We start from the raw sequence: 63,337 nt of genomic DNA, 5'->3' as shown, positions 1-63,337 counted from the left end.
GATTCTAGGGTCATTTTGTGGAGGCCTATAAATAACCCCTCTTAAGTGCCCTAAAGAGAGGGGAAGACTTTTGAGAGCAAAAGGAGCGTTCTAGAGCCATCGACGTCGAAATCCGAAGCAAGAATCGATGATCCGTTCATCCGTCCGGACTCTTCATCACCTCCATCCACCATTGACGCAGGAGTTGCAATCCAGAGAAGTAGACAACCCTTGATAAGTTTTATTCCTTGATTTCTCTTGGATAAAACGTATTCTTTACAATCTTCTTCGTGTTGTATTCTCTCCATCATGGAGTAGTCCTCCTCGAGGATAATGGTTGATTGTAATTATGGATTTGTTAATTACCATGTTCTATGAAATGCATGTGTAGTTTTGCTTTATAGATTTATGCCTTGTGTTCAATTAATGATATGTTATTGGATGGTGTTGAATCTATAAGGATAGGGATGATTTGTGATTTTGAGGATTCTTAGGATCGTATGCCCGGGGCGCCTCATGACAGGAGGAATGCCTTTAACCGGACCTTCCGAGGAATTCTTTAGGCTATGATGAATCTTTATGAGGGATATCTAATGGTTATTTATTGTTGGGGAGAGGTCTTTAAATGGTTACCCAGTGACAGAGGGTAGGACATCTAGTAGTATACTGGGGCACCCGAGTGACAGCGGGAATGCCTTAACCAGGCTATCTGGAGTTATCTCAAACCAACAATAGTAACACTAGAACACCATTGATTTATTCCGAGGAACCCTGACAAGGTATAATTGGATAATTTGGTTAGAATCCCTGCAAATGTGCATGTATCGAGGAATGGTAAAGAATCCATAGACAATCAATCATTGTTTCGAGGAATCCGAAGTCCTAGGATCGCCTTCCACACACTATCACAGTCGATTTCTCTTTGATTGAGGATTAGGAGCACTAGCACTCTCTTTCACTTCCCCCACACAAACCAAATCACATTATCTCTCCACTCTTCTTGTGTTAGTTTAGTGATTAATTCCACGATCCCTGTGGATTCGATCTTTTATTACTTGACGACACCCGTATACTTGTAGGAGCCTATCAGATACTATGAGGAGGTCCAGGGACTTCGACAGGACTGGACAGCGTCTGATCGACGACAGACAGAGGCTTATCAACAGCAGCAGGAGATATATGACATGTTGCAGGGCATGCACATGTCATATCAGGCTCCTCCACCTCCTACTGATGATGATGCATAGTTTGGGATGGACTCGTGTTATGTCGAGATTGTGCTTTAAGCGAAAATTTATTATTTGTCTCGAACATAGATATTGTGTGTGGATGATTTGAACTTGTATGTTGTATGACTTTATTTCTTCATGTTATGTTATGACTTTACTTCTTAATCAATTTCCATTGATATATGTGTTGATATTTCTTTGTTGAATAGGAGTAAGTTATGGATTTAGGGGGAGTTTTCTTTTTGGACTTGTCATTTTGAGATATATATTAAATCATAACCAAATTCTACAATTTAGACACATTTCATGATGATATGTAAGCAATCTAGACAAGTCTATCTGTAGGAACTCATAGCTCTTATGCATAGTGATACAAAGTTCCTATTAACTTAAGAGTTTCATAGTTTTGAAACTTTGTATCAAAATCTTATTTTAATAGGCAAAATATTTTCAAAATATTTTCCCTTTGTTATATCTGACTTAAGTAATGACGGTATGAATTTTCATAATTTTTTGACGAAAACTGAATTACTTATGAATTTTCAAAATTTGAGTCTGAAAATCTATTTTTCAGACATCAGTCGACTGATTCAAAGACCAGTCGACTGATGTGGCTGAAAACCACTGTTTTGAACCCCTTTCTTGCTAAGTTGAATATCCTTTGACCTCTATTGTTTGATGCATGCTCTATGAGCATTTTTACGGTCTATAGGATTGCTCAAGACCTATAGCTTAGGTGCCACAAATTCATTGTTGGTGCTTGTTATAGGGGGAGTAGGGTTTTAGGAGGAGCATATGCCTATATCAGTTTTATTAACACATAAAGCTCCTTATTGGAAATTTGCCCTACCTCTTATTTATTTCTACCTCCTTATGCTTATATTCTTTTTGTTGTTACTCAAAAAGGGGGAGAAGTGGGTTGTTTATAGTTAGACTGTTAATGCTTTTATGCTGTTAAAAGTGCTTTTATGCTGTTATTCATGCTTAGTGATTCATGATTCATTTATTATCACTGAGGTTATTTGCTGTTGTTATATAATGCTGTATTAAAGATCTAACTTAAATAAATTTTTGTCAAATATCAAAAAGGGGAGATTGTTGGTGCAGTCTTGCCCCAAGTGGAATTGGATTTTAATATTTAGCTAAAATAAGTTTAAGTTAGGCAATGTTGGTGATCTAACTTGTGTGAATTGAGTTCGTAGGAAAGTCCAGGAATGAAGACTTGGCAAATAGTGAAGTCTTGAAGGCGCGACCTCTTGGTAAAGGTGAAGTCCCGGAGGCGCGGCCTCTTGGCAAAGGGAGACTTAGCATGACGAAGCTGAGGGAAACATCTCAAGCAAGTGTAAGGAAGGGCACGAGGCTTGTGGAAGACGTTTGAAGGCTTGCGTCAAGGCTAAGGGATGAAGAAGGAAGCTGAAAGGGGATTTTCAGTTTGACTAGTCGACTGACACTGCCATCAGTCGACTGGTGCCTTGATCCAAAAGCATACAGAAAGATTGGTCGAGTGATTTGCTTAGACCAGTCGACTGACCAGTCGACTGGTGGATGGAGCAGTCGACTGACAGACGAACGTTGGACTGACAACTGGAGAATTAAACGCGAATTAATTAGCCTTTGAAGCTCATCAGTCGACTGATGTCAAAAATTTTATAAAAACGCAGTTTGATGATTGGAAAAGTAACTGTTCACATTCTTTCATTCTTGCACGAACTCCAATCTTTGTAACTTTCATTCCTCTTCCTCTAAACTTCACTACACATCTTGTGAAAGGAAGAGATCGGTTTGTAAAAGTGTCTCCGCCTTCAAAGAGTTCTTTGAGAAGGAAAAATTTTCATAGTGGAAGGTCATTGTCTGTGTGTGGATCCTTGGATTAGTCACCTTGTAGAGGTGGATACCAAGTAAATCAAACTGGTTAGCATGTTTGTTTCTCTTGCTCTTGTTTTCTTTTGCTTCCGCTGACAATTTTACTGGCAAGATCAAAAAATATTATTCTCCCCCTCTAGTGAACGCACCAGTCCCAACAGCAAGAACCATCAAGGGAAGGACGACGACGACAACACAAAGAGGAGAAGGTTTTGTGTTTGTGTTAGGCAGCAATTGGAGGAAGAGGAGGCTATGGTTTTAAATCTAATAATTAGGTTTTTAACCTTGTAAATAACTTTTCATAAGAGTTACATTTATATATCTCCAATGGGTTTAATTTGCTAACTAAAAACTCGCATCTAATAACCCAAAGTCCAAACCACTAGACTTAAGTTTGGTTCACAATGAAATTGGGTTGGTTTAAAATCAAACCACTTTTAATTTAAACCAAACTAATTTGGTTTATAATTAAATCAAAGAGGGCTCACTTTTTCTTCAAAAGACATGACTCATCCACGCTTCCTTTTTGATAAAATATCTTCCATATTTGCCTTTCATCTAATCCAACCAGACTCAATCTCTCTCGATCTGAGAATCTAATTCTCAGACTCATTTTATGTCTCTTGAAAAAACTCGTAGTGCATGTATCCTTATATGTTCTCGATTTATGTTGGTCGATAATTAACTATTAATTACATATCAATCATGAGTGACACCTTATTGTATATTATAATCCTAATTAATCAAAAAATTATAGTTAAATCCAGAACTACTTCTGAACCGTTTAGTAGCTACAGTTATTCATGTGTCTGTTTCTTTCACTCATTTTATACTCGCTTAGTTCAGGACATGATCTATGTGTCAGTCCCTACTAGGCTGACTACATCACATCTAATTCAAGTTATAATTCCTTATTTTGCGGATTCAAGTTACTCAAAATAATTGTCCAAGATGGTCATCCTTTTAATGTGTTTCTGCTTTGGCCAAAGACTTATGAGTAACAATCCTAACAAGTGGTCATAGGGTATATGCCTCCTAATTAAAGGAATGGTGAATCCTCTATTGGCTACTCAATCACTTTCGGACATTTTGACTTATGCCCAATTATCTTGGATTCACACCTTCGTTGAGACGCTTGCTTAAGATGTCAAAGTATAAGTCTCCATGATCAAGATGACTTGAATACCTCAAGTCGAAGGAAACTTACACTCGAGCTGCAATGAGATCTTTATAGGCATTCATAAAATCATATGAAGTCTCATGATATATCACTTCCGATGAACTAGTTATCTTTAACCAACATTCATATGTTAACTCTCAACATCATCCCAATATTTCAGTCAATTAGGATCGCCTGCTTGGTAAATCAAGGAGTCTAAGATATGCTAGTCTTACAGAATTGACGATGTCTAATCTCATCAATTCATCAACTAGGTAATATTTTAATACGCACATAATTACACATGTAGAGATACATATTAATTACGATCCAATTATAATTTCTCTCATTTATATATTCTATTGTGGACTTCATTAATTAAATTTTAGATCAAATCAAATATATAAAAAATATATATTCAAATAATAATTTTATTTATTTAATATATAGTACATTATCAAAACACGATTATTACCTTAGGATCGCTTAAATATAACATGATGTTCAACAAAACCCCTTTAATATTTAAGTGAGTCTCCAACGAGAAAGCATAAGAGAGAAAATGAAATGTACGTAGAGAGAAATACTTGGAGCTAGCAAAATGAAATGCGGATCCTTTTATTATTATTGGTTTTACTTTTTTTTTTTATGACTAATCTTGTGAGTCACTTAGGTGGTCGTTTGTGGAGGTTAACACACTTAAAAGTCGAGGAGGATACTTAAGCTACCAAACTCTCTAGAGGTTAAAGGTGCTTGGGATGCCAAAGTTAAGGGTGCTCGGCTGCCTTACGCTCTGAAGGCTAACACTGTGTGATGCCATCTGTGCCGAGTTTGTTGATCTAGAGCTAAACTATATGAGTCAAATCATGTGTGTGCTGAGTTTAAAAGAGATCATTCTCCAAAGTATTACTTGTTCTATTTATCCTAAAGTTCATTATGTTTATTTCTCCATCCAACACCATTTTCAGTTACCTTCCTTGTGTTCGTGGCCCGCAGCAGCCGTAATAGTAGGAGATGACTGTGCGGTTGACATAGAGATGAATTTATGGTTAGGGATATGTTTTTAAAAATGGCCAATTTAAAGACAGATGCATGCGCATTCATCACCGCCTGTCGAGCGACGGACGCCACTTGTCGTAATACTTGTGATCCGTTGGTTCAGCAATCCCATCCCGACTCCTTATCCTCGGGCCATCCTCCCTCCATCGCAATCCCCGCTACATCTTCTCTACCGCGCGGTTCCCTTTCCCTTCACTGCTTTGCTGCGAGCAGTAAAATTAAAGTCGCAGATGGAGAACCTGACAGCTAGCGAGATAGCTGGGTTCGGAGTGGGAACTCTCCTGCTGTGCACAACCATAGCCGCCACCAAAGTCGACGCCTTCATCTCATCCTCCCAGAGGAGGTCAGTCCTCAAATTATACTTTTCCCTCTTGTTTCTCCTTACAGTTTTTCTACTTCCCTAAACATGCCTGCTTTTCTTAAGTTGTGAAATGCTTTGAAAGTGGGGAGAGCATACTTACTAATCGCCAAGCAGATTACCCTGATTTTTTTTTTTATATATATATATATATATACGATACTCCCCGGGAAGTGTTGAAAATCAAAACTTGTGCTGACGGTGACCAGGTTTTGGCCATGGTTAGTTCTTCCGACATGTAGTTGATATGTTGTTTGGGGCCTCTTCAATTTTATAGTCCAGTAGAAGATCCTTATGTTAACTGAAGCTTGAATTTCCATATCTTCATAACATGATTCGGTAGTGTAATTGAACGAGGTCCACTTCATGTAATTTTCTTGGAAGCAAATGATTAGTTGAATTGCTAAAAAAAAACATCTACAGCAACTCCAATTGCATAAACCTTTGACATAGTAACTAGTACCTGAAAAGAAAAATGACTATTTATTCTAATATTCTTCCCACGTCGAAGCATAAATCACATTAAAGGGATTACACAAACGAACCTATTGTGAGGTTTGATAGATATCAAGAATTTGTCATTCTCTCTCCCTTTTTTGAAATGGAAAATGTTTAAGCTCGACTCTGGAGCATAAGTGTTAACATAGATGAAATACTATTTAAGATAGAACATCATCCATACTTGTTACAAAAAAAATTTAGAATGTGAGCATTACTAGCCACCACTATTTAACATAAAACATTGAGGACTATATTTAGCATATTGAATAGTGGACTATCATTTGATTTACAGAGAGATTGATACTATGCATCATGCACCACTATTTACATCCATGAATTTTATATCTACATATTAGTTGTTGGAGTTGACCAACATTATGATTGCATGGTGGTGCTTATATCTGTTAATTATTTAAAGAATTCAGTAAAGACCCATCATAGCCTATTTCAACCTGCAATAATGATGATATAAGGCAACCTGCAACATCTACTGTAGTTGGTGATGTTGCCGTTAGAAAATATTGGGCTAATTGTCAGTATTGAGGAAAAAGTTAAGTAAGATTTGCAACCGTGAAGTATCTCAAACGCGACTTTGACAGTGTGCTTTAAGGTTTTAGTTTCATGAGATCTTTGCATAACTTTCTATATTTTAGTGCCAACTCTAGGTAGCTAGAATTGAGCAGTTGGATTTTGTAGGAGGTGCTAGTAGTGTGATCTTGATTTACATATAGATCAGATCTTAAATAGGAAGAAAATAATTTTTGTTAGGATCGGATGACCAAGCTAGAGGGGTTGCATAGTGATCGTTAACCTACAAGTGATGACTATATGCTCTTGCTATTGAACTAGAAAGGTCAAACAAGATTAGTGTAGTGGAATATCATAAACAAGCAATCAAACACTCATCAATTGCAAACACATGGGATTTAATGTGATTCAATAGTCCTAGGTTCCTACTCCATGGCTTATGATTCATTGTTGGATTGCTCCAAGAAAGCCACTAACTTTCTCCATCTAATTAGTCAATTATCAAAAGTAGAGAAACCTCTTACAAGCTCAATAAATTTATAATAGATTACAAGAAATCTTAGAGAAAAGGGAGAAGCTCTAATAAGACCTAACCATCCTTGTTTTCACTAACATTGAAGCCTCCAACGAGCTCTCCATTTATAATCTTCAATCCTCCAATATCTTTTGTTGTTTATCGCCTAATAGTTGATTGATATACACCATCAGTTAATTGGTCTTCATGATCCAACTATTATTGTGCAGTTATGGATCTTTTCTATTTTCCACGTCGACAATTAGTCGATTGATGTCATTAGTTGACTACCCAATTGACTTAGTCATGAACAAAACCATTTTGTCCACTAACTCCATGGACCCAATTGACTTTCCCATTTGAATGATTCACTAGTTGACTTGATATCCATCATCAAGCGAATGCTTAAACCATAAAGCCTGAAACACTTTGGGGTATGGGTTTTCTAGCTACTAGTCGATTGATCTCTAATACAAGTCGATTAGTAACTCTCGACCCCCACCTCTAAGATCGAGTGTGCCTATGTTGAGTTCTACCCTTCGACCCTATGGATATAGGCAACTCAACGCTCAAAGCTCACTTAAGTTTTACTCTTTGTAGCTTTACTTCGTCCCTTGGTCATCATTCGTTAGGCTGGTCTCTTGGATGTGCATGAGCCCTCGGCTCATCCACATGCCATCCTTCAATGATTCACCTACGAAGTCTTGCTCCAATTGCTATTGTCCTCGTTGCCTTGATGCTACTTATGTTGAAATTCCTCAGTCTGCCTTATTCAACCTTCTCTGATTTCTATAGACCTCAGGCCATCGAGCGCCAACCTAGCCACGCTGGGTCATTGCTCTAAACTTGCTCCAACACCACCTTACCACTCCTTATCTTGCAATATTTCGAATGTTTCATACCATTCTTCTTTGATGTTACTAGACCTCCAAACTTCTAAGCGTACCACTTTGACCACGTCAAACCAACAACATACACTCGACCTCATTAAACCACCACGAGCTCTTCGCATTCCATATGTGTTCCTGCAAATCCTTGCACTCTCAAACACATTAAATACATAACGAAAGTCCTAAACTTAAATCTTTTATCCAAACATCAAAATTCAAGGTCACACCTAACATTTGGGACATGATTGCACTAATAATCTTCCCATTTTTTATTAACAATCCATTTAAGTTGATTATAACAACAATGCACATGCAACAAATGCACTATCATACACTAAGACCTACACCTAGTCTCCTCCCACCTAAGCTTCCCCTAAAGATGGGAATTTTTAAAAAAAGCATCAATAGAGAAGAACAAGGTTCTCATAACCTTTTCTCTCTTCTCCCTCTAATTTCAAATCAAGTTATTTTGTCCCTTTGGAAATCCTTGACCTATTCCTAGGCATGTGTCTATCCTTATTGGATTTCTTGCCTAGCTTCCTAACTACCTTCCTATCTTTAGGCAAGGTAGGTTTATCATGAACCTTAATCCCAGTGTTATCATACACATTAACTGTAGATCTATCATGATATTAGAAACCAAAATTCTTTATGGTACATGCATATATGTATTACCCCTAAATATGGAAGAATTGAAATTTGAACTTAAATTAAAGTAAGGCGAGAATACTTTCTCCTTTACCTTTAGAGCTCCCCCTTGACATGATCATCCAACTTTCTTTCATTTTCCCATTTGCTTCTTCTATACGACCCCCCCCCTTTTGGCACTCCATGTGGCAGTGACCTCTTTCTGCATGCGTGAAGCAAATGATATATTCTTCTTCTTAGCTTCCTTTTACTTATAACTTGGTTTAGTATAATTAATGAATCCACCATATTTACAATTTACCTTTTTACCTCTTTTTTGGCGAATGGGTACCGATTATTGTAGTATTCATGTTGGTTGCGCCTATAACACACAATATGCTCTTTTGACTTGGTGTGATGGAGGTACTCGAAGGTTCGTCTAAGCTTGCTTCTTCACCTTTCTTAGACTCATCTTCATCCCTTGAAGAGGTGGATGGCTCCCAATTTGATCCATCCAATGTAAAAGGCTTACGGTCCTCTTTGACTTCCTTAATTATTGGACTACTAATGTCTTCCCCTTTTACCTCTTGTTGTGCTTCGGATTCCTTTTCACTTTTCTCCACATCCTCTTGAATTGTCTCCTTGTCTTGGACATTTTCTCCTTTATTGAGATTTTAATGAATGCGCACAATTTGGGCTCCCAAAGGTCTTGTTGCATGCCTGCATTCTTTATTTATCTCGTATAAGATTTTCTTTCACACCACATATATTAAGGTATGACAAATCTTCTTATTTACCTTATATAATTTAATTTGTTGCCTTTTTCAATCTCTTCATCAAATCTTCTTTCCTTCATCTCTAGGCCTTTGATACTCGAAGCATGACGAAACTTCTTCCATAGTTGATTGAAAACCAACACTCCACCAAATCCTTCCTAAATTTGAATTCCTTATGATATGGTGGTATTTTATAGTCTTCATGATACAAAGACATGTCATACACTATTCTAGTCATCTTTAATTTGTCTTCTTGATGCTTAGTCCAACAAAGAGTGCCTTGCTTTGTACCATTTGTTAGGATTGAATCTAGAGGAGGTCGGGGGTGGGGGTGGGGGTGAATAGTGATCGTTGACTTGTAAGTGATGATCTTATACTCTTGCTATCGAAGTAGCAAGGTCGAACAAGATTAGTACATTGGAACAAACATAAATAAGCAATCAAATATTGGTAAATCGGTCAACTAGTTGACCCCATGGACCTAGTTGAGTGCCCCAATCGATTAATATCCATCCTATGCCAATGGTGAGTTCTACTAGTCATCCCCATGGATACAAGTCACTTAACACATAGCTCAACGGTCTTACTTTTTGCAGCTTAACTTCGCCCCTCAACGATCTTCTGTTAAGTTACTTAGTCCCTTGGATGTGCATGATGCCTCAGCTCCTCCATGGCAATCTTTCACCCACTCATCTATGAAATTTGCCTTCATCGGTTGTTATCCTTACTGCTTTAATGCTCCTCGTTCTACTGTCCCTCGATCTACCTCATACAATTTTATCCGATCTCTACAGACCTCGAGTCATTGTACTGCTAACCCTACCATGCCAAATCATTACTCCAGAGTGCTCCTTTTCCTACGGTCACTCAGATGTTCCATACACTCGACAACGAAGTCGATAACCATACACTCGACCTTGTCAAGTCATGAGCTCTCCAAGCTCCACGTATGTCTTTGCAAATTCTTTTAAACTCAACACACATATTAAATACACAGGGACATATCTTAAACCTCAAACATTAAAACCCAATGTTACATGAGACCACTTGGGGAATGATTACACCAACAATTTTGACGTCTGTATTTTTTTTAATCTTATTAGTTTTTGCAAATTCAAATTGATTAGATGCTCATCTTAATCTCTAGTTTTTCACGATCTTGCATGGGTAAGATGTTTGTTTTAATATTCTCCTTTTTGCTAATCTCGCATAAACTAGATCCCATGGAACCAGCTCCATTTCTATATATATCTTGTACAATAGGTGTTATAAACAAGCTTTCATGGAGCAAATCTTGTTTACCACACGGCTATGAATACTACGAATGATCTTAATGGTTTCGACCAGTTTGTGCGATAATCTCTTGCACTTCCATGAGAACTTTATGATGCTCTAATTTACAAGATTGTTGTGATGTTCTATGTATGCAAGATTATTACTACCTTGAAAAGGAGAGGAAGATCTACTATAGGTATGAAGCATAATCAAGAGTGGAGTGTTGTTACTACGAGATGAAGATCAAATACAAGAATAAAGAAAAGAAAGCATACCAAGGCATTGGATAGAGGTGAGGATGATCTATTACTTATGTTCACTAGTGTGTCCCAGCTAATGAGGATTAAGAATATACCATGGGGAGTGATAACCATTTGGAGAGAAAACAAGCTTTTAAATGATCTAGGTCACTATAGGCTAATTAATCTAAATGCAACAGTGGCAAATTAACACCCAACAAATCTTAGTCTAATACAACACACATAAACAAGACAAGGATTTACTTTTGTAAATTGAAAATTATATTAACTGAAAACTTATCAAATACATGAGATCCTAACATCATTTTATAAATTGATAGATCAACTTATTCTTCATAAAATAATATACCATTTTAATAAAAACCAGACTTATTTTTAAAGACTAAATAGTTTTTTATGGAAACTAGATATGCTATCATATCTCGTAATTTAAAAAAACGACTGACATGATATGGTATTTTATACCATGCATGAAAGTCCTAATTACAAACTATGGGACTATCTACATATAGATGGTGCCGAGGAAAGATGCATGAATACAGCAAGAACCTCTATCAGCTGATTACGAATAGTTAATTGAATTTGATGAGTCAAGAAGAGCATCCCTGTCCTAAACTAATGTCCTTTTTCCATTCTTTAAACACTTATACACAGCTTAACAGCAATAGTACATGAGGCACTATTCAGAATGTAGTTCAATGCAAGTGAATTAATAATAGGGTTTCCTTTGAGGAGATAACCTTAATTATAATTCTAAGTCAAACAACGGTGGTCCTCGTCTATGGTATTACTCAAAAAAAATTTGCTACTCTGTAGAAAATAATAAAACTTAACTGTCAAAATTTTAAAAAGAATGGAGAATTGTATAGAAAATTAAATTCCATTACCTCCATTTCTATAGTTTCAACAAATTACCCTCGTTTGTTCTTTTGACGCAGCACTATGACAGATTTTAGTTTAGTCATTATTAAATCTGGCTAATGGTTCATGAAGTTAAATACATTGATTGGATGAATTACATCAGTCGAGTTCAGTGGTAGCTTTTTCTTCTTTGCAATTTTTTGCAGCTCTTTGGGCATGTGTAAGAGATGCGGAGATCTCAGAATGATAGCATGTTCTCGCTGCAAAGGAGTCGGATGTGCCAAAAAAGGAGGCCCCTTTAGTTTCATCATGTTGGAAGAGATTTCCGAGGCTTTGGGAGATGGAAGAACCCAAAAACAGTTGATGCCATGCATTAAGTGTCAATCTAAGGGAAGATTGCCATGTCCAAATTGCTAGAAGCTTTCCTGATACTCCAGAAAAACTTTGATTTGTATCCTCTTCTTACCATAACTTTCCCTATTTCCTCAGATGTATTTCATCGAAGTTTCATAAAATGTTTTCTTCCAGAGGGAAAAAGATACCCAACAACTTCACAAATTTTGCAGACTGCCGATGTTTTAAAGTGTGAGCAATCGAAATAGCAATGCTATATGTCATAGGGGGCATACGTGCTAACATGCAGGGATAGTAGCGGTGAACTTGCCTGTCGAAGAAGCCAAGCTACTTGCTCAATGTCTTTTTCAAAAGTTTGTACTGAAAATGTCATTATTTATGGTATAGTAAGTGGTTCGATTGTTGAAGTAATTGATAAAAGGTGTTCGTGAAATATATTCTTTTTTTTTTCATTTAGTTTGCATCATGTTTATGCATTCATTTGAATATCCCACAGTTCAATTAACAACAGATTTATGGACCAATTTAATTTTTTTTTAAAAATTGATTACAGACTCTAATCGTACAATTACATTTTGAAAAAAAAGTTCAAGATATTTGAACCTAAATGATAGGCAAAAGTTGTGCTTTTGCACTTTGTGGGGTCAATAACTCTCCAGTGCATGTGATCATATATGCACGTACGGTCATTGGGATGATAGATTTTATCTTTTACCACTAATAATTTGTTGCAGTTGATATCAAATTGTCTTACAACACTAAGAAGACAAGTGCAACATGAAGACAAATACAATATGCAAGATAAATTGGCAAAGTAATGTCATCAATTTCAAGGGTAATAAAGGACCTTAAAGTTGGTCTCTTAAAATACTATTGAATATGTTGGTGCTCTGGTTAGTTTTGATGTGATCAATCGAGTTATGTTAGGTCCTGTGTTATTCTAATCCCTTTGCTAAGTGTGCAGGAACTTAGGTACGGAGGAAGTCGAGCGTAAGACGTAGCGGACGAGAAGGGATGCATGGGGAAGTGAGCTGACGGGCTCGGTGCAATCCGAGGGACGCGGAAGCTACGGAAGAATACGCCGGTGAAGCGAGAAGGACATGCGCGATGTCCGAGGGACGAGAAGCCGGGAGGAAGCACGGTCGAGGGGCGAAAGGCCGGAGTCGGGTTCGGGTGAACCTAACTCTGGTTGGCCAGAAATCACCCAACCGATCTACCGACAAAAAGTCAATAGAGTTGACTTTGACCAAGTCAACCTTTCACTTGGACTAGACCAAGACTATGATTGGTCGCCAACTTCAAGCGCAGCCATTAAATTCCAGCATGTGAAGAAAATCAAGGAATTGACCGGTCAAAGCTTTTATTAAAACTCTTGATAAGGCTTTGCTAAGGCTTATTAATTGATAAAGCTTTTATTGAAGCCACGTGAACTTCAAGATAAAGCTTGGATAATGCCTTGACAAAGCTCGGTCAAAGATAAAGCCTTGACCAAGTCATACACGATCAAAGCTTTAGCTTTGATTCAAAAAGCCTTGAATTGCTGCCAACGATCAAGTTCATCCAACGATCAAGATCGCATCTGAAGATCAATGGCTAAAAGAAAACTTATCAACGATCTACGGTTAGGATTTGTTTTCTTAACCTATAAATAGACTTAGAGTTTTAGAGTAAGGGCATCAATTACTTTTGTCATTCTCTCTAAGTCTCCGTGCTACAAGTGTAAAGGCTTCTCCGCCTAAAGGAGTTTTGTTTGAGCGCCAATTGCCTTGGAAGCAACGACTGAGTTGCAACCAAGTTTTTTTAAAGGAGTGTTTATTCTGTGACTTTACTTAAACCGTCTATTCACCCCCCTCTAGCCGGTCCAACCCGATCCAACAGAATATTTGAGAAAACTTCTTCAACCAATGTTAAGTTAGTATAAATACCCCATGAAGGTGCTTGTAATGGTGTAGTATTCATGTTGTGAGTTTCAATTCCAACTTAAAGTATAGTTTGTTCTCTCCTTTCTCTCTACACCTCCTACCTCATCATCCTTTCCTTCCATCAGTGGTATCAGAGCGAGAAAACCTTGAAACCCAAAGTACGCCTGTGTCATCCCCCCCTCTTTCTTATCCTAATAGGGAGACGTTACGTACTTTAACTTAAATAACATAACACAATTTAAAATATCCTTTTCTGTTTAACAAGCGGAAGCAAGGAAATAAATAATAATTCTTAGACATAAAATAAACATTTATTTAATTTCTTGATCCTTAATCTTATTCCGCGGTTCCGCCAACACCACACATCGAACACCTTTCCAGCTGCCTCCTTTTTCCTAAAACTTTTCCTTTCCTTTATCTGCAGTACAAGGGAAATAAAACTATAAGCATAAAGCTTAGTAAGTACCGTCCTACTCACAAAACGATGCATATTTTAAAATCATGCTTTTGAAAACTATAAAAGGAAATATTTTCATGCTTACAATTTATTGCTACTGAAACATATAAGCTAGATAAATATCATGGTGTACGCATCATAGCAAGCACATGGACTAGGATCATGACTGATCTAAACATGATATTAAAACTACTTTCACTTTAAGGTAATAATGAACTTTTGAAACTTATACATATATAAGTGAAAATAGTAATCATCCTTTTGTGGGCCCGGCATTGTGCTAACTATGCGCGCATCCCTAAATAGATCCGAGGTAGCTAATCCCGAACCCATTAGGGTACTACTAGGCGATCTGAGCCTAGGGGCGATCTAGGAGCCCACCCATGGACGATCTGAGTCCAAGCACATGCCACATAAAAGTAAAATACTTTCTTTAATCATTCTTTTCTCTTTAACCTTGCATATACTAGGCGATCTAGGGCCTAGGGGCGATCTAGGAGCCCACCCATAGATGAACTGAATCCATAATTACTGAGGCAAGGTAACTTATTTTCATAAACATTCTGTAAGAGAAATAAATTTCCACATACATACATAAATTTCGAATAACTAAAACAATGAATTTATGCATACGAACGGAACTACTTATACTGCAGGTGAGAGGTACTTACCTTATTGATGAATCGTCACAATACGAGCCTCGAAATACTATTAGATCCACGAGTCAAATTCCTGTAACAAAACATCCTCTAAATAACATATCCTAGAATAACCCCAAATGATTCTTATATCTTATCTAAATTTCACCTAATCATAACCTAATCAATTAATTAGTTAAACCCTATTAACCTTTCCAATTGGATTAATCAAACATATACCTCTTTGATTAATCAAACACTAACTATCAAACTAATTAATTGATTTACTAATTAACTACTTAATTAACTGATTAAACAATTAACTAATTACTAATTAATTATTAACTTACTATTAATTAACAATTTAATGGATTAATATCAGATCAATAATCTAACTAGTTTAACAAACTTTACTTAATCAACTACTTTAATTAATTAACTTACCTTACTTAATCTAATTAATTAGAAATCCGTCTTCTTCTTCGTGCGAGAACAGGGCAGAGGTCGGCGGCGTTCGGCGTCTTCTCCACGGCAAGCGGTGAAGGCTCACGGCGTGGGTTGGCGTTCGTGCTTCTCCGGCGAACAGTGCAAGGGAGCAGGGAGCCGCCTCTGCTTTGTCTTCTCCTTGCGCGGACAGGGTAGATTAGGGGATTGCGGCGGCCGTCGAAGACGGCGGCTGGGGGTGCAGCAGCCGCGGATCTGGACACCGACAGCAGGCGTCGAGCGTTGGCTGGGCGGCGGCGTTCTCTGTGCGCAGCAGAGGCGTCGCGGTGCTGCAGGCGGCGGTCAGGCGACGTCGGCTCTGCTTTTCCACGCGGCGGCGGCGAAGGGAAACTGAGGTGGCTTCGGTGTTCGGCTAGGGTTCCTTTAAAGCCCTCTTCCTTGGTCCGTTCCGAGCTCTTCGCCGGCAGAATCGGGCACAGCGGACGCCTTCCGCGCGGCGGACGCGGTCTCGCGGGGCGTAGGTCGCGCGGGCGAAGGGGAAGAAAAAAACCGCGATGGCTTTTCTTAACGGGCGAGGCGTTCACGGGTTTAAATCCTACCCACTAACCTCTATCAAATTGGGTTTATGGGTTTCTTTAATTGGGCTACAACAATTGGGCTGATTGTTTGGGCTTTCATTAGCTAATGGGATGATATTAATTAGGGTTGGTTTTAGTGGGTTTAATCATAAAAACTCAATCTAATAACTATCTAACTTTAATGATTAATTATTCAACCTAATAATTAATCCCTCCTTAATCTTCATGAATTCATTAGGATTACCTATACTTAACCCCCATCTCTTTACGAACTATTCTAAATCTAACTAATAATCTTAATTGGAGAAAATACGGGTGTTACAATACTCCCATCCTTATAAAAGTTTCGTCCTCGAAACTTAGAACACTCCTGGGTATGTTTATCTCATATCTTCTTTCCATTCCCAAGTTGCTTCCTTGAACTCTTGATTTTGCCAACAGCTATCTTAATTGATTGATTCATCAACTATGTCAACTGAACACATTCTATTGGTTGGTATCTCAACCTAAGTTTAGCTAACTAATCAAGTCAACTATCTATCAATAGAATCCTTCGTCAATCAACTAAAACTACTAGACAGAAAAATGCAAGTTGTTACCACAATCTCTCATCACTCACATGCTAAAAGATCTTACCTTGTGTTCTACGTATTCAATTGACCTGACTAGAACTTCTCATCTGCTAACTTGTTGGATTTTTTTTTTTTTTTTTTTGCTGCTGTCAGACTTTTCTCCACGACTGTAATCTTTGTGTCTAGGATAGAATTCCCGAGTCTTCTACTATAAATTCATCATCTATATCCCATCCTTGTAGAGTATTATCTACATTGTATATATTTAAAACACCTAGGTTATCACATTTTACAACCAAGTGCCTAACATTCTACCTTTAAGCTAGTTCAAAGAATATCACATATTCTGGAATCATTCTGTAACACTCCTCTTAATTTAGTAAAAAGACTCAGCTCAATACAATTGTACTCAATTCTTACGATTTTCTATAGGCATTTTATAGATGTAGCAATCAACTACTGAAGTTCACAAATAAAGCAATGAACTCTTTCGATTACACATTTTCCTTTATTATTTTAGTTATATATATATATTAGATCTGAAACAATGTGCATGACACCTTGATTGTCAATGGACACTTCATCGACTTAATTGGAGATTATGCAACTTAGTCATCAATAATTTGGGAGCAGGAGCCATTGCATCCAAAATGATGATAATTGACCAATTCTAAAAGCAATGCAGTTTACCCTCATTAGCGATAACATTTATCCTTTGCAATCCTTCTCACTGGCCACTGCAATAACGTGCTATTGACAATCCTAACTTAGAAAATGGTGATGACAGGCAACATCCTCATCAACAATCAAGACAATGGCCAATGAAATCAAATGGGGTTGAGTAGAAGAAAACACCAAGATATACTAGGAGAGTTACCTCTATAACAACATTTTATCTAGTTTGTCTATGATTCCATTTGACACCAATGAAAAAGAACAAAATGATTGAACTATTGTACAAGATGAACAGTATTCGATTAAACAGGGATCAGGTGTCAAAGAACTGTTGCATACTTGTGTCTGATGGCAATGCAGGAATTGAAACAGAAAATACAACAAGATTGCAACGAATGGGAAAAACTGAATCAGATACAATTAATCTACAAGCATGTCGTTGATAAATAAATAAGAAATGATCAGACGTTATCCAATGACATATGGTTCAGACTTAGCCACTAAGATATCTATTTCAAAAGATTAGCATTCTACAAACTATAATCAATAAGCAAGGAATCATCCAAGTTCCTTAACTAATAAACAGAAATATTAAACAGACAGAAAATCACAAGCATAAAAATATGAGTGAATTCAATTATTGAATGCATCTGGATCATGGAGAATCCCAACTATTAAACAAGCAATATAGAAACCAGATTATAGAAATTATGCATAAAAATTTTACTCCAATGCATTTTACACAACCATACCCCACTCCACCAACATATGGAATCTGGGAACCTGCTAGGTTCAGACTACTCCCTAACCTATAGTTATCCATGATTAACCATCAAACCATGTTGATCATTCTAAACAGGCAAAATGTGTTCAATTCAAAGTTATAATTTCACATCTAATATGAAATAGGTAGCAAGACACATTGATATTTATGCTCACTTCCACAAGACTATCACGTGAAATTTAAGCATCTTTATAGAAAAAGTCACTTAACTAGCATTTGTCTAGGGAAAGAAAAGGTCGTTTCTTAATTTCATTTTCTTCTTCCTCATGGATTTCAAGATAAAATTCATACTTCATATCAAATTTCATTCTAATTTCAGTAACCGAAACTCTGCACTTTCCGATTTATGCTATTTCTACTCAGTTGGTCATTTGTTAAAATAGAGTTTAAGAATCCTCCACACTTTGTAGTTTGGTGTTCTTCCAAATTGGCACGTTTTCTAGCCATTTCTTTCTATTCATATATGACAAGTAAGGCCAAAGAAAAAATTTCTATTCTATTAATACTTCACTATTTTATTAACATATCACACATGAACATGTCTAAGTCAAGAATCCTTCTTTATATTATTCATAAAAAGATATCATAAAAGGAAAACATATATGTACTTTCTTACTTGGGAGGCGGCAGGGTCAATGCTTGATGTGAGTGTGGCGGAAGGGCGGAACCTGCTCTGATACCATTTGTAACGCCCCCCTCTTTCTTATACTAATAGGGAGACGTTACGTACTTACTTTAACTTTTAATTAAATAAAATAACTCAATTAAAATATTCTTTTTCTGTTTAACATGCGGAAGCAAAAGAAATAAATATATAATTCTTAGACATAAAATAAACATTTATTTAATTTCTTGATCTTATTCCGCGGTTCCGTCGACACCACACATCAAACACTTTTCCAGCTGCCTCCTTTTTCCTAAAACTTTTCCTTTCCTTTATCTGCAGTATAAGGAAAATAAAACTATAAGCATAAAGCTTAGTAAGTACCATCCTACTCACAAAACGATGCATATTTTAAAATCATGCTTTTGAAAAATATAAAAGGAAATATCTTCATGCTTATCATTTATTGCTACTGAAACATATAAGCTAGATAAATATCATGGCATACGCATCATAACAAGCACATGGACTAAAATCATAACTGAACTAAACATGATCTTAAAAACTACTTTCACTTCAAGTTAGTAATGAACTTTTGAAAACTTATACATATAGTAAGTGAAAATAATAATCATCCTTCTGTGGGCCCGGCATTGTGCTAACTATGCGCGCATCCCTAAATAGATCCGAGGTAGCTAATCCCGAACCCATTAGGGTACTACTAGGCGATCTGAGCCTAGGGGCGATCTAGGAGCCCACCCATGGACGATCTGAGTCCAAGCACATGCCACATAAAAGTAAAATACTTTCTTTAATCATTCTTTTCTCTTTAACCTTGCATATACTAGGCGATCTAGGGCCTAGGGGCGATCTAGGAGCCCACCCATGGACGAACTGAGTCCATAATTACTGAGGCAAGGTAAATTATTTTCATAAACATTCTGTAAGAGAAACAAATCTCCACATACATACATAAATTTTTGAATAACTAAAACTATGAATTTATGCATACGAACGGAGCTACTTATACTGCAGGTGAGAGGTACTTACCTTATTGATGAATCGTCACAATACGAGCCTCGAAATACTATTAGATCCACGAGTCAAATTCCTGTAACAAAACATCCTCTAAATAACATATCCTAGAATAACCCCAAATGATTCTTATATCTTATCTAAATTTCACCTAATCATAACCTAATCAATTAATTAGTTAAACCCTATTAACCTTTCCAATTGGATTAATCAAACATATACCTCTTTGATTAATCAAACACTAACTATTAAACTAATTAATTGATTTACTAATTAACTACTTAATTAACTGATTAAACAATTAACTAATTACTAATTAATTATTAACTTACTATTAATTAACAATTTAATGGATTAATATCAGATCAATAATCTAACTAGTTTAACAAACTTTACTTAATCAACTACTTTAATTAATTAACTTACCTTACTTAATCTAATTAATTAGAAATCCGTCTTCTTCTTCGTGCGAGAACAGGGCAGAGGTCGGCGGCGTTCGGCGTCTTCTCCACGGCAAGCGGTGAAGGCTCACGGCGTGGGTTGGCGTTCGTGCTTCTCCGGCGAACAGTGCAAGGGAGCAGGGAGCCGCCTCTGCTTTGTCTTCTCCTTGCGCGGACAGGGTAGATTAGGGGATTGCGGCGGCCGTCGAAGACGGCGGCTGGGGGTGCAGCAGCCGCGGATCTGGACACCGACAGCAGGCGTCGAGCGTTGGCTGGGCGGCGGCGTTCTCTGTGCGCAGCAGAGGCGTCGCGGTGCTGCAGGCGGCGGTCAGGCGACGTCGGCTCTGCTTTTCCACGCGGCGGCGGCGAAGGGAAACTGAGGTGGCTTCGGTGTTCGGCTAGGGTTCCTTTAAAGCCCTCTTCCTTGGTCCGTTCCGAGCTCTTCGCCGGCAGAATCGGGCACAGCGGACGCCTTCCGCGCGGCGGACGCGGTCTCGCGGGGCGTAGGTCGCGCGGGCGAAGGGGAAGAAAAAACCGCGATGGCTTTTCTTAACGGGCGAGGCGTTCACGGGTTTAAATCCTACCCACTAACCTCTATCAAATTGGGTTTATGGGTTTCTTTAATTGGGCTACAACAATTGGGCTGATTGTTTGGGCTTTCATTAGCTAATGGGATGATATTAATTAGGGTTGGTTTTAGTGGGTTTAATCATAAAAACTCAATCTAATAACTATCTAACTTTAATGATTAATTATTCAACCTAATAATTAATCCCTCCTTAATCTTCATGAATTCATTAGGATTACCTATACTTAACCCCCATCTCTTTACGAACTATTCTAAATCTAACTAATAATCTTAATTGGAGAAAATACGGGTGTTACACTCTCTTGCTCAATTACTGAAATCAGCTGACTTGATGCTACCATTTGACAGTAGTTTGTAGACTGAGTTTACTGAGAATGATCCTGTTGCATCCATCTTCAGTATAGTGTCATTGCTATCAGAATCTAATTGAACAGATTGAGTAGCTCCTTGAAGTAGTATCAACTCATTGTATGCCACCACAGCTCTAGACACCAATTGAAATGCCAATCTTGCCAAATTAATTGAGTTACAGTTATGTTTTTGTTTGTTGTGGCTAAGAATAAGGATTGGAATTCATTTTTAAGCAATATATCACTTCTCAGTCTGCCTTTCCAGAATCTAGTGTTGGCCCCATTTTCCACCACACTACTCACAGCTGATAAAAACGCATCTCTGATCAGTTTGTCTTCCTTTCACCTCCTGCCCAATGATCATGCTGAAAGTAAGTGTGTAAAACCCAGAGTTTCAATAGATGTTGGCAGTCATCATCGAAAGTACTCCAACACCATGAACAAGCAAGGACTGAATTCATAAGTCCAAGATCAAACAATCTTAGTCCCTCAAGTTTTTTAGGTCTAACGATACTACTCCATGACACCATGCTGAAACTTTTCTAATTTTGATGATCCCGTACAAGAATTTTCTTCTCAATTTGTCTACCTCTCTTATTACCCACTTAGGTAGTTTAATTTCAATTTGATTTACATGCTATCTTAAATTCACCTAACATTAAGAGATTAAAGAATTCAATTTTGTATATTTTAAAATCAAATGAACATCCTCAATTATTATTATTTTTTATTTTTTATCCAAATAAGCTTGACGTGCAGTTCAAATTGTTGATGTATATTAAAATTCTGATCTGATGTGTGTGTAAATAATGAAAATATATTTGTCATTGCAACTTAAAATCCACATAAAAAATTATAAGATTTGATTGAATTCAGCTTAATTCAAACTTAACTAACTCAAATTAGATAATTTAGTTAAACTTTAACTAAATTATATACTAAACTCTATTTTCTTTAATAGAAATAGATATAAATGTTGGAGTTTTTCTCTATTTGGTGGGCTCGTACGTTATTTGTGACATGCAGCTATGTGTCATTAAGAAAACCAAACTCGTTAAATAATCTACCTTATGTTTATTAAGGGATTGAGTTATTAAATATAGAGTTCATGCGTAGAACATATTAATCCACACCATTATCATTAATAAGTTGATAATGGATGAGGTCATATATATAGGACATGGTTCCGGTTGAATTAGGGATTTTGACAGATCTCTTTGCTCCTCATTGGTGGAAAGATTACGACATCGTCAACCTAACTCTACTAGAATACCAGCCCCTTGCTCTCCCTCTTCTTCTGTAAGTTTCTCAGATTCGTAGACGGCACATAGAGACAATGACTTTTCCATTACAATTACATTCATCATCTTCCTTTGATATTTAATTATTTTCTGCTATAGAATCATGACGTACTAGATCCTTGTTATTTTATTTTTCTTTATATGAGTTCATACATATTTTAGAATTCATGCAGTTAGAAAAACTTAATTCCCAACAAGTAGTATTAGAGTCATGGTTGTTGCATCATTTTTTATCGCGATAAAATTAAGATTTTCATTGATTTCATTGTTTTTACACTAGATTTGATTTTTCTAGTGCAAAACAATTTTATCGCGTCGTGGTTGGCTTGCTCCTGAGTTGAGGGCATGACTCCGTCTTGGCTTTTATTGTTCTTCTTTCATTCTGTCTTATTTCACACCGATTTTCATCCTGCAAATGCAAAAGTACAAGAGCAAACTTCTGAACTAGAAAATAGAGAAAATATGTCTAATGCATAAATAAAGGATGTGATAAACATAGAGTATCAACATGAAAATGTATAAAGATATGCAATAAAAGTAGTAAAAATATATGTATACCCTACACACATCAGTAAATCATCATCAATGCTCTTTACATAAATGCAATAGTCATACTCACATCTTTCATACCTATTTTGAAGCATGTAGGAGTCAAAATGCTTATACCACTATCTTGGAGATTGCTTTAATCTATAAAGTGACTTCTTCAATTTACAGACTAAGTGCTCTTCCTTAGGCTGACTAAAACCTTGTGGTTTTGATATGTAAATATGCTCCTCTAAATCACTATGAAAAAATGTCATCTTCATATCCATTTGCTCCAACTGCAAATCTTTACATCCATTTGCTCTAACTACAAATCATGAGGTGCTACCAAAGCTAATACCACCCTAATAGATGTATGTCTGACCATTGAAAAAAAAATCTCATCATTGTCAATCCCCATCCTCTATAAGTAACCCTTTGCTAGGCAAGACGTGAACTTCTCCTTATCCTTTTTCTGAAACTACTTCTTTCTTCTTGAATACCCACTTGCATCCTATAGCTCTCTTCCCTTCAGGAAGCTCTACTAAATCTCATATCATGTTCTTATGCAATGACTCTATATCTCCTTCATGGCTCCCATCCACTTGTCCTTCTTTGAGTCTGGCTATAGTCTTATCATTGTTGTAATTTTTTTGATATTTGTCTCTCTTCCTCCTGAGTAAGTTATAACATGACTCTTTCATTAAGTACTACATCTCTGCTAATCACCACCTTGTTTGCCTTAGAATCCCAAAGCTTGAAGCCTTTCACCCCTATCTGATAACCTAAAAAAATATACTATTTAGATTATGCATCCAACTTTGATCTATCTTCACTAGAAATATGCAAGTAGATTGTGTATGTTAGATTTGAGAGGTGTCCTAAGGCAATCGCCTTACGGTTATACTATTTATTGGATAAATAGCAATTCACTATTTGAGTGCACATTCCATATGTGTTTGATTGGATCTTAAACTCAAATACTGAATGTCCGCAATACGATTCATAGCGTAAGAGAATTTGTGATTGGATCACAACTAGTAAGCATCTCTACACGTGTAATTATGAATGTATTGGAATTATCCCTAGTCGAGGATTGATGAGTACGGATGTCATCGATTTTGTCGAGACTAGCATGTTTTGAACTCCTTGGTTAGCCAAGCAGCTGATCTCACTGCTGTCAACATTAGATGTTGAGAGTTAAACGTGGATGTTGGTTAAAGGTAACCAGTTCATTGGAGTGACCTGTCTTGAGACTTCATATGGTTCTATATATATGTCAATGAAGATCTCAATGCAGCTTAAGTGCGAGTTTCCTTTGACTTGCGGTATTCAAGTCACCTTGGTCATGGAGGCTTATACTTTGACATCTTAAGTAAGCATCTCCAAGGAGGTGTGGACCCGAGATGATTGGGTATAAGTCGAAGTGTCCGAAGGTGTTTGAATAGTCCACAGAGGATTCACCGCTCCTTGAAAAGGGAGACGTATACCTTGCGGCCGCTTGTCAGGATTGTTACTAAAAGTCTTTGGCCAAAGCGTTACATGTTAAGAGTACAGTACTCTTGGATACGTGTACGAGTAACTTGAATCCACAGGACAAGAAAGCAGCTTGGGCTAGGTGTGACGTAGTCAGCCTAGTGGGGACCGACACATAGACCATGTCCTGAACCAAGCGGGTATAAGACGGTGAAAGGAATGAGACACGTTTAATTAGAGCTGCTGAAGGGTTTAGAAGACGTTCTAGAATCAATCGTTGATTTTTCGGTCAATTGGGGATCATAATATACTACTAGGTATCACTCATGATCGTTCCGTACTTAATGGTTAATTACGGACGGCCAACATAGCCGGGAACCTATTGGGTCACACGCACTACAAGTTCTCCGAAGGACTTAAAACGAGTTTGAGAATTAGATTCTCAGAACGAGAGAAATAAAATCTGGTTGAACCAGACAATGGACAAAATGATGGAACTCGTCTTACGAAGACGAAACGAATGAAACTGATTTCGTTCAAATCAGAGGTCGTTTGGTTAGTGAACCAGATGATTCAGTTTTGAATCAAATTGAACCAACTTGGTTTGGCTCACGATGGAAGAGGTTTTGGTAGAACGGAGGTGATGAGGAGCTTCATTTTGTGAAGACGAAATGAACAAAACTGATTTGGATCAAATCGGAATTCGTTTGGTTAGTGAACCAAGCGAATTAGTCTTGAAGCCGGTCTGATTCGATTCGCTACAGTAACATGATCTGGTTTAATCTGAATCAAGTTCTGTTTTGGTTTTGGTTCATTTCAAAATCCGGTTCAGGCTAAACCAATCAACCAAACCCTAATCGGTTAAATACTGTAGCTTCTCACAGAATTCTGATCGCGATCTCTGTAGCGCCTGCGCGAGAGGAGCTCCTGCAGATCTTCTTCGCGGCGCCTGCCTCCCTACTGCTGCTCTCCCAAAACCCTAAGCCGCCGAAGGTTTCTTCTTCCTCGCTGTGCATCACCGACATCTCCTCTTCCTTGCTGAGATCCGCGAACGAAGGCACGGCGGCATCGAGCTAGCGGTGGATCTTCCAGAAGTCGCGGAGGACTTCCGGCGGTCGCGGCATCAAGCCCGCGGTGGTCTTCCGGCGCTCACGGTGGTCTTCCGGCTGGCGCTTCGCGTGGGTGATAAAAGGGAATCGGAGCTCACTTCAGTCCGGCGATTGCTTGCCGATCGCTTCTTCGAGCGTTCACAGATGGGAGAAGAAGATCGCGACCTTGCGCTGTCGGCTCCAGTTTCGGATTCAGTTTCTTCCCTGATGTGAGTTGCGAGAAACAACATGGGAAGGTTGTTGACTGACCGGAGGAAACAGAGAGATTGCTTGCTCTGTTTTATGGGTTTTTTGTTTTCCCTTTTGCTGCCGGTGTTGGACACTAGCAGGCAGTGTTGTATTGTGGATGGCGACCAGAGGAGAAGAAAAACCTAGATATCTCTTGTGAAAGAACTTTCTCGGTATCCAGTCGCCGGAGCTCTCGTGAAGAGTTACAGTCGACTATCAATAAAGTGTTCGTCGATGATAGTTATTTCCGGAGAACATTCCATCATGATCGGAAGGGTTCCGACCATTTGTTCGTTATCGGCGGTCAATGGTTGACCATCGATAAACTACATCGGGAATACGATTCTCGATGATAGTTAGAAAGTCCCGGAACGATCGCGACACACATTGTTGCGCAGTTTTCGGAATTAGGCTTTCCTCTCGATTCGATCGTCGTCGATCATCGGCTAGTACCGAAGACGATGACACGACTCGTGGCTTCCGAAGCCGTCCAGACGGGAGCTTGGCGTGGATCACTAGTAGAGGCGGGATTCAGACGAGGACCGCTCGATTGATTCAACACGGCTCAACATTGTCATCGCGAGGTACACATTTAGAATAATTTTATTCTGCAAATTTTATTTATGCAAGTAGAATAAATGTTATTCTGAAAAATTTTAATTTCCTGCCAAGCCTTGTATGCTATTATTTCCTGCTATGCAAGCATGTGTATGATAATAATTAGTTCAATTATTTGTTATATTTCCGCTGCGCACGTTTACGGAACGTGTAGACACGCGCATTGCACTGGGACGATCCCAACAGTGTAGGATCAAACTTCACGCTAGAGCATTATTAATTTTACGAGTTTTAAAGAACGAAAAATAACTCTAAACAATATAAATAGAGTAATGTATCGGAAAAAATAAGCAATTAAAGCAGGTATATGACAAACTTGATAATAATATTTCCTAAGTTAAGCATGCAAGATTTTTATAACATAAATTGTAAGAATGCGTGATATAAATAAATTGATTCTTATTACGATTAACTCATTTTTAGAAAGATTCTAGAGGAAGAGAAACCTTAAAAAGAACCTAAAAAATAAAGCATACAAGAATACAATAATATACGACAACAATGTAATGATAGTGTTATGCTCAAGTTGCTATATTCAAAAAATGAAGCGCGATGTTGCAACACATGACCAAAGTAGCATTTGAAAAGCATTGCGATTGAATGTGAGCACGAGCATGTTGAGAATGATTGAGAATGAGATGATTGAAAGCTCTGCCTCAGCTCCTTTTATAGGCCTTCTTCGAATGTTGACATGACGATTGACTAAATCATCCCCGATCGTTTGGAAGTCTGCTAACATGGCTGCAACATTTATCCAATAAGAAATGTTATCTACGATCCTGATCGACTAGGATTCCCTCGATCACCTAGAGCTAGGTCAACTTCATTCTTTTGACTTGACTTTCCTATATCATAGGATTCCATTTATACCGATCGCTTGGACGCTACGATCTCCAACCAGTCACCCGTGCTTCCTCTTGGTCGCATAGAATCGTCGAACTTTGCTTCCCTATACTTGGTACATGTAATCAATATGATATTGATTTTAGCTTTACTCATGTGTACTTTGGCTTGATGTTCAACTCCCAACTGATCCATCTAGTGTGATTTGTCAAGCCACAACTTTCAGCTACCTTCACTTGCACTTGTCTGCCAAGTCACAGCTCTCAACTGTCTCCTTAGATTTTGTTTTCTAGTTTCTAAGTAGGACATTTCTATTTGGTTTCTAACCAAGACTTTCAACTGTCTAGTTTTCAACCAGAATTTTGTACTTGCATAGCTTCATTAGGATTTAGCTAATTTACTTAATTTTCAACTAGGACTTCTATCTGTCAAGTAATCTACTTTAGTTGATATAAAATCATCAGTTCACAACAACCTAACTTTATACTTGTCATACATCAAAATATTGGGTTCACTGTGGTGCTCTTAGCACCAACAAGCTAGACATTGGCATGGGTTTTAGAGGATTTAAGGGCGTGAGCCAAAGGTTCTAATACCATATAATGCTTTAGAATGAATGGATATTATTGATCATAATAATAAAATTATATATTATTATTTTGATGTCTAGCAAACTTAGATAAATATGAATAAATTCCTAATTTTGATAACTATTTATAAGGAATGAGATTAACTAAAGATGATAACTAAATCAATCAAATCTATATAAACTTTTACAAATATACACATATCTAATCTAATAATATCTTCAAGAGAAGTAGCCTTATTTGTATCATGATATGCACGTAACTCACATATCGAGTGACAATATAAGAGAAGTGGTGTAGAATAGTACCTTTTGTGGTGTAGAATAGTACCTTCATGATAAAAAATAATTCTCTTAATATATTTTCAATATTTTTCAATAGGTGCAAGTATAAATTAACAACTACAGTAATTGTGACAATATTTTCAATGGGACTCAAATATTTCTGCAATAGATCCAAGAATCAATTATAAAGATGCAGAGAAACCACAAACAATAATTGATGTGAAAACAAGGCATGTGTGATCCATTTTAACCTATTAGAAAAGTCCAAAATTTTATTTATCACAATAAAAGCATGAAAGATTTTAGTGGTCTACTGTAGTATATCTATATATTTAAATTTACAATTTGAATAGATAATGATCATAAAGTAATTTTAAATTGAAATTGTTATATAATCACTTTTTAGTTGTTGGTCACTTTTAAGAGTATGGATGGACTGCCTCCTGAAGTACTTCTACATATTAAAATTTAAAATTTAGATATCATGAAATAGTTTTTATCAAAAGTACTACATAACATTTTTTTTATTTTTAAATTTATAGCATATGTAGTATTTTTTTTAATTTTTATGATATTAATAAAATTATTTTGATTTCCATTATTTTTTATTTTTTAAATTTATAACTTATATAGAATTTTTAATAGGCTATATGATATTGTTTTGAAAAGCGGATTTACTATTTGTAGGAATTTTTCTTTAAATAGGGAGCGCAATCAAAGGATGCTGGGCGTCTAGGTTGGCCGCTGCGTGCACTTCCCGATTTACCCTGGTGGTCGATGGGAAACTTCCGTGGGACCGAGCCGGTCACCCCTAGGGATAGTCAATGAGACTAATTGGGATTTATCATTTTTTGAAAAGCGGATTTACAATGACAGTTAGGTTACAACAGGAGAAGCGATTGAGGTGTCCAAAAAAATGACTTCCTTTTGATTTTTGCTCAATTAGAGTTTGGCGGTAAGTTAGATAACAATAATGGTGGTCGAGTTTGACAATATGTCGTGGTGGCCTCGATGACCTTATCTTCTTCTGCAAAAGGTAGAATCCGCTACACCAGCGACCCCACACGGTCGGTCCCATAACCATATGTGAGAAGGTAAATTAAGAAACTACAGTTGGTCATGATGGAGGAGAGTATTGTCTCGACTTCGATTTTGACCTTAAGATAGGCGGTGAGGAGGACAATGAGGTCGATCAAAAAGATAGGAAATCTTAGCCACCTTAAGGGCTTGAATCTAGGATGTTGTAGATTCAGGATATCGGTGTCAAATAGTCATCTAATTATAGCAAGGAGGGTAGTCAAGGGAGCATAACTAGAGCAAAATGAATTTGACAGCATAATTTGATCGCGGCTATGCAACACTATTGAATATGGCACAAAGAGTGGTCATGGAGACATCTTGATCTCACGTCACAAGGCATAGTCAATTAATCTAATCTTTGATTGGCGTTTGGACAAAAGGCATAAATCTAAAAGTGATTATCAATGCATATTAAAATTTGATCAGTCTATGTGCACCAATTAAGAATTTAATTTTTCTAAAATATAATATTTTGACATGAATTTAGTTGAGCTTAAATTAAATTGATAATTTGATTCAATTGCAGTTTAATTTATATGTTAATTCTATTTGGTTCAATTCTAAAATCATTTTCAATTTCATCTAATTCACTTTTATTTTATTAATCTAATTTGATTTATTTACTCCAACCTAATTCAAATTAATATACTTAATTATCCATTTTTTTAACATGGAGTAATTATTAATTATAGAAATTAGAATAAAGTTGTATTTTTTTATAGAAAAACTGAATTATAATTTCTTTAGTAGTCCAGTTTGGTTCTAAGTTAAAAACTTAAACACATCCACTCAAATCACATCACTATTTGTAATTAATAAAAAAAATGTTGCTATCACTTAACCATATCAATATAAAAATATAAAACGAACTATTTAACAAAATGCTATGAATTTGAAAAATATTTAGAACTATAAACTATGACTGGTATAGACAAATAATCAATTGAATAAATTATAATGTTTAAAGTTAAAATTTAAAACTAGTTTATAAAATGGATTTAACAGAATTTTCTTTTCAAAAATTAACTATTATTAAAATTGAACATTAAAAGCACTTCAACATATCTCTTTGTGAATTTATTTTAATCTCTGCATCATCAAGTTTATAGAACTAAAGAGCAATAATCATCTCATTAGGAATTTAGAGTTACTATTCGTAAATCTGTTTTCAGCATTTGGAGAAAGGAAGAAGCCGGAGAGGTGTTAGCTGAGCAGTTTGGTTGTTCATATCAAGATTTGCCTATGAAATACACAACATCAGCCTCACGGCCAAGTCCAGGAATGGGAAAGAGTCTGCAGTGATTAGATTGGCAGAGATCAAATGAGACAACAAACACCACTATTTGTTATTTTAATAATCCAAAGACTCTTACAGCTCAACTACCAAATTAATTTTAGAAGTGGAGACCTCCTTTTTAATTCATCCATTGAATAAATTCAAAAATACAAATAGTCCCTCACCTAACTCTCAACGTCTTAAATTTTTCATCATGTTGTTGAAGAAAAAATATTTTACAGTGCACCGTAATAACTGAGATTCAAATCATGAATAATTTAATTAATCTACTAAACGCTTTACCACTGCATCATGCTTACCTTAGGACTACTTCCAGGAAAAGAAATTAAAGCAACATTCAAACAAACTTTAATAAACTCTGAAGAAGCATTTATAAATACATTATTTGGAGAATTAGAGAGAGGAAAGAAATGCGGCTTTATTACATACTAGACTGTCATTCTACTATTCAAAGATAACCCATAAAAATCTTGCACAGATAGGCAACAAGAATGATGAACACCAACCGTACCTGCACGACATGAGCATTCAAATATTATCCAAATTTACTCGGCTTACATGCGGAAACGTAATCACAAGCAGAAGTTAAAGGATACAGGCAAACTATGAAGTAAAGTTTCACCATTTTTCTTATATTTGACAGGGCCACATGTACAGGTGATGCCCAAACCAAACTCATTAACCTGGATGGGATCTCTATTTAGTTAAAACTTTACCTAAGATTGTCACTTCTTCCCTACTTCATGCTAACCCCCTCCCACCACTCGGAGCAGATACCACACATCCCTTCCTCAATGACATCCGACAACGCCATATACTCTCTGGTACCACATCCACGACTTTCCATGTCCAGTCAGAGATTTGAAATTACTTGAGGCCAACTAGGTGATTCTACTATCAATGGTGGAGTTCCTTTGCGAGGGGTCCGACATCAATCCTGGCCATCATCGCATCAAATTTCCTCCAACCTTTTGAACTTTATGCATTGGTTTAATTACTTTGTATTATTTCTCTTATGCATTTAGAACTTTATGATTATTATAGTTATTTTATGTCCCTTCTTAGTACATACTTGGGAAAAAGTTTCATGCTTCCTATATTAGTTTTTTGAAAAAATATATATATATATATTATGATAACACAACCACATCAACATGTATAACAAACTGATATGGCAATGCTATCATATCACTCATGGCAAAATGCCTAAAACTTAGTTTAAGATGTAACTATAATTTCCATATATCTTCCATCCTCTTCATAGAATTATATTTTTCTCATGCATGAAGAAATGGCTAAAACTTAGTTTAAGATGCAACTATCATTACCATAATCTTTCATCATCTTCATCAAGCAAGCTATCCCTCATTCAAGTCCCTAGGATAACTTCCTAGCACTCTCAAGAATGTTGCAAATTCCTGTAAAGGAAAAAGTCCAAGCTAAGTTTTAGACGAGGAAAGGAACATAAACTATATAAAGGAAAATACATACCTTCAAATGCCTAAGGGCATTTTGTGCATTTTCAGAAGCCATTGATTTCTCAAAATCGACATAAAACAGGTAGTCAAAGTGCCTAAAAATTGAACAAAATTCTCAATATCTTACTATGCAGGAAACAAATATGCAACGAGAAATCATGATTACTGCAATGTGATACTTTAAACGCCCATTATTGCCATCTTCAGATATACGGAAAGGCTGGTTTTTCCTGGGACGGCTTTCGATCTGAAAAATCACTGGTAAGTTATATGTCAACTAAATATTACAAAACTCAAACAAGCCTATATAAGTTGAATCAATATGGCAAACCTTTGTTAGGTTGATATCCCTCATAGCAAAAACTGCAAGTGCCTTGAAAAGCACACCTGGGCCTTCTTCAAGAGAGAAAACTATGCTTGTCTAACACAAAAATAAAAATAAAATAGTCTAATCTTACAAAACTGATGAATATGACTAATACAAAGTTGTTATAAAAAAGACTCAATATAGAGAATGCATTGGTGCATTTAGCATTAAGTACTATTCAATTTTCCAGTCACCAAATCGTTACCTTAAATGGCTTATCATTGACTGGAATTATGGGTTCCCTGGCGAGCATCAAGAATCTAGTAACATTATCAGGATCATCCTAATTTGATGAATATATGGAATCAGTTGTGCAGCAATTAAATATATGAAACAAATCAATGAGAAACAAACATTATCACCTGAATGTCATGGTCAAGGATATTCAACCCATATATTTCAGCAGCCAAGGAACTGGCAACAGCCCCAGCATCTTCGAGTTTGTTGGTAGCAACAAACTGAGCCGAGCAAGTTCACATAAATAATGCAGATTAAATTGAAATTAGCCCATGTTTAGCAATAGTCAAGTTTAAATTACAAAGCTAAATTTAATTTCCCTTTCAATGTTTAGTAACCTAGTGCTTCATAAACTGACTCCCAAAAGAGGAACAAGAAAAGAAAACATGGATAAGTACTGAAGCATAGGCATCTTACCTTTGCAGCTCCAGCTGTATCATCGACAGCTTCTCTGATGACTCCTAGTTTTGCGAGCGTATTCTCACATTGAGCAAGAGCCTGAAAAAATTAAAGTTATCATAACATCTTTATTGTTAAAAAAAAGGAAAATTGAATCAAGAGAAAGAAAAAAAAAAACAAGAGAGGGAAAATGAAAGTTGTGCCTGAGGATGACTAAGAACTCTTTTCAGATCTTGTTTCTTCACACCATGATTGGCTAGTAAGCAATGCCGAACAGCGTGTTTAACTTCCCCAACAATGTGCAAATTATATCTCAGTAAAAGATCATAATTGCGATGGATGCTGCCACCAAGTGAATTTTCAATAGGTAGAACTGCTCGATCAGCAAGCCAACGTTGAACTGCCTGCAAGATCATAACAGGATGATCAGTTTGTAGGTAACACCCACTCTTTGATTGGCAATTAAATAGTTTCAATTAGTAGTTTATTGAGTCCTGTGATAGGACTCTAGTGTATATTATCAGAGAATAGTAAAGTTTGATTACCAACAAGAATATTCTATTTATTTAAATTACCAAGCATAGTTGCATGCATATTAAAAGAATTTCTACCTTTTGAATTTGTATAATTAAAAGTGGCCATGATGCTCTTCTCTTATTTGAAGTGTAGCATTACATCTAATGTTTAGCTTTGTGTAAAGACTATTTCCACCTATGATGCTTTCCATTCATTTGAAGCATACCATTACCTCTCCAATTTGAGATAGGCAACATGGATCCTATCTTTCGCTGAGCCTATGCAAAGCTATAACTAGTAATATTTATCTCAATTAAATCATTATTTGTTACATTAACTAAAGTTTTGTTAGGTCTTTCCCTACTATTAAAAAGGATAAAGTTCATTCATATTTCTTGCTAAGTGAGTTATTGTAAAACTTCGGTTACAAGCAAATCAATAAATGCAAACCAAATTCGTTCAGGTAGGATGTCAGATAAGATAAAAAAAGCCATGCCTTACAATAAAATGAAATGTAAGAGTCATGGCAAATGTTACTAAATACAGTTGCCCCAGGCTTAAATTGAAGGGAATGTTGGTAGAGTGACCATAGATCCATGCACCTCAACATCTCTCAAGGTTGCATGCCATAATCAGCAATCTGATGAGAAAGAAGAAAATATTCTACAAAAGAATTACCTATTCATTGAATGAATATAACGCTGAGATGACAATCTAATCCATAAGTTTGACAAATTTGTGAATTGCAATAATATAGTCTCATAGAACTTGAGTAAAATAAACTACGTTAGCTAGAAATAGTAAAAAAATATAAAAATTGTATTTTAAACAAAGTAGAACAAAATAAAATTGAAATATTCAGACAAAAAACCAATTTATTTTAGTAGATAATTTATTTTGAAGTTATCTGTTTTTATTTGTGTCATTCTCCAGAGGAAAATTCAAACTTAAAATGACTAGAAGTGAAATTTTCTAGAATATTTGCCTTATCATCCATGGTTGTCCAATTGGGGAGTTAACATGAATGCCCGTAATATTTGACAACATTAGAGATAAGAGTGCTGGCACTATAACTGAAAGAATAAAATCTATCATAAAATCAATGGACAGAGATAAATGCTCAAATACAACACAGTAAGATAGCAATTCCTCTAATTGAGAAGTAAATTAATGTTTGTCAGTTAAGCATTAAAATCATTTTTTCTCACAATATAGATTGGTATGGTGAGAGTGAATGTTTTTGTGGATGGGAAAAATGCTTGACTCATGCAAACCATCTCATATAATGTACTTTTTCAATCTACGAGGTGAAGATTTCATTCATGTAACTACCTCCATCTATGCCAATCTTGTAATTCTTGTCTGAAGATACCAATGCATTTCCTATGTCTGTCAATGTCGGTGTAGTTACAATAAATCATAATTTAAAATTCAAAGTTCTTCCTTGTCTTCATCTCTTAATGAATGTTCACCTATAGGATCAATTACTTATTCATTTAAAAGATCTCCACAATATTCCTTATTTCTGCATATTATTACTAAAATTGAATACAACGACAACCAAACATTATCCCACTAGGTGGGGTTAGCTATATGGATCTTTCTATGTCATTGAGCTCTATCCCCTACTATATTATCATTTATATTTATCCCCTACTAAAATTGAATGCCATGACAAAAAGATATTTCTTGTTATGGTCTATCACTTGAGAGTTAGGCATTTCTCATCTTCTATTATATTGTGGAATGATGTGATAAGTAGTATCTACTCTTAAGGCAAGTGATAGCAGGTTGTTTCTCAGATGAGGTAGCAAGTTATGCTTGAAACATAGAAAAGCTAAAGGTATTATCTAATATTTATAATCTTTGACAAGCCAATTCTATAGTGATACGAATGATTTGACTCTCTATGGATCTGACTAAAGTCCCTTAACCAATTTATTGAGAGACAATCTAGGGTCTTCCTTAATGCCCCAACATGTTGAATTCCTCAAACTAGCTTTGCTATTTTGTTACACTAAGGGTCTGTTTACTTGAGCAGATAAGTCAGCAATGGATGGCAGAGAGAATGGATTACATAGATTATTCGTCTATCCCGGTCTTTACTAGGACCAATAGATTGAGAATGGATTACTTAGATTATTTGCCTGTCCAAGTCTTTCCTAGGATTACTTTTGTCGTTTCTCTAAAATTTTAATTCAAGTGATTTTCTAATTGCATATTGCAAAATTTTATTTTTAAAAGTAAATAAGTTACATAAAAATGAACTAAAAATTATATGAATTTATCAAAAACACATTAAAACAAAATTGAGTAATTGCTTTTTAATTCAAATATCTAATTAATATAGTATCATTAAAAAATAAAATTCAAATAAAAAGGATTAAATAAGTAAATCTCATTTTAAACTCTTCCCTTTAACAAATGCCAAAATGTCAACATACTGGTATAGAATGATAAAAATTTTAATTATTTAATTATTATTCTCTTAATTTTGAAGTTAAAAAAAGAAACATATTAATAGAGTAAAATCCATGTAAAGTGTCAATACAACATGGTGATAAAAGTATAACATACTGAAACTCTAGCATGAAACTAAAGTTTATGCCAACAAGATAAATATATGTCTCAAGCAAAGATCTTATAAGATTATGCAAAAGGAATAAAAAGAAAAAGTAGCAGCAGAAGCAAAAAAACAAAAAGTAGTAGAATTTTTCATATGGTCAATATATAGGTACAATATTAGTGTGGGAGGGTTATAATGTGTCATAACTCATTGTCCCGCATACATTAAAATCTATAACTTGGATACAACATAATGTTAAATGAATTGACTTAATGGAAATGAAATATCATGAGTTTACTTATTTATAATTAATATGATGTTTTATTTGTTCCTAATATATATAAATTGTATAATTGATACAATAGCAACCAAGTCTTATTCCACTAAATGAAGTCGATTATATGAATACTCCTACATCATTGGACTCGATCCCTTACTATATTGTCATTTATATTTAAATGAATTTTATCTTATTTTAATATTGTTAATTAAGTCTTCTTTCGTCTCCCTCTCTCTCGATTAATTTGCACATTTGTTATAGTCTCACAATGCCTAACTGGAAAATTTATTGGTACATGTCTATACCATTTTAAACATGTCTATTAGAGTTTTCCCTCAATAGGTGCAATCCTACTTTCTTTCTAATATTCTTATTTTTCTTCTGTCTATCTTCATATGTCCACGCATCCACCTTATCATCCTCATCTCTATGACTCTCATTTTCTATTTGTGTGCTCATTTTCTAGCCCAACATTCATCAAAGTAGATCTAACTATTATTTTGTAAAACTTCCCTTTGAGCTTTAGAGGTACTTTACAATCACAAAGAACACTTGATATCCTCCTTCATTTCATCATCCTGTTTGTATCTTATGTAAAATATTTCTATCAACCCTTGTATCCTTTTGTAAAAACAATCTTAAATACTTAAAACTTTTAGTTACAGATATTTTGTCATCTCCCATCTTAACAATTATCTTGCTATGTTTACTACTACTAAACTTGAACTCTATATATTCTTTTTTTACTCTACTAAGCCTACAACATTTAAATTTCTAGACACACTCTAATAGGACTTGAAGTCCATTCATACTTTAAAATGATCAAACAACTTAAAGTCCACTCATTTTTAAGTGATTAAATGACTTAAAAATAGTCCAGTAACAATTCTTGCCAAAATTGCCATGGTCCTAGCAATTTTAACTAAAACTATTAGATAATTTTATCAATTTTGACCACAATTGCTAGATGAAGTTGACAATTTTTACCAAATATGTTATAGTTATACTTTTTTATTTATATGCCACTTATTTTTAAAAAATGTTTAATTTTCTCTTAAACTTATAGATTTTATAACTCTCCTATGCTAATTTATTTGTAAAAAGATTATTTTTCATGATAACTTTATTTTAAAATTTATAACTCATGTAGCATTGGTCAAAACTACTAGATGCTCAAAGCAATTATGATTAAAATGTAAATGTAGCATTTCTAGATGAATTTAACAATTTTGACAAAACTGCTAAACATCTCTATTAGGTGCACACATTATGCTAGTTGGGTCATCCATCTGATTATTTTGGATAGATGGGTGATGGATTTTGGTAGGTTTAAAGATATTTATGATTTTCTGACAATCGGATGGAATGTCCTTCTAATGGGATGTCCTTTGATGAGATCAAGGAGGGTGCTTGCTATTTGATGTTTCAAATCAAGAAGGGATTCTTTTGATTTTTGTTCATGATTTAATATCATAATATTGACTTTTATTTTTAAACACGCCACTACAACATCCGATTTTTGGGGCAGTTTTCTGGAGGACCATGAACATCTATGACAATTGAAATCTAAATGTAGGAATTTTTAAAGGCATGGAAATTCTATTTAGGTATCAAAAATGAAGGGATTGGATAACATCGCACAAAATTTGCAAGATCATTATTTACGGTTTTGGAAAAACACCATAGAATTCCGGGGAAAAATGAAATACGGCAAAGCTCACATCAAAAGCAGTCTCAAACAGCTCGCACGGAACCGCTTCGCAGTTAGGATATGCCTTTGCTGCCGCAGCTTCGCTATACGCCCCCGGAAGGCCCTAAGGAAAATGAATGCAGTTTCGACAAAGCGTATAGCAAGAGATCAAAGGAGTCAAAGCAACCAATTGCAAATTAAGATAAGATAAATCACAATCCCAACCTGGTATGCAACACGAAACCGTGCTCCCTCAAGCGAGCCAGATGAGTCGGAAATGGACAGAGGCCCTAAATGAAGAAGAGAATAAGATCCCAAAAAAAAAAAAGGGCGAGGAAAGAATTAGAATTGCCAATGAGATTTTTAATGCACCCACTACGCAGAGATTGAGGGTCCTTGCAGGTATAATCGACGTGGATCTCATCCAAAATCTCCTTCAAATCGAGACCCCCGGCGTCTCGTCTCCCTCCATTGTCGGCAGCAGCGGTAGCGCCTCCCTGGTTCGATGCCATTGAGAGGGCTTTAACGCGTCGGCGAGATGTGAACTGGGAAAGCTGCTTAGTGAAGGGTTTCCGGCGGCCGTCAGGCCCAAACCGTGGTTGGAACGATAGCGTGCGCGAGACTGGAGCAGAATTCATGGAGAGCTTCGTCCGGAACGTGCTCTCCCCGCCGCCGCTCCCCAGGCCAGACGGATTGAGATTATAGTGGTGAGCGAGGCGAGGGAGATTATAGTGGTGAGCGAGGGCGGACCGCGGAGGAAACGGCGGATTGAGAAATATTCACTCTACTCTACTCCTGAAAAGTTTTACCATTTGTTGTATTTCAGCAGGCTTCAAATTTACAAATATTTTACAGTAAAACTTTGTTGTTATTTAATTTTACCCTAGACATAACATAGACCTTAACATTGTAATAAAAAAATTAAAATCCACCACCTAGCAGTTCTATTCTATACATTAATTTTATGACTACCTATAAAAAGATAAATCAAAAAATTATAATTGACAATTATGAAGAAGATATTTTTTTCAATTTCATCAAAATTTGACTTTATAGCATGCTAATTTGATAGATCAAATAATTTTCATCCTTAATTTTAACTTTTCAAAATGATTATGATTAATAGTTTAAAATCATTTTTTTTACAATTCAATTCATGATGGACAGGTCAAGATTATTAATTATATTTTATTTTTTAAAAAAAAATTATAAATTTATAAATATAATAATTATAATAATAAATATTTGAACTTATTTAAGTTGTTAGGTATCCACTCAGGGTGGAAATTAAATCATATTTGAACTTATTTAAGTTGCTAAGGATCCACTTAAGGTACGAAATTAAATCTCATGCACAATCTTTTACTTCTTAATTAAGTTGCATTCCTTTTTTTTTTTTTTTATAACTTTCGTGCCACTTAATATTATATCAATAATTTTTTTATCTAATATTGATTTAAATTCAAATTTGATTTGAGTTATTCGAATCTTAATTTAAGTATATTTAAGTTAAAATTATATAAAAATAATCAAAACTCGGTTCGAGTTTGATTCGTGAGCAGCTCGTGAATAATAGAATAAAATATTATAGAAAATTTAATTTGAAAATTTATCAAATTTATTTGAGTTCGGCTTGAATTCAATAATATATCAAATATTTTTTGAGCCGATTTGAAAAGCTCACAAACTTTACACCCCTCCTTTACTCTCTTTGTATATATAGTCTACTTAGCTGCGTGCGTACATTAGACAGGTAGAGCCACCAGTCAAGTTTTTCTAGATAAGTGATGATGATACAACATATTTAAAAGGTTCAAAGGGATAAGTTTTGTAGGAAAAATTGGGTGGACACCCATTTTGATGATACGTCCCTTTGACGGCTCAAAGAAAATGGACACCCACATACCTCTCTAGGCACTAAGCAGGGCTGAGGGTTGGAGGGTTTGCGTATAAGGGAGTAAGGCTTACGAACGAACACAAAGGGGCAGAGGAGGGGGCCTATAGATAGGGCGTACAATGAGTTTACTTCAATTGAAAACTCAACATAGTAGACCCATAGTCGAGAGAGAAGCAAATTGAGCAAGTCAATTGGTCCAAATGCACTAGTTTGGTCGAGCAATCCAGGGAAGTCAAATAACCTAGATATATAATCAAATGAGTTGATCAATTTTAGAGACGACTAAGTGCAAGCATTTCCAAGTACGCCAGCTTTCCCCAATCCTATAGCGACAGCTAATAGATTCTTTCAACTAAATAAGCTCCGCTTTTCTCTTGCTTTGTAAAAGAACCCCACCATCCGGTCGCCTGCACTACAATTTGCCACCCAAATAGCTTTTTTGCTTTGGCTAATTAATGGAGACCAAGTGTGCTGCGTTGGTCTCCATCGCATCTTCTTTTCTTAGTGCTCAGTGCTTAATAAACAAATATTAAGTACTCGCCATTGTTATCCACATTCCGGTGGATGAGGCTTGAAGGATCCAAGAATCCACAATGAGAAGCTTTAAGTGCTGTCAGGTAGGGTAGACATTAATGCATGCCAACACATATAAGGAGTCCTTACGATTGCCGAAGAGAAGAGTGAATCAGGAAGTGTTTGACTCAGACGTCACCCATGAAGAAGAAGAAGAAGAAGAAGAAGAAGAAGAAGAAGAAGAAGAAACAATATACATTCTCGGTTTTCGAAGCAGCTTATCATCCTCTTGTTGCCAAAAACAACAGTATGGGTTGAAGCTAATTAAGAGGCAAGTCATACAGGCAAAAGGGAGGCTAAAGCCTTTCTAATGGTTCTCTCTCTCTTTATCTCTCTCTCTCTCTACATATATATATATATATATCTATATGTGCATGGCAGCATAAGTGTGTCTGTGTTTTCAGAATGTGTTATCATATATAATTAGCCTCGACTACTTGTAATCTATGAGTTTCCATGGGTCGTATATCATATGGGTGTCTGTTAAAGTTCTCGTGATCTGAGGAATATATAATGTGGTTATTAATTACATCTACTGTGTGTGTGAAACAAGTGCTACCGTTCTTTGGTCGTTTCTGTAAACTGATTTGTGGGTGTTTTCAGTTGTCTGCTAATATTTTTACACAGTGATCAATGAAGAGCTTCATCTTGATCTACTTGAAGCTCAATATTGGTAGTAATCTTTTTGCTACTAGTTGCCGCATACAACATATAGTGATGTGTGTGCACGCATCCATCTAAAAAAATACTTCTTCATTTATTTATTATGCATATAAGTCACGCGGTTAATCATCTATAAGAAAGTAAATCAAGAAGCTACAGCTGATTATTATGGGAAAGGGTATTACATCAGTTTCGTCGAAATTGAACCCTTATCCACTTCAGTAAATATGTCCTATAATAATCAATTCAATCACACCCAGAGGCAAACAAGTATTATACTTGAAGTATTTGATGATGCAAATATTTACTATTGAGGTGGATGATGATGTAAAGGTTAGTCGATAAGGTGGATGTTAAGACGATGGAGACTAGTCTGACCTCAATGTAGACGACGTAACTTGACACATGTTAGAGCAAATATCTAAGGGCACAAGAGTTATCTCACAAGATCCTTTAGATATTTAAGATATTTAAGTTACTAACGGTATAGTGAAAAAGTATGAAAATGAGAGAGAGAAAGAGATGGTCCTCATTACCAATATATTTGGGTATTTATAGGTGATGTGGCGGATTTTGATTAGTCTTATGTGGCATTGGTAGTCAAGAGATAAGTTGATGTGTCGAATCAAAAGTTAATAGTCAATACATAATAGACCATCATCTTAAAACTCAACCACTTGGCCTCTCGGTCACTCGATCTCTCGACCTTTCGGCCACTTGGTTTCTCGACCTCACGGTCACTCGATAGCTCATCATCTCAGCAACTCAGCCTCCCGACATTGGACATCATCTTTTTGCTTGATTCGAAGGTTGCACAAACTCCTGAAATATGTAATAGATAGAGGGCATAAAAGGGGTGTAGTTACGAGGATGTTAGATTTGACCTCCCTCGGACACTCTCATATCGGTACATAATATCAAAAGAAAGCAGGAATATTCAGTAGTTGTCATAGAATAACCAGGACGGTTACGAGGTTATCAGATTTGGTCTTTAGATGCCCTATATCGGCGCCTAATGTCAGCAAGCATCAGACCCGGTCTCCTTAAGCCCTGTAGATGACTCGGTCACTTTTTATCTTATTGCTATTGTTACGACTTGTTATTTATTCCTGTAAATCTCTACACTCCATGAAGGAAGATTTCAACGCTTCAGCTAGTCGACTCATGTCTTAGCCCTTCTAGCCTCTCGCTAGTGGCTCTGCCTTACAACAAATTTAGATTCCTAATCCCGTGATAGGGACTCTTCCTTACGACAGGCTTGGATTTCTAGCCCTGTGCTAGCGATTTTACCTTACGACAGACCTAAATTCCTAGCCCCGTGCTAGTGACTCAACCTGACATTCTTAGCCCTCTTAACCCCTTGCTAGTGGTTCTACCTTACGACAGACTTTAGACTCCTAGCCTCATGATAGCGAGTCGGCCTCCCTACAGACCTGATATTCTCAACCCTCCTAGTCCCTCGCTAGTGACTCTGCCTTATGATAGGCTTAGACTCTTAGCCCCGTGCTAGCGACTCGGCCTCCCAACAGGCCAAATATTCTCAGCCATCCTATCCCCTTATTAGCAGCTCTGCCTTACAATAGGCTTGGACTCCTAGTTCTATGCTAGCGACTCGGCCTCTCGATAGACCCGATAGTCTTAGCCCTCCTCCTAGCCCTTTAGTAGCGGCTCTGCCTTATGATAGGCTTGGACTCCTAGCCCTATGCTAGTGACTCAGCCTCCTAACAAGTCTGACATTCTTAGCCCTCCAAGTCCCTTGCTAGCGGCTCTGTCTTATGACAGACTTGGATTCCTAGTCTCGTGCTAGCGACTCGGCATCTCGACAGGCTCGACACTCTTAGCCCTCCTAGTCCCTCACTAGTGGCTCCATCTCATGACAGGTATAGATTATAGTCTTTCGGCTCCCGACTCCTTCTTCCAACAAGTCCTAGACTTGCAGCTCCCTTGTTCTCCCCCCTAAGGTTTAGTCCTACCTAGACTCAGTCTTTTATCTCAATCCTTCTCAAAGACTTAAGCCTTCTGGAGTTTCTACACCAAGGGGTTAGGGTCGACCTGCCCAAGTACCCTCGTCTTGAGGGCCGGCAAGTTGCACGATGATAGCTCCCTTATTGACGCCTGAATCATAATCGCTAACTTTAAAATGTTGGTGGAGCTCGACCTCCTCCTAAAGACTTTAATAGTGGCCCAACTCATACCCACTTAAGCTCTAGTCTTTCTCTCGCCTAAGCTTCCTTAACCACTATCAAGACCTGGCCTACCTTTCTTTAACTAGGGACACTAAGGAACAATATCAATCAAAGCAAACATACAAACACTTAGACACTTTGGAGTAAAGGAAGAGTTTTCATTAATGTCTTTTTTGAGGTTACAGAGATGCCCTAAAAGAGAGAGAGAGAGAGAGAGATAGAGAGAGAGAACTACAATAAAACGGATAAATGCCACGCAGAGGCTAACTCAATCAACTTTCCCTAGGTCGGGAGGAGCGTTGCCTTTCTCCGAGCTTGGCAGTTCTTCCCAAACTTTCTTCGCATCCAGAAAGCTCAAGTCGCTATCCCTAGCGATAAGTTTGGACTGATGAATTGGCGGATGACTCCATTGAATCCGTGCTTTAACATTTTGCTTGAGCCGCCAACAGATCATAAAACTCCTCGGACGCTAGGAACACCTGCTTCTGCTCTGCCTGCTGAGCCCCTTCCTTTGCCTGGTAGTCAGTTAGTTCTGCTCTTGCAGTCTCCAAGGCTGCTTGAGTCGTCTCCAGCTCGAGATTTAGTTGGGCCTCTTTTGCCTTGGCCTCAGCCAGCCACAATTCTAGCCGCTCTTTCTCCAGGGTCGCAGCGCGAAGGTCAGCTTGCAATTGAATGTGTTGACCCTCGAGATTTGCTAACTCCACCTCTCAGGATGCTAGCGCCTACTCCGCGCGAAGCAACTCCTCTCGAGTCTGCCGCACCTTCTCCTTTGAAGCCTCGACAGTCATTCATGCTTGGAGCAGGTCTTGCTCCAACTAGTGAATTTGCTCTGATCGATCTTTGGCTCTCTGACACCACTTCTCTAACACTGCTTTGACCATCTCCTTGGCCTGTTGGGCTATCACTTGTTCCGCCTAGGCCATGTTGGCCTCACCGAAAGGAGTTGGCTGTGCTTGCTGTAGGATCGAAGAGAGCGCTAGAGGGGGGTGAATAGTGCTATCTTGTAGCGTTTTCCCGATTTTTATAAACTCATCGATTATGCCCGTAAATCAAAGATAACGTTGCAGCAGAAATAACAATTGCAAGAAACACACAAAGCACAATAGATACAGTTTCTTTTTTACTTGGTTCACAGCCACTGGCTACTACTCCAAGGCCCACGATCTTTAATCGTTTACGTACGAGCAATCCACTAATTAACTCCTTCCTTACGGAGAGAAGTTGTAACGATTTACAAAATATCAATGTAATAACAACTCTATCGTACTTTAATAAAAAAAATATACAAGTAAATCGTTACCCAGATCACCGGAGGTTGAGAAGATATCTTGAGGTGCAGAACTCCAGCGTTACGATGGCTTCTAGGGTTGTCGTTCGCGTGCAGACTGTCGTTGGCTTGCTATGGAATCACTTGAATTGTTGTTCAAAAGACTTTTGTCCAAGTTCTTTTGTAAGGCTTTCAGGGCGCCTGGAATCCCTTTCCAGACGCCTCCATGATGTCCACTGATCCGCCATTGACGCTTCTGAATCGACACTTCTAGTCCCCTGAATTCCTCTTCCAGTCGACTCCGTGCTGATATGGAGGTTCCGGATGAACTTTGACTGCCACTACGATTATCTGAACCCAGGCGCCTGGAACCTATCCAGTTGCCTAGAAGCTGAGGTGCCCCTGTTGGGATCGGCCCGGTACAATGCGCGTGTTTACACGTTTAACAAATGTGCGCAGCGAAAATATACAGATAATTAAAAACTAATTATTATCACAACACACACATGATAAAATAGGAAATAACATGTACAAGGCATAACAGGAAGTTAAAATATTCAGAGTATAAGATTATTCTAAATACGTACCTCGCGGATGATGATGTTGAGCGGTGTTGGTATCAATCGAGCGGTCCTCGTCAGAGTCCCGCTTCTACTGGTGATCCACGCCAAACTCTCATTTGGATGGCTTCGGAAGCCACGAGTCACGTCATCATCTTCGGTAGTAGCCGATGATCGATGACAATCGAATCAAGAAAAGAGCCTAATTCCAGAACCACGCAACAACATTTGTCGCGATCGTTTCGGGGCATTCTAACTATCACCAGAAATTGTATTCTTGGGGAAGTTTCGGTTGTCAACCTTTGACCGCTGATAATGGACAAATAATCAGAACCTTTTCGACGTTAATGGAATGTTCTCCGGAAGCTTCACAAGTTCCCAAGAAGTTGATAGACGATCGTCAGACAACCGAGGTTGATTGGAGGAAGGAAATCGGACCGGCGGGGCTCAGGCAAAACTCTGGTTGGTGGCACTGCGATTGGGAGAAACCATGGCCGATTAGGGATCTTCATCTCCATGCTGCCGGCGACGAGGCTGGCGGCTCCGGCAGGGCCCTCGCGCAGATGGGAAGCTAGGCACGCCGACGAGCACTCGGGAAGAAGAGCACTCGGGAAGAAGAACAGAGCCTCTTGCTGCTTACTCCTCATCGGAAACTGGAATCGGCGGCGTTGCTCTCCAGTCTAGCAACATCTTCGAGCGGACGGGAGCGACGCCGGCGTGGGGTTGAACAACCCTGTTTCTCCTTTGTTTCATCGCACCCACCTAGGGTTTCCTCTACTCTCCGCCTTCACCACGGCCATTTGCGTTGGGCAGAGCAGCCGAAGGATCCGGGCGGAGACACCAGCGTGCCACCAAGGAGAAAAGAGACGGTGCCATAGGGTTTCAGGAAGCCACACGTGAACAGGGCAAAATGCCCTATTTTTATCACGATAGAGGAGTGATCTTGGTTCGCCTGGTTCACTAACCAAATGAACTCCAATTTGATCAAAATTAGTTTTGTTCATTTAGTCTTCACAAGACAAAGCTTCTCATCTTTTCCGTTTCACCAAAACCTCTTCCATCATGAACCAAATCAAGTTAGTTCAATTTGGTTCAAAACTGAATCATTTGGTTCACTAACCAAATGACCTTTGAAGATTTGAACGAAATCAGTTTCGTTCATTTCATCTTCGTAAGATGAGTTTCATCATTTTGTCCTTTGTCCAGTCTAACCAGACTTTATTTCTCTCTATCTGAGAATCCAATTCTCAAACTTATTTTAAGTCCTTCGGAGAACTTGTAATCCGTGTGACCCAATAGGTTTTCGGTTATGTTGGTCATCCGTAATTAACCATTAATTACAGAACGATCATGAGTGACACCTAGTAGTACATCATGATCCCCAATTGATCGAAAAATCAATGATTGATTCAAGAACATCTTCTAAACCTTTCAACAGCTCCAATTAAACGTGTCTTGTTCCTTTCACCGTCTTATACCCACTTGGTTCAGAACATAGTCTATGTGTCGGTCCCCACTACGCTGACTACGTCACACCTAGCCTAAGTTTCTTTCTTGTCCTGTGGATTCAAGTTACTTATGCATGTGTCCAAGAGTACTGTACTCTTGACATGTAATGTTTTGGCCAACGACTTTTAGTAACAATCCTGACAAGCGACCGCAAGGTATACGTCTCTTTTTCCAAAGAATGGTGAATCCTCTGTGGGCTATTCAAACACCTTCGGACACTTTGACTTATACCCCTTCATCTCGGGTCCATACCTCCTCGGAGATGCTTGCTTAAGATGTCAAAGTATAAGCTTCATGACCAAGGTGATTTGAATACCATAAGTCAAAGGAAACTTGTACTTAAGCTGCACTAAGATCTTGATTGACATATAGAACCATATGAAGTCTCAAGGCAGGTCACTCTAATGAACTGGCTACTTTTAACCGACATCCACGTTTAACTCTCAACATCCAATGTCTCCAGCCAGCGAGATCAGCTGTTCGGCTAACCAAGGAGTTCAAAACGTGCTAGTCTCGATAAAATTGATGACGTCCGTGCTCATCAATTCCTTGACTAGGGATAATTCTAATACATTCATAATTACACGTGTGGAGATGCTCACTAGTTATGATCCAATCATAAGTTCTTTCACGTTATGAATCGTATTGCGAACATTCTGTAATTAAGTTTAAGATCCAATCAAACACATAGAAAATATACACTCAAATAGTAAATTACTATTTATCAAATAAATAGTATAACCGTAAGGTGATTGCCTTAGGACACCTCTCAAATCTAACAAATGCTTTGATACCATGATCGAAAAGGGTTTCCGATCGTTTATCCGTTATCGGCGGTCAAAGATTGATCACCAAAAACTACATCGGGAATACGATTCACGGTGATAGTTATAAAGTTTCAAAAATGATCACGATAAACGTTGTTGCGTATTTTAAGAATTAGGTTTTTCTCTCAAATTGATCGTTATCAATCAACGGCTAGTATCGAAGACGATGGCACGACTCGTGGCTTCCGAAGCCGTCCAGACGAGAGCTTGGCGTGGATCACCAGTAAAAGTGGGACTTCGACAAGGATCACTTGATTGATACCAACTCTGCTCAACGTCATCATCCGGGAGGTACATGTTTAGAATAATTTATTATTCTAAAAATTTTAATTTCCTGCCATGCCTTATACATGTTATTTCTTGCTTAGCATGCATGTGTTGTGATAATAATTAGCTATTAATTAATTATTTATTTCTACTATGCACATTTGTGAAACATGTAAATACACACATTACACTGGGACGATCCCAACATTGGTATAAGAGCCTGATAGTGCAATGCCTACGTGTAAAATAGTTTTACGCATAGTAATTAGTCGTCAATTTAATTTAGAAAATTTTAAGATTTAATTTAGAATTCTAATTATAGAAATTCCCTAATTAGTTAGGAGATTTCGTATTAGAAAATTTATTTCCTAAATAATTAAATTTTCTTAATTAGAATTTTATTTCCTAAAAGAAAATATTTAGATTTAATTTAAAATTTCTAATTATAGAATTTTTGAATTTATTAGGAAATTTAGATTAAGAAATTTGTTTCTTAATTAATTAGATTTTCTTAATTAAAAATTATATTTTCTAAAATAAAATATTTGATTAGATGTGAAAATTTATTTCCTAATCTAATTAAAGATTTTTGATTTATGAAATCAGATTCTTTACCATATTTTATTAAATAAGATTTACGATAACTATGGTTAGAACTATTTATAATTAGTTGTATTAATTATGTCATGCCATGTCATTCGTCATGATTAGTTGCATTAATTATGTCATGTCATTTATTGTCATGTCATGTAGATAATTTATTATTTGCATAAAAAGAGGATGAGACCTGAAAATCCCTTACAAATAATTAAAGCTAACACCTTCTGTTAATATGGTTAGAACTAGAGTTTAATTTATTGTTTGAGTTGTTGGACTCTCTCCAAGCCCGGCTTGAAATTAAACATGTTAGAACCATCGAGATATGATCTCAAGATTAGCGGGCTGGCTTTAACTTGAAGCGTTGATTTGTTGGACTCTCTCCAAGGTCAATGCGGATAGAGGTGAAGTCGGGTGTTATACATATGATGTATACGTGTTAATGTGTTAACAACCCGATGTTTATGTGAACATTCAATTAGTTGATAGCATAATGTGATAGTTATGTATACGTGATACATAATCGGTATATGATACCTACCATTATAGCTAAGAATGACTTGTTGGACTCTTTCCAAGGTTGTTTTTATCTATATATGGATATCAACCCATTTGGAGAATACCTACAATCTCCCGAATTTAAAGTAAGGGCTTTTGAATTCATAAAATAAATGGGATCAATTAATGTATGTAAATACATTGCAAATCATCTCTCTTATTTACTCGATTGTATTTCTAGATTTAATTGATTACGCATGTTATCTTTTATTGCGCATAATTTAGGATACCAATAATTTGGATGACTTAACTTTTAGGATTGGTATCAAAATTTGAGAATTGTTCTCAAAATTCAAAATTACAAATTTTATCTAGAGTCCATAAAAGGAAAGTAGGCATGTGATGCCTCTTCTGCTTAATGTATTTTCATAATTGAATGTTATACTGTTTCTTCGTTCACTTGGGTATTAGATACTGAGTGTGACTCTTATATATGCGATAATATATAGGGTCTAAGGAGCAGTAAAAGACTCATCTTTAGAGTTGAAAAATTATTACTATGTTTGGTTTTAATAAAGAATATCCTTTTTATTTCTTGTTTAAATAGAAAAGGGTTCTATTTGATTTTAAGCGACAATTGTTGTTACCTAATTTGGAATAAAGTTCTTTATGAGACTGGAACATTAAGTAATAGTGTCTATGTGTTAGATATTTCCAACGAGACATTCAATATCGAAACAAATAACAAGCATGCTCGAAAAGATAATCAATTAACCTCCTATTTGTGGTATTATCGTCTTGACCATATAAGCAAAAACACATCACCGAACTCCAAACAGTTGGTAGTTTAGAATCATTTGAATTACATTCATTTGATACATGCGAATCATGTTTTAAAGGAAAGATGATTAAATCACCTTTTACTGAAAAAGGGGAACTAGTGGGAGAGTTACTTGGTATTACACATACCAATGTGTTTGGTCCAATGTTAACTCAAACACGAGGAGGTTATAACTACTTCATTACCCTTTATCGATGATCGCTCATGATTGGGGTATTTGTATTTATTGAAGTACAAATCTGAGGTTGTTGAATGGTTCAAAGAATTCAGAATTGAAGTAGAGAAACAGCTTGACAAGAGTATTAGAACACTTCGATCCGATCGAGGTGGTGAATACTTAAGTCAAGAGTTTCAGATTATCTAAGAGACAATGGAATATTGTCTCAGTGGACTCCGCCGTATACATCCCGTGTAACGGTGTATTTGAGAGGCGAAACCAAACCTTGTTGGACATGGTGAGGTTAAAGATAAATCATGCAATTCTTTCAAAAATATTTTAGGCAACACACTTGAGACAACTGTTTACTTGTTAAATAGAGTCTCGACTAAGGTGGTCTTTATTACTCCATATGAGATATGGAATAGTAAAACCTCACTTATCTTACTTGAAGATATAAGGTTGTCCTGCTTATGTGAAGAGGACTATATCAGATTAGCTGGAAAGCTAAATTTGATAAATGTCTATCGGATACCCTAAGGAAACAAGGCATTACCAATTATATTCTCCCGTGGAACAAAAGTGTTTGTTTCACGTCATACCGTATTCCTGGAGAAGCTTCACTTGCAGGAAACAGTGAGAGAAGAGTTAGAACTTTATGAAGTTCAAGAGACTCAAATAAACATTAATGACACCTAGTCACGAACCACAACCAATTGCTCATAGTGATGAGCTATCGACTGAATCTATTAAGACACAACCTCTTCGTAGATCCAATAGGACACGTATTATTCCAGAGAAATATGGATTTCTCATAAGTGAATCAAATGATGTGTTATTCATCGAGCACGAGTAAACTACTGATCATGAAGAAGTTTTGTAACTTGGTAGAATATCCGTTTTGATGAGGTAATCAAATAGTTTAATTTCTCACAAAATTTGATGAACCCTTTGTGTATAAAGAGGTTAGTGGGAGTGTGAGCGTATTCCTATAATTATATATTGATAACATATTAATAATAGGAAATATACGTCTGTTCTGCAGTTAGTCAAATTACGATTAGTCAAATTACGGTTAGTCAAATGTTCTCCATGAAAGACATGAAAGAAGCGACCTAAATCTCCGGGATTAAGATCTATAGAGATAGATCGAAGAGGTTGCTTGGTCTTTCACAGTCTACATAAATAGACAAGGTGCTAAAAGAGGTTTAGCATGCTTGAATTCAAGAAAGGTTTACCTTTCGAAGTCTATGTGTCTACAGACAAAAGACGAGAGGATTTACATGAATAAAATCCCTTATATTTTGGCAATAGGATCAATCATGTATGCTATGATGTGTCTGAGGTCCTGTTAGATTTGAAATGTGTCTTAAGGCAATCGCCTTACAGTTATACTATTTATTGGATAAATAGCAATTCACTATTTGAGTGCACATTCCATATGTGTTTGAGTGGATCTTAAACTTGAATATTGAATGTCCGCAATACGATTCATAGCATGAGAGAATTTGTGATTGGATCACAACTTGTGAGCATCTCTACATGTGCAATTATGAATGTATTGAAATTGTCCCTAGTTGAGGAATTGATGAGCTAAGCACAGACATCATCGATTTTGTCGAGACTAACATGTTTAGACTCCTTAGTTAAGTAAGCAGCCGATCTCACTACTGGAGACATTGGATGTTGAGAGTTAAACGTGAATGCTAGTTAAAGGTAACTAGTTCATTAGAGTGATCTGGCTTGAGACTTCATATGGTTCTATTCGTATGTCAATGAAGATCTCAGTGCAGCTTAAGTGCGAGTTTCCTTTGACTTGCGGTATTCAAGTCACCTTGGTCATGGAGGCTTATACTTTAATATCTTAAGCAAACATCTCCAAGGAGGTGTGGACCCAAGATGATTGGGTATAAGTCGGAGTGCCCGAAGATGTTTGAATATCCCACAGAAGATTCACCGCTCCTTAGAAAAGGAGACGTATACCCTGCGGTCGCTTGTCAGGATTGTTGCTAAAAGTCTTTGGCCAAAGAATTACATGTTAAGAGGACGGTACTCTTGGACACATGTACAACTAACTTAAATCCACAAGACAAGAAAGCAGCTTGGGCTAGGTGTGACGTAGTTAGTCTAGTGGGGACCGACACATAGACCATGTTCTGAACCAAGCGGGTATAAGACAGTGAAAGAAATGAGACACGATTTAGTATAGCTGCTAAATGGTTTAGAATTGTTCTAGAATCAATCGTTGATTTTTTTATCAATTAAGGATCATGATGTATTACTAGGTGCCACTTATGATTGTTCTATAATTAATGATTAATTACGAATGACCAACATAACCGGAAACCTATTGGGTCACATGCACAACAAGTTCTCCGAAGAACTTAAAACAAGTTTGAAAATTGGATTCTCAGAATGAGAGAGATAAAATATGGTTGGACCAGACAATGGACAAAATGATGGAATTCATCTTTCAAAGATGAAATGAATGAAACTGATTTTGTTCAAATCAGAGGTCATTTGGTTAGTGAACCAAATGATTCAGTTTTGAACCAAAATTGAACCAACTTAATTTAGTTCATGATGGAAGAGATTTTGCCAGAACGGATGTGATGAGAAGCTTCATCTTGTGAAGACAAATAAAACAAAACTAGTTTGGGTCAATCAAAATTCGTTTAGTTAGTGAACCAAGCGAACTAAGTTTGAACCCGATTTGCTACAGTAGAGTACCGGTTCACTATAGTATTTGGGTTAGTTCCTGTCCAGCCTAAACCCTAATCCTTTCCGATTCAACCCACACGCGTGCTGACCTTACTGTAGCTTCTCAGCTACGATAAAATAGGGCATCATGCCCTGTTCATCCCACACGCGAGTAGAGCGGTGCCGATCCCTACTCTTCCTCTTCCCAACCGCGCGGCGACGTCGTTCCGGCGAGTGTGGCTGTCGGTCCTTGGCAAAGAGGCCCCTTCTGGTTGCTGCTTCTCCCCATGAGCGAGCATCGATCACAACAATCGTCGCCCAATTCTACCCTGGTGGCGCTGCACCCCTCTTCCGATCGTGGACCAGCTCCGCCCAGCGCCGACCGAAACCCTAGGGCAAGTTAGGATGTATACTGAAAAGACTAGCTCTTTTGTATATAAACATTTATGAAATAAAGTATCATGTTTTGGTCAAATGATTGCAATAGTGTATTTTGCAATAAAGTCCTCTTAATTTACATTGTAGATAACTTGGTGTCTGTGAGACACAGAAGACCATGATTATCGGTCCCTTGTGAATTATAAACTAAGGCTCACAACCAAGATGGCTTTGGACAAACCATCGGGAACGGTTGTAGTGTAATTCGGTGACTGTCTGTCTTGACTGTAGAATTACACTAGTGCACTTTGTGTGTATTGAGTAGGACCATTGAGGTTGTTCGATTTACACTGACTCGCAAATTGAACAAGACCTCTGTTATTATAATTATGCACTCTTAATCCCGATGTAATAAATGGGCACCTATACTTAGTAATTATTGCTTTGATTTACCAAAGGGTGAGATCTTTCCGTCAGATCAAATATTCTCGGTAAGTTGGGTGATGTTACTATCTATACGGTGTGCCATTAATTATAGAAGGAATCCGTGTCCCAGTAGGGCTGATGATGTCCCCTTGGAGAGCTCATAAGGATTGTCAAGTCAAATCTTGCAAGTGGACTTAGTCCGGCTGACAATAAGGTTGAGTGGTACTATTCAAGGTCTTAGATGTCGATTATTGAGTTGTCAGTGAACTCAGATAATTGACGGACATACGATATCTTAAACACGGGGAGCAATGCATAAAATAATAAGAAGGAACCCATAACGTAATTTGGGGATTGGATTGGTAGTGCAATAATGATCCTCTAGTGGAATGGATCGTTGTTGATGGATGTAGGTGTGTATTCGGGGTTGAATACGGGATCCGAAACCCATCAGAAGGCCAGATCCAATACCTCCTCGAGGTCCCCACTGTAGCCTAAAGACATCTTCAAAAGGATGCAATCAAACGGATGAGATTAGTTCTCAGCCGTCGGATGAGATTTAATCTCAACCGTTGGATGAGATTAGTTCTCGACCGTAGGATGAGTTAATGGATGAGATCAGCTTGTATCCGTGGGATTAGATCAAGTTGCATCCATTGGATCGAAATAAATAAAGAAGATTGAAAGAGAATAGATTAGAACCGTTGGATGAGATTAAGTCGCGTCCGATGGACGAGATCTCTCCGGTTCGGTTTTAATTCTCTTTGGAAGGAAGAACCGGTTCACGAGGTGAACCAAGCATGGTTCAATGAACCACACGCCCAAATGGATTAATCATGGCCATTGGATCGAAGAGATCAAGTTATATTAAAGGAGATTATATCGTAACCGTTAGATGAGATTAAGTTGCATCCGACGGATGAGATCTCTTCGGTTCGGTTTTATTTTCTTCTTTTAATATAAAGTTGGTTCACGGATTGAACCAAATCCCATCCAAGGTGGCCGGCCACTTATAGATAAAGTTTGGAATTATTTTTTAAATAATTCTGAAAAGATCTAACGGCTAGAAACCAAGCAAGTCAATCTAAAGGCCCGGATTTAAGAAGTTTCTATAATTTAGAATTGGTTCGCGGAATCAATCAAAATTATAGAAAAATTTTGAATTGGCAAAGAGAGCTTGGTCTTGGGCGTGAGGCTATAAAAGGAGGCATAGGGGTGGGCGGCAAATTCAATCCAAGGGAATCAAAGAGAGATCGAAACGATTTCGAAAGCCTCTCTTTCCCTTTCTCTTCTTTGTTGCCGCCGCCCATAGCCCCTCTTCTTCTTCCTCTTCTTCTTCTTCTTCCACCGCCCCCTTCTCCTTCTTCTCTTGAGGTGGCCGAACCTCCTTCCCCAAGGTGGTGGCCGGATCCTAGCAAGGAGACGAGACAAGGCGAAGCTGCTGCGAGAAGAAGAAAGGCGATCCAAGGTTTCATCATCCGGAGGTTGCAGTCCTTTAGTTCTGGAAGATCGTTGTCCACCCAACGTCCAGGAAGAAGATAGGAATACAGCGGAAGGCTCCGAGGTTATCAACAAGGTTCGGGTATGATTTATTTTTCCGCAGTTTTTTTTTTCATACCTAGAACTAGTCGTAAACCGTAGTTAAGTAATTTAGGAATCGGCGATCCTGAGGATCGATTGACTTAGTCTTTTGTAGACTTTGTCAATTGATCCAGGCGGGATAAAATTTTTGTCCTGTGGGGTTCTATGCTTTTCGGAGCGGATAGAATCCGGAACGCAGGACGGAGATCCAGATCGCCAACATTATTTAATCCTTATTGGAAATGTTCTGACTATTTGACCCAAATCGACGGTTAGTTGTTGACCACCGAAAATTAACTGAGAATACGATTCTCGGTGATAGTTAGAAAGTCCCAGAATGATCACGACAAATGGTGTTGTGTGGTTTTCGGAATAAGGCTTCTCTCGATTCGATCGTCATCAATCATCGGCTAATACCGAAGATGATGACATGACTCATGGCTTCCGAAGCCGTCCAGACGAGGGCTTGGCGTGGATCACCAGTAGAGGCGGGACTCCGACGAGAACCGCTCGATTGATGCCAACACTACTCAACGTCATCATCAATGAGGTACGCAGTTAGAATAATTTACTATTTTGTAAAATTTTAATTTCCTATCATGTCTTGTAAGTTGTTAATTCCTGTTTATGCATGCGTGTGTTGTGATAATAATTAGCTACTAATTATTTATTTATTTTTGCTGCGAATGTTTGTGAAACGTATAAATACGCGTATTGTTCTGGGACGATCCCAACAGGTCTGATATATCATGTGCTCTAAGTATCACGAGCGGATACCAGTCAAATTCAGAAATGGATCATTGGGTGGCTGTCAAAATAATTCTTAAAGTACTTACGAGAAAATAATGATTTATTTTGGTACATGGAGAAGGTAATATGGTTACATGCAGGTATACCAGCTACCAAACAGACAAGGGTGATTCCAAGTCGCAGTCTGGGTACATATTCACTTTAAATTATGATACAATAAGTTGAAAGTGTTTCAAATAGGATAACAATGTAGCTTGTGAAGCAGCAAACGAAACGATTTGGATCAACAAGTTCATTACTGAACTTAGAATGGTTCCAACCATTGTTGAAGCATTACTTGCTTATTGCGACAACAATGGAGCAATCACGCAGACGATGGAACCTAGGTCTCATCGTCGATCCAAACACGTGCTTTGGCGATATCAGTTGATTATAAAATCATTAGTAGAAGTGAAATACAATTAAAGAAGAAGAAAGGAACCTTGCGGATCCTTTTAATCTCTACCTCAAAGTAAATTTGAGGAACACATAGTGATGCGTGGTATTAGATACAATAGCGATTGACCTTAGACCAAGTGAGAGTCTGTTAGATTTGAGAGGTGTTCTAAGGTAATCACTTTATGGTTATACTATTTATTTGATAAATAATAATTCACTATTTAAGTGCACATTTTCTATGTGTTTGATTGGATCTTAAACTTAATTACTAAATGTTCGCAATACGATTCATAGCGTGAGAGAATTTGTGATTGGATCACAACTAGTGAGCATCTCTACACGTGTAATTATGGATGTATTGGAATTATCTCTAGTCGAGGAATTGATGAGCACGAACATCATCGATTCTATCAAGACTAGCATGTTTTGAACTCCTTGGTTAGCCAAGCAGTTGATCTCGCTGGCTGGAGGCATTGGATGTTGAGAGTTAAATGTGGATGTTGGTTAAAGGTAACCAGTTCATTAGAGTGACCTGCCTTGAGACTTCATATGGTTCTATACATATGTCAATGAAGATCTCAATGCAACTTAAGTGCGAGTTTCCTTTGACTTGCGGTATTCAAGTCACCTTGGTTATGGAGGCTTATACTTTGACATCTTAAGCAAGCATCTCCGAGGAGGAGTAGACCCGGGATGATTGGGTATAAGTCGAAGTGCCCGAAGGTGTTTGAATAGCCCACAAAGGATTCACCCTCCTTGGAAAAGGAGATGTATACCCTATGAGCGCTTGTCAGGATTGTTACTAAAAGTCTTTGGCCAAAGCATTACATGTCAAGAGTACAATACTCTTGGACATATGTATAAGTAACTTGAATCCACAGGACAAGAAAGCAACTTAAGCTAGGTGTAACGTAGTCAGCTTAGTTGAGACCGACACATAGACCATATCCTGAATGAAGCGAGTATAAGACGGTGAAAGGAACGAGACACATTTAATTGGAGCTGCTGAAGGGTTTAGAAGATGTTCTAGAATTAATCATTGATTTTTCAGTCAATTGGGAATCATGATGTGCTACTAGGTGTCACTCATGATCATTTTGTAATTAATGGTTAATTACGGACGACCAACATAATCGGGAACCTATTGGATCACACGCACTATAAGTTCTCTGAAGGACTTAAAACAAGTTTGAGAATTAGATTCTCAGATCAAGAGAAATAAAGTCTGGTTAGACTGGATGAAAGACAAAATGATGGAACTCCTCTTATGAAGATGAAATGAACGAAACTGATTTCGTTCAAATCAAAGCATTTGGCACTAATGATTCAATTTTGAACCAAATTGAACTAACTTGATTTGATTCATGATGGAAGAGATTTTTGTGAAACAGAAGAGATGAGAAGCTTCATCTTGTGAAGATGAAATGAACAAAACTAGTTTGGGTCAAATCGGAGTTCATTTGGTTAGTGAATCAAGCGATTTAGTTTTGACCCGGTTTGTTAAAGTAAACCCTACATTAACCCAGTTTGGTTTGTTTTGGTTTTCTCCAGTTCAAACAGTTTTTGGGTTATTGGATTTTCGAGTTTCTTCTTCTCCGCCCGTGCCGCAAGAGAACCAAAATCGCGTGAGACGCGATTAAAAGCCCTATTCTACCGACTACGAAGGAGGCGCTAGAGAGGAACCCTAGACGACGGCGGAACCCTAGCTAGCGGCGGTGATGAACGGTGAGAGGCGGAACCCTAGCTGCTTCCGCATGGTTTCCTCCTCCCCGATCATACGATCTCGTCTGTTCTTCTTCATCCATGAGAACGCCGAAACCCTTCGCTGTGCGCAAGCATGGGAGAGGAGAAGAAACACCATAGCTCGATTGTCGCTGTCTTTTCCCCGGCTTCCTCCTCGCGATTGGCATTTCTTGCGATCGCCGCGAACATCGCCAGCCAAGCCCACTCCCACGTGCATTGTTTCTCGCGATCGCGGGTTATGGTGGCTGGACGGTGATGGATGACTGTGGCGGTCGAACAGCGGTGGACGGCTGCGATGACTAGCGGAGGTGGCAGGCTACAATGGCTAACCGAGATGATTGTTGTTTGCTTCTTTGTTCGGTTGTTTGTTACTGCCGCTCCCAATTATGATTCCACCACTGGATTGTTTGTCACTGTTATAATTGTTTCCAGGGTAGAACGATCGCCGTGTCAATGCCAATTTTACCGTCAAATTGTATTAGGTTTTATCGTCGGATCCATGTACAATAGTCGGAAATTATTTTCGGTCATTGGATAGGTTATTCGGACGTTGCCAATCAATCCCAGTCGTCTGATGACCAACAACTATCTCTCTAGGAACTTGTGAAGCTTCCGGAGAATTGTTCCATCGTGATTGAAAAGGGTTTTTGGTCGTTTGTCCGTTATCAGCGGTTAAAGGTTGATCACCAAAAACTACATCGGGAATACGATTCTCGATGATAGTTAGAAAGTTCTGAAAATGATCGCGACAAACATTGTTGCGTATTTTCGGAATTAAGTTTTTCTCTCGAATCAATCATTATCGATCATTAGCTAGTACCGAAGATGATGACGTGACTCATGGTTTTCGAAGTCGTCCAAACGATAGCTTGGCGTGGATCACCAGTAGAGGCAGGACTTCGACAAGGATCGCTCGATTGATACCAACTCCACTCAACGTCATCATTCGTGAGGTACACGTTTAGAATAATTTATTATTCTAAAAATTTTAATTTCCTACCATGCCTTATACTACTTAGCATGTGTGTGTTGTGATAATAATTAACTGTTAATTATTTGCTTATTTTTGCTACGCATGTTTGTGAAACATATAAACACGCACATTGCACTGGGACGATCCCAACAAAAAGAACCCAATCGGGCATCAACAACAGTGAATAGAACAGAGGAGGAGAAAAGGGAAACTAGGGTTTTTCAGCTTGTCCCTTTCCTCAACGCCTAGCTCCTTTTAAACGTGACCATCGTGGTCTTCTCGCCGCCGAATGCAGGATCACGACGGCGTCCTGTCGGTTCCCACGGAATTAGGCAAGGAGAGGGATGGGTCATGCAAGCGTGTAGGGCGATAGCGAACCGAGTCAGCGTGTGGGGAGGGAAAAAGAACTGAACCAGACTGGGTTAATTTAGGGTTTACTATAGCAAACTAGGTTCAAAACTAAATCACTTAGTTCAAAAATCAAACGACCTCCAATTTGGTCCAAATCAATTTTATTCATTTCATCTTCACAAGACGAAGCCCCTCATTACTTCCATTTTACCAAAATATATTCCATCATGAACTAAACTAAGTTGGTTCAATTTAGTTCAAAATCAAATCGTTTGGTGCAATAAATAAAACACCTTCGATTTGAACCAAATCAATTTTATTTATTTCGTCTTCATAAGACGAAGCCCATCATTTTGCCTTTGTTTATTTTGTCTTTATAAGACGAAACCCATCATTTTACCTTTTGTCCGATCCAATCAGACTTTATTTCTCTCAATCTGAAAATCTAATTCTTAAACTCATTTTAAGTCCTTCGAAGAACTTGTAGTGAGTGTGATCCAATAGGTTTCCTGTTATGTTGGTCATCCATAATTAACCATTAATTGCAAAATGATTATGAGTAGCACCTAGTAGTACATCATGATCCCCAATTGACCAAAAAATTAATGATTAATTCTAGAACAATTTCTAAACCCTTTAGTAGCTATAATAAAATGTGATGTGTGTAGGGTATATGTATATATTTTTACCTAGCTTTTATTCAAGTTACTTGTACATGTGTCCTTATCATACTTGATGTGTGTAGGGTATGTATATATTTTTACATTTTTGGACATGTTTCATGTTGATACTCTATGTTTATCGCATCCTTTATTCATGCACTAGACACATTTTCTTTATTTTCTAGTTCGGAGGTCTGCTCTCATACTTTTGCACTTGCAGGATGGAAATTGATGTGAAACAAGGCAGAATGAAGAAGGAACAACACAAGTCAAGACTGGGTCGTGCCTACAAGGCACGACCGTGCCATGCTCTCAAAAGAGCTCCTGCTCCAGACCATGCCACCAAGCACAGTCGTGCTCTCAACTCAGAAGCAAGCCAGCTTCAGACCGTGCCTACAAGGCATGGCCATGCCCTAGAAACAGAACCACAACCGCCTCAGACCGTGTCTACAAGGCATGACCTTGCCTCAGAAACAGAACCATAGCTGCTGGAGGTCGTGCCTATCAGGCACGGCAGGCACAACCGTGCCTCTCTTCCAAATCAACATCTTGTTGAGGCTATGCCTACTGGCATGACCATGCCAGTGGGGAGTTGGGGATGAGTTTTTTGATCGTTCCATGAAACACGACCATGTCTTTCCATGAAACATGGCCATGTCGCGCCAGGAGTCTATTTAAACACCTTTTCGAAACCCTTTTGAGGGGAGCCGTCAGAGGACAACAAGGAGGCGACGTAACCACGTTCCGAGGGGGAATTCGTCGTCACATCCATCTTCTCGAGGCTACTCCACCGCTTTCATCCACCGTCGACGAGGAGATCACAATTCAAGGAAGACCCGCACATATTGATAAGTCCTTTTTTTCTTTTCTTTCTTGGATTTTGGAACAAAGATGAATTCTTCCTCTTCCTTCTCGAATTGTATTTCCTCTATCCTAGAGTAGATCTCTTAGATTCCAGGATGTAGGAGGGATTGAGATGTAATTGATGATTGTATTCGATGGATTTGTATTTGCTATCTTTTATGACATGCTTATACTTTGTTATATGAAGTTGTGTCTCGTGTGTATTTGGTGATATTTTGAATGCTTAATTTCGTATGGATGGGAGTGAATTACGGTTTATAAGAAATCTTAGGATCGTATGATCGGGGTGTGGTGTGAGGCTCAGATTGTCGTCTAAATGAGCACACCAACTTAATTAATACCGAATCCCCTAACTAAAGTAGTATAGGATAACTCGAGTTGTCTCCCAATGATTGTAGATAGCGTAAGATAATCCTAGTGGTTATTAGACAATTGAGGATTTGAATTTTCTTTTTGGATTGGATGGGGGGGGTTGTTGTCTTAAGTTATATTTCTAAACAATGGAAAGAATACTAAGTATCAAGAACAAATTACATTAACACAGTAAAGAGTGCAACAAGTAAATAAGTGCATCAACAAACAAACAAGCCAGAGAAATCTAAGGACAAACAACATCCAAAACTGTAGGAGGAATTTAAACAAACACTTGACATGCCAAAAATTTAATCTATGCTAAAAAATGGTAAATAGAGTTAATCTAATGATTCTCCCTATGCCCTTGGTCGGAGGTGGATGCGAGGTGACAAAAACTCCACGGAAGGATGCGATGAAGGAAGGAATCTCCAACTCCGATGCAATCTCTGTAGGTGAAGTGGCAAGTGAAATGATAGGGAGGAGAAGGAAATCTCGTTGACTCCTCGGTGGATGGAAGATGGCCGGATTAAAGACGAAAATCCTTTTGACTTCTTTCCGATAGTGGATGATGCGGATGAAGATGGTGTTGATGAAGGTGGGTGGCGGCTAGGGCAAGTCCAAAGGGAAGAATAATTTTTCTTCATAAAATTTAGCTTTTATACCCCTCAAAACAGCCCTGCGACACGGTCGTGTCTCAAGGCACGACCTGGAGAAGGAGTTGTTCTGCAAAAGAGGCACGGTCGTGCCTCTTAGGCACGACCAAGAGAAAGCACCCCTCTGCAGAAGAGACATGGTCGTGCCTCTCAAGCACGGCCAAGAGAAAGCACCCCTTTGTAGAAGAGGCACGACTGTGCCTTAGAGGCACGACCCAGAATAGGAGGCTTTCTAGGGGAGAGGCATCGAAGAGGCATGCCTACCTTTTAGCATGGCCTAGAGAGGGAATCCTTCTGGACATCATGAAGAAAAGTTGTAGATCTTGAAATTATCTTCATTTTGGTTGGTGGCACGTCCCGTGGTTCCATCTGAGCTAAAAGTTATGGTCATTTTACTTTTAGTCTGCAAAACTATCCAGATGAGGCACGACCGTGTTTTTAACCCTGGAAAGATGAGGCACGACCTTGGCAAGGTGAGGCACGACCGTGCCTTGTGAGGCACGGCCTGGAGAGGTGGGGCACGACCCTGGTAGCCTCTGAAACACTTCAAATGACCTCTAAACACATCAAAATGTGCTCCAACTTGATCCAACTTCATGGCTCTTTAAGTATCCTACAAAAACATATTAAAAATATTAGATTCAACCCCATATATGTAGGAATAAGCAATATAATCTAAAATGAGTTCCTACTCATAAAATGTGTTAATACTCAATAGTTACACAATGAGAGGAGCAAAAATATCAAGTATTAGAGCCAAAATGAACTATAAAAATGAGTGTTGTCAATTCTCCCACACTTATTCTTGCACGTCTCGGGCAAGGAAAGAAAACAAACATCTCCCTAAGTAACTCATATCAATGCTTCAAAGAAAGTAAAAGGTAGCTACTTAGGACTATCAAGTTTTCATAGATCAAGGCATAAAGAGACCCAATTCATACACAAGTCAACAAGCATGGTGATTTCAAGCACATGATTAAACTAAACTTGATGTAATCCTCACAAGGTATATGGTGGTGCTCTCACTCTCAATAGCATGTAAATAAATGGAGTTCCCACTCAATGCAACTCATGATATTTCACTACCATATGCTTGCATGTCTCCTACTCTCCACCACTATAAACACAAGTATCATGACTCCAAAGGCTTATCATCTCTATGAAGAACAACTCATGTAAGTAAATCGTAATGAAGCACAAGAAAGTAAAATATATAAAGAGATGATATGAATGTGGAATAAAGAAGACATAAAATAATAAACTGTTATGATGTTAAACATACCCATTAACAGTGCTTATAAGAAATCCACTTCCTTCTCCCTAAAAGAAAAACAACTCTCCTCTTCCCTTGGATGCACATCCAAACCTACTACTCATCATTATCACACACCACTTCTCGAAAAATTTGCACAACATATCA

General features: G+C 37.6%; 2 protein-coding genes and 1 long non-coding RNA gene across 4 annotated transcripts; 1 reads left to right on the top strand and 2 right to left on the bottom strand.

Annotated features, from left to right (window-relative positions):
- Positions 1–5,418: 5,418 nt before the first annotated feature.
- On the top strand, positions 5,419–12,653 carry LOC141829467 (uncharacterized). Of its 2 annotated transcripts, XM_074716944.1 has the most exons (3): positions 5,419–5,632; positions 12,086–12,330; positions 12,446–12,653. In XM_074716944.1, the coding sequence occupies exons 1-2, from the start codon at positions 5,520–5,522 to the stop codon at positions 12,294–12,296; spliced, it is 324 nt and encodes a 107-aa protein (XP_074573045.1). In that variant the 5' UTR covers positions 5,419–5,519; the 3' UTR covers positions 12,297–12,330; positions 12,446–12,653. The 2 variants fall into 2 exon arrangements, with proteins under 2 accessions (XP_074573045.1, XP_074573044.1); XM_074716943.1 differs by having other exon boundaries at positions 5,420–5,632; positions 12,086–12,653.
- A 6,488-nt stretch (positions 12,654–19,141) lies between these two features.
- LOC141828804 (uncharacterized) lies at positions 19,142–20,869 on the bottom strand. Its single transcript, XR_012601832.1, has 3 exons — positions 20,369–20,869; positions 19,958–20,018; positions 19,142–19,243 (listed from the first exon to the last, which is right to left on the bottom strand). It is a non-coding gene; the product is annotated as an uncharacterized LOC141828804 (long non-coding RNA).
- Positions 20,870–30,955: 10,086 nt separating this feature from the next.
- LOC141829186 (arogenate dehydratase 2-like) lies at positions 30,956–38,984 on the bottom strand. The gene is made up of 12 exons (XM_074716601.1): positions 38,579–38,984; positions 38,428–38,492; positions 38,234–38,326; positions 33,354–33,554; positions 33,169–33,249; positions 32,877–32,972; positions 32,720–32,797; positions 32,479–32,568; positions 32,327–32,394; positions 32,161–32,242; positions 31,998–32,087; positions 30,956–31,180 (listed from the first exon to the last, which is right to left on the bottom strand). The coding sequence occupies exons 1-11, from the start codon at positions 38,838–38,840 to the stop codon at positions 32,028–32,030; spliced, it is 1,176 nt and encodes a 391-aa protein (XP_074572702.1). The 5' UTR covers positions 38,841–38,984; the 3' UTR covers positions 30,956–31,180; positions 31,998–32,027.
- Between the last annotated feature and the right edge of the window lie 24,353 nt (positions 38,985–63,337).

The sequence above is a fragment of the Curcuma longa genome, chromosome 5 (assembly GCF_044706935.1).
Source record: "Curcuma longa cultivar G26 ecotype Majalengka, Jawa Barat chromosome 5, ITB_CL_G26_1.1, whole genome shotgun sequence".
NCBI classification, from domain to species: Eukaryota; Viridiplantae; Streptophyta; class Magnoliopsida; order Zingiberales; family Zingiberaceae; genus Curcuma; species Curcuma longa.
This window is presented reverse-complemented; position numbering and strand designations above follow the sequence as displayed.

What these genes read in the sequence shown, in the direction of transcription:
- LOC141829467 (XM_074716944.1), top strand. Translation starts at nt 5,520, where the DNA reads ATGGAGAACCTGACAGCTAGCGAGATAGCTGGGTTCGGAGTGGGAACT. An exon ending in ATCTCATCCTCCCAGAGGAG is followed by an intron (nt 5,633 to 12,085) that starts GTCAGTCCTCAA and finishes AATTTTTTGCAG; the next exon opens with CTCTTTGGGCATGTGTAAGA.
- LOC141829186 (XM_074716601.1), bottom strand. Translation starts at nt 38,840, where the DNA reads ATGAATTCTGCTCCAGTCTCGCGCACGCTATCGTTCCAACCACGGTTT. An exon ending in GAGTTCTTAGTCATCCTCAG is followed by an intron (nt 33,250 to 33,353) that starts GCACAACTTTCA and finishes TAATTTTTTCAG; the next exon opens with GCTCTTGCTCAATGTGAGAA. An exon ending in ATACAGCTGGAGCTGCAAAG is followed by an intron (nt 32,973 to 33,168) that starts GTAAGATGCCTA and finishes TGCTCGGCTCAG; the next exon opens with TTTGTTGCTACCAACAAACT.